Here is a 72089-nt window from a genome sequence, read left to right on the forward strand (position 1 = left end):
GCAGCCAACTGGCACAGAGTATCAGATGTAGTCTATGACAGAAGAATGTCACAAAAGCTGAAAAGTAAGGTGTGCAAGACAGTGGTGCGACCAGTACTACTGTATGGTACAAAAACCTGGGCAGTAAAGGCAGAACAGTTGAAGAAGCTAGAGGTGATGGAAATGAATTGCCTGAGAAAGGTGGTAGGCTGCGCACTGTGGGATAGAAGAAGAAATGAGGACATAAAAGCAGAAGCCAAAGTAGCTCCAATTGCAGAAAAGGTCAAAGAGAACAGATTACAGTGGTTTGGGCAAATACGTAGAAAAGCAGAAGACAATCTGATGAGGAAGATTTGGAACAGACAGGAAGAAGGCAAGAGTAAGCAAGGACATCCAGCAAAGAGGTGAATGAATTCTGTGAAAGAAGATCTGCAACAGTCAGGCATGAATGTTGAAGAAGACAGGAGTGTGACACTGAATCGAGAGAGTTGGCAACAGTTAACACAATAACCCGACCCCATGTAGAAAAATGGGAAAAAAGGGAGGCTGGTGATGGTGAGGGGTGGCAAGAGCCCTATCCAGTATCCGGAAACCTAGGAGTGACAGACACAGGCCATCTCTGGGAAAGCATCAAGGTCTGTCAGTCATGTCATCCCAAGCAGATACTGGATCCTCTTAGAATGACACTAGAAACTTAGCCAATTGTTGAAGTCAATCATTTTCTGCTTGTACTGCAGTATCATTCTGGGTGATGGTAGGATGCTTCTCAGGGCTAGGGACACACTTGCCTGGGCCACATAATCCAAGAGATCCTCCATGTTTCTTTTCATGTAGTCCAGGGAGGTGCATCTCAGGTCATTCACACCCACATGGAAAATGACAGAGTCATACTTGTACTTGTTGTGGAGTAACCTGAGTGCGTGTGTTGTGTGTCAGATCCTGGCAACCGACAACTGACTGTTACCTTCTCCTTATTCAACCTAGTGAGTGGGACATCAGTGTGCCTAACTATCATGTCACCTATGATTAGTGTATTGGGCAAGCTGTTTTGCCTTAGGGGCTTAGGTTGAGGGGCACACTGTGTAGTTGAGCTATGTGATTTGTGCTGTGTTATGGTGGTCAAGTGCATTTCTGATTTGGAGGTCTCTGCTGTTTGGGTAGATTTCTATTGAGAGTCTCCACAAAGGTGGATGTGTGGTTTGTGGTTTTATGTGAGAGCTATGATAGTGGGTGTTCTGGAGGGTTATGTTCCATGTGGTGTGGTGTAGGTGTTGACCTTCTCCTCTTGACCGGCCTTTCCAATCTTGGCTGCAGAGTGCATGTTTTCCAGTTTGGATATGTAAGTGCATCTCTCATAAGTCTGAGTGTTGGTAGGTAAGAGAAGAGGGTTGTCTATGTACACGAGGCAGTTGCTACACTGTCTCAGAATGCCCAAGTTCACCAAGTTAATAGGAGAAAGGACAGGGAACTGACTTTTAGATATGCCAGAAGGGATGGTCATTATTAATAAGTAATAGTTTAATTTAGCTTAATAAGCTGTTTCTTTACAGGACGTTTAGTGGTGTTAGCACTTATGTGTGCTACAATAATTGCTATAAGAAGCCAGATGAAGTGCTAGGCGAATAAGCTAGTTAAATGCAAGAGAGAAGAGAACCAGCAAGATCTAAGGGAAAAATTGAAGAGTAATACTTTCTGGCACTGGTAATAGTTTACCCTAGCTTAGTGGTGCTGCACAGCATGCAAACCAATGTAAACAGGGGCTTTTAAAGCAGAAAGTTGAAAGGGAGCTAGATACCACTCTTCTTGTGGTAGATAGGCTACCTAGTGCTTACCACTCCCACTGATAAGCTGAGAGACTTCCCTCTAACACAGAAAGGTCTGGGGAATTCAGAAACTGCACCACAGTCCTGAATACAGCAAATCTGTATATGGACTACTCTAGTAACAATAGTAACAAGAAAGGCGGGAAAACAAGCTAGAATGTTTTTTTTTTTTTTTTTAAATATAACAGCAGCAAATGAGCAAACAGATTTAAACAAATTAACCAATTAACCAATTAAAAAAGCTCAAAACTGAGCCCTGTTCCAACAGTCTTCAATCAAACAAGTTCTAGCTGCACACTCCTGCCACTAGGGTGCAGGGGAACCTTCTCCAAAAAAAAAGATGGCCTGGAGTAGTGCTCAAGTTATACAAACAAAGCTAGATTCAGCAGGTCTGAATCTAGTCTATGCTACAGCAAACAAGGCACACCAATTTTAGAAAGAAACAGTTCAAATAAGCAGGCACAGTAAGCCTTTAACCAGAAATTCCCAGCTCAGAAGGGCAGAATCTACCCTCTCCTCCCACAAGAGTGCAGACCACAAACCTTAATGTAAAATAACTGGCCTGAAGCCCAAGTGCTTAAACCAGAACTAAGACACTTTTAGAATAACAGACACTAAGCCTTCAATCAGCAACTCCCAACTTAGAAGGATGTAAGCTACCTGTCCTGCCACAAGAGTGCAGACCACAAACCATCTTAATGTAAAACAACTGGCCTGAAGTCCAAGTGCTTAAAGGAAAAAGGCTTAGAATAGCAGTTACAATTTAATCAGGCTACTAACAAGTAGTAATAAATGCAGCAGAATAAATGCAATTGAGTATTTTTAAGAATAAGCAGCAAAAGCAAAATAAAGTAATAAAGTAGGAAGAAACACAAATACAGTAAAAGCAAATGAATAAAGTGCAATTTTTTTAATATAACAGTAGCAAACGAGCAAACTGATTTAAACAAATTAACCAATTAACCAATAAAAAGCTAAAAACTGAGCCCCGTTCCAGCAGTCTTCAATCAGACAAGTTCTAACTGCACACTCCTGCCACTAGTGTGCAGGGGAACCTTCTCCAAAAATATTGCCTGGATTAGTGCACAAGTTATACAAACAAAGCTAGATTCAGCAGATCTGAATCTAGTCTATACTACAGCAAACAAGATGCACCAATTTCAGAAAGAAACAGTTCAAATAAGCAGGCACAATAAGCTTTTAACCAGAAATTCCCAGCTCAGAAGGGTGGAATCTACCCTCTCCTCCCACAAGAGTGCAGACCACAAACTTTCTTAATGTAAAATAACTGGTCTGAAGCCCAAGTGCTTAAACCTAAAGGCTTAGAATAACAGTTAAAATTTAATCAGGCTACTAACAAACAGCAATATATGCAGCAGAGTAAATGCAGTTCAGTACTTTTAAGAACAGGCAGCAAAAGCAAAATAAAGTAATAAAGTAGGAAGAAACACAAATGCAGTTAAAGCAGATGAATAAAGTGCATTTTTTGGTTAAGTGGGAAGGCCAAGAACTCTTAAAACTCCAACAGAACAGAAAACTTAAAACAAAACAAATGTAATACTAGAATAAGATACAAATAGAAGTGATCAAACCTTAAATAAAGAGCTTCAAATCAAAATTAAATGCAGAGATGAGTGATACTCAAAGTAATGATACTTAACTTTCTGTATACAATGTTGTGTATGTTATTTACTTCACGGTAGGTATAGTATGCAGTAATCATGTTTGTGTAGTATCATATTTGCATATGTACAAGATGTACAATTGAGGAAGAACATACATTTTTGAAAGTTGTGGAACTGAAGTGGGGAAGCATGTAATGCAGATACTAGCCATGAGTGTATCCTGCTTTTTTATCGTAGTTGGCCAGTGGTTCTAAACAGCTAGTCTGAGCCTGGAAAAGGCCTTTTCTCTAATTGTTGTTTTGAATCTAGCAGGGATTAGATTTTTCTCAGTCTCTTCTGTATGGGAATAATTTTACTATTTGAAGATTAGTTTGGTTTTTAATGGGAGACGTTACCCTAATTTGATTATTTGTAAATTTGTGAACTATAGAGAAAGGTACCTTTGTCTGTTATAGGCAACCATTTAAATTATTTATGTATATGGCAGTGGTAAACCTCGTTGTCTGCTAGCAGGACAAATCTGCAAATTTTATTTACTGATATCTGAATGCCATGATGTTATGTAGTCCAATCTCGCCTTCATTCTTACCCATGCGTTCGGAGCCGAACCTCGGCTCTGACTCAGCCATACTCTAGTTTGAAGTCTTCAATTGGCTCGAGGCTAAGAGGTTTCCCATCATGCAACAGGTCTATTCCCCAGATCTCGTTTGTTGCTCGTTACGCTCAGACGTGGTCTCGCTTTTGGCTGTGGCTAAGTATACTGTTTATTAACTTTTTATAAACTTTTGACTTGTTGCTCAAAAAAGCTATTTTCATTGCTCTGTATATGTGGTAGTGGTATTTTACTGCCTTTGTTTTGTTCTCTTGCTGTTTTTTGACCTTGTCATTGGCCGATTTGGTATCCCGTTCATTTCCTTTCTCCCCACGGACTAGGCCCGTTTTAGTTAGAGGACCTAGTCCTCCCTATTGTTTCCGTGTGGTCTTTGGTTTGGTGCTCCATTCTGTTAGCATTTAGTGTTGTCGTGTCTGGCTAGTACTGCTATCCTTCCTTTGTTTTCCCGGGCTAGGCCCATTTAAGTTAGAGGACCTAGTCCTCCCTGTAGTCTTTTCCCGCCAGTTACTAGGCCATTTTTAGTTAGAGGCTCTATTTCTTGTGCGGGGTTTAGTTGGGTCTAGTGTGTGTATGTATTGCTTTGTACCTGTGTGTGTTCTCCTTTTCAGCATGTCCAAGGATTCTAAGGAACACAGGCCTTCGGGCTTTAAAAAGTGTGTTGAATGCAACAATAAAATGTCTTTGACTGATGGGCACTCTGTGCATGTACTGCTTGAGGGCTATTCACCTGCAAGAGTCCTGCTTGTTTTGTCATTCCTTCAGTCCCCGTGTACTACAGGAGAGAAAGAACAAGCTAATTTTGGAAGGACTGCTTAAACACTCCTTCGAGGAAGACTTGGCTAAGTCTTCCAGTGCATTATGCTCTCCAGCTAAAAAGGACAAAAAGACTTCTAAGGAGCGCTCTCTGGCTCTGTCTGTTTTTTTGGAGCCGCCAAAGAAAGTTGCTAGAACAGCTTCTCCTTCTTCGGTTCCATTGCCACTGGTGCCGACAGAAGATAGTGTCTTGACCAAGTCTGTATCGGCTCCCAGCCTTTCGGTGCCGGTCAAGGATATTTTGGTTCGGAGCTGGTCTCCAGATGTTCATCGTGTTTCACTGTTGCAGTCATTACACTTGGGTTATCCGCCGACAGGCTACCCCCAGTCGGCCCGAGTTCCAAAGTCTTGGTCCGGCGTCGTTTGCTGTCGCCTCTTCCCTGACGTCAGTGTGCCAGGGGTATAAAAGATGCAACTGACGCCATTTTCTTCAGTCTTTCTTGCCGCGCGGTGCCCGAAGCAAAAGCAATTCGCAAGTGCCAGTCGGCTGACTCCTGAGATTTTCGAAATTGAGTTTCAGAACCGAAGTCTTCAATAAAGCTAAGCACCCCATTGGGGAAACTTTTTCTTGCTCCAGACCAATGTCAGTAAAAGTTAATAATTGTATTTCTTGTGGGAAGCAAATACCTCATAAGGACTTTCACTCTTACTGTATTCCTTGCCTAGGCCCTGACCACAACATTACTAGTTGTCGGTTTTGTGCTAGATTCAACAAAAGCACTATAAAACGTTGGTTTGATTTTGCTTTACATTATTTTGGCCGAAGGTTTAATTACATAATGCCGTCGGAACAACCGACGACCGGAATTTATAAAAAATGCAAAGACAAAGAAAAGGACAGGCATCCGAGGTCCAAAACCGACGACGAAGCCTCTTCTAGGCCAGTCGCCGGTTCTCAGTGAAGCGCTTTCGCAGCCCCTGACACCCGCTACCTCAGAACCACAGGCAGTATCCAACAGCCATGTGGAGCCACCGAGGCCTGTGGAAACTCAAGGTATTGGGCCTACGGAAAGTATTCCCTCAGATGGGTATGGAGCCGCTGAGCAGGCATCGGCTTCTGAGGGTGTTTTCAGACCTTCACGGCTTACAATTAAGCCCACTATGGCAGCCAAGGCAAAGTGAAAAACACCATTAAAGACAAGGAAACAAGTACAGCATTCTCCAGAACAGTCATCCATGCCAAAGAAACAGATGCTTAAAATGGCCGAAGACCTAATTACTTTAATCAGGGGTTCCCATCCCCCTCCTGACAAAAGGCCTAGGCAAGACACTAACTATGATTCCTCTGACCAGGTTTCTATTTCCTCTGATTCCTCTTCTGATCAGGGATACTCTCTCCCTCCCTTTGAGGACTCTGATGCAGAAGAGTCTATACCTTCAGCCTCTCCGCCTGAGGATTATTCTTTTGGGGAAACCCTGCACACCATGAGGGTGCATTTCCATTGGGAGAGCCAGGATTATTCAGAATCCAAGAAAAGGCTCAGAGACTTTCTTTTATTGCCCCAGCACAGGCCCCTGGCTATTCCCCCTGTGCTTGATATTGCTGATGATGTTTTCTCTGAATCCAGTCTGACTCCTGATTCTTTACCCCCTGCACCAGTCAAGCCAGACAGGTACTACAGGGTCCCTGACTCTCATAAATTTCTTTACAAAACCCCTGCTGCAGATCCAGAAACAATTTATCAGGGTCCTAAAGGGGTTAAGGCTTCCACTGCTAAAAATCCTGTCCCCTCGGACAGGGATTCCAGAGCTCTGGACAGATGGGGGAAAAAAGTTTACACTTCTGCTACTTTAGCTGTAAGGGCTTTAAATTGCCAGTTTCACATGCTTAAGTATCAACAGTATCTCATGTCATTGTTAAAGCAGAAAATGGTTTCACTCAGAAAGTCCTGACAGTAAGGAAATGCAGGATTTATTGCATGCAGCTGAACAAGTGGGAAAGCATACTTTACAATGTGGTTTTAATTCATTAGAGGCTTCTTGTAGAGCTGCAGTTACAGGCTCTGTTATTTGAAGGCATGCTTGGTTGAAAGAACAAAGTTTACCTGACCATGTTAAAGTAAAATTATTGGATGCTCCACTACAGCATGATACTTTGTTTGGTGTTAAGGCAGAAGAGGTGTTAAAGAAAATGGAGGATAAAGCAAAATCAATGCAGACAGTAAAGGATTTCTTACAGGTTTAACCACCTAGGTTTAGCAGAAACTGGCCTACAAAAAAATTGGTCCTTTCCGGTGTCAGACAGGCCACAAAGAGGCAGATACAGACGCCCAAGAGGCAGATCTCAGCCCCAAGGCTCCTACAGATCTAAACAATGGGGTGCTTCAGCACCCAAAGGAGGGGAATACAAATCACAACCTTATAGCAAACAGTCCCAATGACTTCCCTCTACAGATGCCAAGCAGTTACCTTTTGGCAGCACCCCTAGGGGTAAAGCTAGCACTTTTCTAAAAAAATTGGCACATAATCACCCAGGACAAATGGGTACTGAATATTGTTTCTCAGGGTTACATGTTCCACTTTCACACACTTCCAAAATCAAGAGGTATGCCGGACATGCCACAAAACCAATGGGCAGAGGCGCAAAAACAAATTGCTGCTCTCATGGACATGGGAGCTATTCAACGAGTACCACAGCAAGAACAGGGGCAAGGATTTTACTCAAGACTTTTCTTAGTACCCAGAAAGGACAAAGCCTGGAGACCAATACTGGACCTGTCAATCCTAAATACTTTCCTGGATGTTCCAAAATCCAAAATTCAAAATGTTAACACTACAGCAGCTTCTACCCATGCTGGGCAAGAAGGCTTGGCTAGTTACTTTGGACCTCAAGGAGGCATACCCGCATGTCCCAATCAGACAAACTTGCAGAAGATACCTCAGATTCATAGCAGGTTCAATGCATTACCAATTCTCTGCACTGCCCTTTGGCTTATCTACTGCGCCCAGGGTCTTCACAAAATGCCTGGCACCAGTAATTGCTTTTTGCAGACAAAAAGGAATACAAATATATCCCTACTTGGACAACTGCCTTATTCAAGCAGAGAGCAAGGACATTCTACTAAAGCATCTGGCATTTGTAAAAAGATTACTAATTTGCCTAGGGTACACAGTAAACAAAAATCTCAAGAGATAATATTCCTGGGTGCAAGCTTAAATACAACTGCCTAGATGGCTTATCTCATGCCACACAAACAAAGGCAACTGACTCAATACTTTCAACTGATGGCAACAAAGACACAGATCCCTGTAAGAAAAATTCTGCAGGCCCTGGGCTTAATGGAGTCCTGCCTTCTACTAATTCCATATGCAAGACTGCATATGAGGAAACTACAATGGTATCTAAAAAGTGTTTGGACTCAACATTGCCACAGCCTGGAGACAATCATAACTTTAATTCCCTGCCTACAACAGGAGTTTCGATGGTGGTCCCAGGCCTGTCACCACAACAAGGGACAGCCTTTCACCTTACCCACAGCCAGGCAGACAATAACAATGGATGCATCGGATTATGCCTGGGGGACACATATGGCAGGAAAATGTATTTAGGGCACGTGGCCCAAGGAACAGATGCATCTTCACATCAATCAGAAAGAGATGCTAGCTGTACAGAATGCCCTGACAGCTTTCAAGGACCTACTACATCCAGGACAACTACTAATAAAGATGGACAATACCACAGTTATGTGGTACATAAACAAGCAAGGGGGCACACATTCCTACCCCCTATGCAGGCAAGCCATGACCTTGTGGAACACAGCACTAACCTATCAGGTACATCTGCAGGCACAATTCCTGCCAGGAACAAAAAATACACTGGCAGACGAACTAAGCAGAAATCTCATGGATCCTCACGAATGGAAACTAAGTCCGCAGGTGTTCAGCATGATAACAAGAAAATGGGGACGCCAAGACATAGATCTTTTTGCCTCCCCTCACAATTGCCAACTACAGAAATTCTGCACTAGAACTTATCACTCTCAAGCATTGAAAGTGGATGCTCTATCATTCAGCTGGAAAGCTCTGACAGTCTATGCCTTTCCTCCAATGCCTCTTCTTACCAAGGTGCTCCTAAAAGTCAGACAAGAGAGGCCAAAAATTATCCTGATTGCCCCAGACTGGCCACGCCAGCACTGGTACCCAATCCTAAAGAGCTTGTCTCAGGGCCCAGCTTGGCCTTTACCTCAAATTCCTCATCTACTGACTCAACAAAACAATCAAATTCTGCACGGTCAACTCAGAACCTTAAATCTGGCAGCATGGCAGGTAATGTAGCCACTCAGACTGCACCTCTCTCTAAAGCTGTTATGGATGTCATTTTAGAAGCCAGGAGGCCCAGCACTAGGAAATCTTATGCAGAAAAATGGAAGAGATTCTGTGCTTGGAACCAGGCACAAGGGCTCGACCCACTTGTTCCAAATATACCTCAGATTTTACAATGCCTAACTGAGATGCTGGACAATGGCCTATCTTTCTCATCAATTAAAATCCATGCCTCTGCCATTTCAGCTCATTACAATACGGAACCTCCTATTTTTTCACATCCTCTACTAAGACAGTACCTCAGAGGGGCAAAAAACATAACACCCCCAAGGAGAGCACCAGTACCAACTTGGGATCTCAATTTTGTTTTAGAAAAACTCATACTGCCTCCTTTTGAACCAGCCATCACAGCTGATATAAAAGTTGTATCATGGAAATCTGCTCTGCTCCTAGCAATAACTTCAGCAAGAAGAGTATCAGAGTTACAGGCATTAATGGCTGTGGAACCTTTCATCATTTTTCACCAGGACAGGGTTTCTCTCAGGACAAACCCAACATTCATGCCGAAAGTAGTTTCCAATGTGGCCCTGAACCAAACCATTCATTTACCAACTTTCTACCCAAATCCCCAGAATAAAGGGGAAAGACTTCTGCACGCTTTGGATATACACAGACAACTACGATTCTACTTGGACAAAACAAAAGCTTTCAGAAAAACTGAGCAACTGTTTGTAGCCTATGCTGCAGAATCACAAGGAAAACCTATCACACAGCAGACATTAAAAATGGATAGGACACTGCATCCGCTTCTGTTATGCACAACATGGCAAATCAGTGCCTAAGGTCATTAGGCCACATTCTACCAGAGCAGCAGCCACTTCAGCAGCCTTTCTCAGAGGAGTACCAACCAAAGACATTTTAGAAGCTGCAACCTGGAGCTCAGTGCACACTTTCACCAAGTACTACCACTTGCCTCTCTACTCTAAATCCAGAGCAGGCTTTGCCACTGCAGTGCTGCAGGGCCTGGTAGCCTCTCCAAATCCAATCTAGACCCAGCCACCCAACCTCAGCTTTGGGATTCAACCCAAGTGTAATGACTGCAACAGTGAAACACGATGAACATAGTACAGTTGTGTACCTACCATAAATGTAGATGTTCGAGTGTATTCACTGTTGCAGTTCAGGTTACCCACTCATCTTCCCCCTTTTCATTGCTGGGACTTCTCTGTACTTCTCAACTCTATACAACCTATGTGGTGTATTTGCTTGTAGATGAAGGAAATGTTTATATTAGTACAGGCATGCTTTTTGGCATAATTTTATTTTTCCAGCCTTCCTATCTGGGGGCACCTGACATCTGGGGCAAGAAAACCTGAAGAAAATGGCGTCAGTTGCATCTTTTATACCCCTGGCGCACTGACGTCTGGGAAGAGGCGACAGCAACCGACGCCGGACCAAGACTTTGAAACTCGGGCCGACTGCGGGTAGCCTGCCGGCGGATAACCCAAGTGTAATAACTGCAACAGTGAATACACTCGAACATCTACATTTATGGTAGGTACACAACTGTACTTTATTCGACTGGTTTCTCCTTCAAGCAAGTCCCTTTCTGTAGTCCTCAAGGACCCTTTCCAATGAGGACGTTGATAGAGTAGTGAAGAAACTGCTTCAATCATTGGCCAAAATGATTTTGGCTCTGACCCAGTCGGCTCTGGAGCCTATGGCCTCTTCATCCTTTGTTGTTCCTCCTCCGAGCCTTTCTCAGCCTTCGGAGCCAGAGTTGTTGGTTCTGTCGGGTGCTGTTAGGTTGGTTCCAGTAGCCTCGCCTGGCCTCTTGGTTCCTTTTTCTGCTCCGACCCCATCGGCTCCGTCCACAGGGTCAACGTTCCCCGGTCGGACCCGAGGGGGAGGGCTTGGATTGATCTTCATCGGTTCCGAGCCTTCCTCTCAGTGCTTCGTCTAGAGTGAGCTTGGACCTGACAACTGCTTCGGACCTCAGCTTCTCGGCGTCAAGGGTTACTACTGTATTCTCTACAGTTAGTCGGCCTTCGGAGCTGGGGGGATCAGCCTTCGAGATTATGAGGAGCATGCTGGCCAGATCCCCAGCTGCATCCTACGGCACCGATACTCTGGCCCCTCCAGCACCAGTTTCAGATCACCCTCTATCCATGGGCAGCGGAGACCCTAAGCCTCAGGATACCTCCATGAGTGGTCCCCAACTTTCTGACGTCTCCCCAGAGTTTTTGACTGAGGAGCCCACCAGAAAGAGATTGTGTAAGAGGAAACACCTCGACTACCCAGATGAGTCTCTCACGTCGGACACCGACCTCGAGTCAGAGGGGTCCCCCAAGTCATCTTCTGAAGATATATCTTTTTTTGATATCCTGGAGATCTTGAAGCAGAGAGGTGGCTGGCCCTCCAAATCCCCTTCTGATGAGGAGTCAGTGTGCCTGAAGGCTTTCGGGTCTCAACCCTCTGCCTCTTGGGTTTCTCCCACTTTTGATAAGCTACTATTTCTTGTCTGTCGAACGTTGTGGGAAACTCCTGACACTGTGGAACCGGTCCCTAGGAGACCCAATAAGTTTTTGTCCACCCCCACTGACAAGGAATATCTAACAAAAGGCATTCCAGTAGATGCCATGGTGGTGGCAGCAGCCACCAAGAAGGAACATGCTAAAACTTCGTCTACCATCCATCCACCTAACAAGGAGTCCCGGGCTATGGACAGGTGTGGGAAGCATATGTTTACCTCAGTGGCCTTTACACTGCGGTCGCTGAACTACTTGACACATTTTACAAGGCTGCAGAGAGATCTCCTAAAAGAGCTAGGAGATTCTTTACAGGGTAACATTTCTGATGCTGTGGCACAGAAGGTCAATGCACAGATGTCTACGCTAAATTCCCTTACCAACTCCTCCATGAGGCTGATCTCATATGCAGCCGATGGAGCGAGTAGGGCAGCAGGTTCTGGAGTCTCTCTTAGGAGACACTCCTGGATGCGCCTGTGCAATTTCACAGAGGCCTTCAAGTCTACGTTCACCAGTGCCCCCTTTGATGGTTCATCGTTGTTCAGAACCAAGGTGAAGGACACTCTCACTAGGTGCGAGCAGGAAGGAAAACCCTGTCTGCCATGGGAGTCCATTTTTCCATGCCTTCTAGACTTTACCCCAAGGGCCAGAAGAGGGGAAAATGTGGTTCAGAAAGTCACAGAGGTTTTTTTCTGGGCGCACAAAGTGATTCCCCCTCCGGAGGCAGGGGAGGGGGTGGAAATTCAGGTAGACTCCACCCTAGAGGCAGAGAAGGTCTGCGTAACCAGGGGGACCGTGATTCCTTTCGTGGTTCTCCCTACCAGCGCTCCTGAAGGGAGGCCTGACTGTGCATCTCTGGAGCCAGTCGGAGGTCGCATTTCTTTATTCCCAGCAGTCTGGCAAGACATCACCCAAGATGAGTGGGTATTAAAGATAATTTTCAGAGGTTATCATATTCCCTTCTCTTCTCCTCCCCTGCCAACCAAGAGAATCCCAGACGTTCCACCCAGTCACAGGGATTCTGCAACTTTAGAAATAAAAAAGTTGCTTTCAAAGGGAGCCATCCAGCCTGTCCCCACAGACCAAGGAGGATTAGGGACTTACTCCAGATTCTTTTTGGTGCCAAAAAAACAGGGAACCTGAGACCCATCTTGGATCTCAGCCGATTGAACCTTCATGTACAAAAGTCCAAGTTCCACATGGTCACCTTAGAGTCAATACTCCCTCTGTTAGGGAAAGATGTGTGGATGTGCTTCATCGACCGCAAAGATGCTTACTACCATATCAAGATGGACAGGGCATCGAGAAGTCATCTACTCTTCCAGCTGGGAGCCAGTTATTTTCAGTTTCACGCTCTGCCCTTTGGTCTTACCACAGCCCCCAGGGTGTTCACCAAATGCATGGCAGTGGTAACGGCTCACTTGAGACGTCAGGGATTCCAAGTGTTTCCTTACCTGGACGACTGGCTCCTTTCTGCCACCCCCAGTCATCTACTGTTACAGACCAGGGACGTCACCATTACACTGTGCCAAAGGTTAGGAATTACTCTAAATTGGGAAAAATCTGCCTTGCTGCCCTCGCAGCACATCAGTTTTATCAGCGCCGAACTAAATACGGTGCTCATGAGGGCCTTCTTACGAGAAGAGAGAATTCAGGCTCTACAACAGCAGGTCTACCCCTTACTACCATTGAGGAAGGTCAAGGCAAAAGTGGTCCTCAAGTTATTAGGGACCATGGCTGCCACGATCATGCTAGTTCCCCTTGCCAGACTACACATGAGGGTTTTTCAGTGGCTGCTTTTCACCTAATGGTCACTACATCATCTTCCACTCTCCCATTCTATTCTGATTACGGACACTTGCAAGCAGGATCTACGCTGGTGGCTTCAGGCCAGCAATCTCAACGTGGGCAAGCCTTTTGTCCCATCTTTTCCAATTGCCACGGTGACACGGATGCCTCCCAGATCGGGTGGAGGGCATTATCTCTGCAGGACTGTCCAAGGCACGTGGCAGGATCATGAGACCCATTTGCATATCAATGTCTTGGAGATGAAAGCAGTGCTATTAGCGTTGCAAGCACTTCAGAGCTTTCTCCCTCTAGGGACAATTGCAATCCACTCAGACAACATGCCAGTGGTATGGTATCTGAACAAATAGGGAGGAACCAAATCATATCCCCTATGCAGAGAGACACTTTGAGTTTGGCAGTGGGCGGTATCTTCCCAACACTTTCTAGTTGCAATGCATATACCGGGGAAGTCCGACGTGATTGCCAACAGGCTGAGCAGAGCTATCCTAATGCCTCACGAGTGGTCCCTGAACAATTATGTTGCAAAGAAGATATTCTACAGATGGGGTCAGCCTTGCTGTGATCTATTTGCCAGCCTCCTCAATGCCAAATGAAGCAGCTACTTCACCCTTATCCCCCCGGAGGGGGAGACACCCAGGGTTGCTCTGGTTCACGGTCTTCTCTACGCCTTTCCACTGTTACCTCTGATATCAAAGGTCATTCAGAAAGCACAGTCTTTGGGAAGCAAAATGATCCTCATTGCCCCACACTGGCCTCATCAGATGTGGTTTCCCTTCCTTCAACTCTATCTAATGGACAAGCCCTGGATTCTGGATCCAGCTCCAGATTTGCTGACTCATATGTCAGGACAGTTCCATCCCTCCATCCAGACCCTCAAGTTGACAGCTTGGCTGCTCCAGTTCCGTCCTTAGTCAGGCTTCATGATTTATCCCCGGAAGTGGTCCATATTCTATCATCTTCCCACAAGCCTTCTACCAGGAAGATTTATTCCAGTAAGGGGAAGAGATTTTCTATTTGGGTCTGTGAGAGACATACTGATCCTTATACAGCGCCTATTTCGGCAATATTAGAATTTCTTTCTCAACTGTTCAGTCAGGGGTCAGCTGCAGCAACCATTAAAGTGCAACTAGCAGCGATTTCTACCTTTCACGTTGCTAATGAGCCCAACTTTATGGCTCATAGGCTTTGTAGGGCTTTTCTGAAAAGGACATTGTTACTCCTACCTTCAGTCTTTGATCCAGTGATACCATGGGACCTCAATTTTGTATTACAGAAGCTTACCTCAACTCCCTTTGAGCCCGCAGATATGTGTAACATTAAATTCTTGTCATGGAAGACAGTATTCTTCGTAGCCATAACTTCAGCTAGGCGGGTCTCTGAACTCCAAGCATTATCGATTAGGCCACCTTATTTGGTGTTTCCCAAAGATAGGGTCTCCTTAAGAACCAATCCTTCTTTTGTTCCAAAGGTTGCCTCTGTTGTCAATATCAACCAATCCATTAAGTTGCCTGTGTTTTTTCCTGTATTCTCCAACAAGGCAGAATTTAAGTTTCATCAGCTAGATGTTCATAGACAATTGTGTTTCTATTTACATAAGACAAAAGATTTCAGGAAATCAGATCAAATGTTTTTCTCATTTTCAGACACTAGACTTGGGGTTCCTGTTTCTAAGGTAACCTTGTCTCGCTGGATCTCCAATTGCATCTCATTTATTTATGCTTCCAGTGGCAAAGAATTACCCTTTAAAGTGAAGGCTCATTCTACACGATTTGTGGCAACCTCAACTGCATTTTATGCTAGGATGTCTATGGATGATATTTGTGCTGCTGCAACATGGGCTTCACCTCATACCTTTATTAGTCACTACAAATCAGATCTGGTCTCTAGAGGCAGATCTTCCTTTGATTCCACAGTGCTCAAGTGTATTTTTCACTAAGCCATCCAAGATCAAGGTGCTAGGGATGCTGTCCCACGGGTAAGAATGAAGGCGAGATTGGACTACATAACTTCAAGAAGTTATGTACTCACCATAACGTTCGATGTATGTAGACCATCTCGCCTTACATTCTTACTAACCCTCCCTCCTACCCCCTCCTGGAGGACCTGAAGAGGTATAATCTCTAGGTGTCAGTAGTCCTTTCTGTTGGGGTTGTTCTTCTTCTCAGTGTGTGTGTGTGTGTGTGTGTGTGTGTGTGTGTGTGTGTGTGTGTGTGTGTGTGTGTGTGTGTGAGCTTGCAGCAAACAAGATCTGGGGAATAGACCTGTTGCGTGATGGGATACCTCTTAGCCACGAGCCAGTTGAAGACTTCGAGCTAGAGTATGGCCGAGTTGGAGCCGAGGTCCGGCTCCGAACCCACGGGTAAGAATGTAAGGCGAGATGGACTACATACATCGAATGTTATGGTGAGTACATAACTTCTTGTTTATTTCTGCTGGATCATGGTCAAATGGGGCCCTAGGCAGGGTAATGGATCAGCCCCCCCTCCCAGCCTTTGTAGTGTCCCATTAGTTGGCTATCTCTCCCCAGTTACCAAGTTTAAAACCTTTACTTCAAAATTTATAGCAAAAACACTGATAGCCATTTGCTAAACAAAAAAATAGAGTCTCAGAATGAAAACAGACTTAGCATGAGCAACTGTAAACTTCTCTGCCCTTGAAGCTCACATTCATTGAAACTGCATTGAAACCCACATTTATAGAAAATACATCTGGCCGGTGGCAGATTAAGTATATCTTTGCACTGTTTTCAAACTATGGGCCCCTGCACACACTTTTAGGACTGTGCATAAATGCGTGTGTTCTTTGATTCATCTTCCTGATTGTATTAAATTATATTCCTTGTTTAAAACAACACCACTTGCTACAGTACATATTTTAAATTTGTAGTTTGGAGCATTATTCCAGTAAGCAGTGAAACCAAAACATGTGAACCAATAATGACAAAAATACCCGTTTCACAACATTTCGCCCATAAAAGGCCACTCAAACCACTGTAATTATAGTCCACCAGTATCAGTCAATATGCACAATTTCTGCAGAAGTAAAAGTCATCTGAATAATTCGACATTATAGAGAACTGTAACTAAAGAAGATGTTGCTGCTGGCAAAAAACTTTGCATTTCAGTGCTGTGTCTACAAATTTGTCTGCTGCCCTTGAAGAATAAATTGCTTATATTACACTAATAAATTGGTATGTATCATCATTAATCTTCCAAATGTGGGAAGTGAACCCACAGCCTTCTGCACCAAAAGTAAGTATGTTACCTTTTGCAGCACTGACACTGAACAACACAACTGTACAACTCTACTGACATTAATAGAATGTAATCCTCAACAATTTACAAAAAAAAAAAAAAAAAATTATAGTCTTGGCAGTTGGTGTGGAGGTTTAAGGTGCTTGCTTACAAATAAAATCAAGGCTTGACTCTGAACAAAGTCACTTAACTATTGCCCCTAACTGTGGAATGTTTTACACACACACACACACACACACACACACACACACACACACACACACACACACACACACACACACACACACACACACACACACACACACACACACACACACATCATCTAAACATACCTCTCAACTGTCCAGATTTTCACAGCATTTCAAATTTTTGCCTTATATGTTTGGACTGTTAATCATAAAATTTCTGGTTTTCTGGCAAGTCACAGAGGGTTGAAAGTGCTAAATAATGTTATACATTTGAGTTTCAGAGTTTGTATCCTTCAGAAATACATGATAAAACTAATCATGTTATTCTAGCAACTTTCTAAGTTTATAAGAGCAATATTTAAAATATGTCCCTATTTTGGGCCTTTGCCCACCCATTATTTTAGCTTTGTTCAGATTTCTTGTTCTAAGGGGTGAGGGGTATGCATTTAAACACACTCGCTAGAAAGGAATGACTCTGGTCAGGCTTGGCTGCTGCTCTGTATCTCCCTGTGCACTAATGAATCTGTTTGCTTTAAATCTGTTACTGCAGGTGTAATACTTAAATCTCCCATGGTTTCTAATGGGACTTGTGTTACAGAAATTTATCAAGGATGTCCTAATGCTTAGGTTTCTGAGGATTCCTGTGTTGTGTAATGGAAGATGGAAGTTTCCTGCAAGATCCTAATGTTGGTGCTGTGTGAGTGACAGAAGTCTCATACAAAGTTTTACTTTTATTTACTTACGGGTGGTTTTTTTTTTTTTTTTTTTCTTTTTTTTTTTTTTTTAGCAAAGCCAGGCCTCCCAGACAACACGGTCCCTAGGCAGATGTTTAGGTCACCTAGTGCTGGATCTGGCTCTAGGTGGAATGAAAAACTATCTGAAACCATCCATGATCCAGGTAAGGTGCCTTTGCAGCCCCCTTGGTCCAGCAACTCCTAGGCCCAAACCCTCAGGCATGCTCCCTCAGGAGGTTGCCATAGTTTCTGGCCTACCTACAAATGCTACAACGGCTCACACATTGGTTTGGTCTGAGGTCACTCTGAAGATCTCAGCTTCCAACATCAGCACTGTGGGGAACAAGGGAGACTCCATGTCTTCCCTTACTACTAAAGCTATGACAAAGTCACAGTCAGATGACCACTTTCTTCACTCCAACATTTAAAATGGACAACCAAACCAAAGTGAACCACTTCTTTTTTTTTTTTTGCCACTACTCCCGACCACTTCTTATAAGGTTGAAGCCCAAGACCTCCTTAAAATAACAAAGGAGTTTATGACCTTCATAAAATCTAGAAGCCCTCTATTCTTTCACCTCTCGGGTATCCCCATCTAAAAGGAACAGGGAGGTAGCTTTTCAGGAAGAGGAAGATTTCTCTAGCTCTGAGGATGAGGAGATATTGTCTTACTGTGGCCACTTACAACCTCAAACTTACCCAAACTCAGATGACACCCTCTCTTCCACCCCCTCAAGACCTTTCCTTTGGGATACCCTGCATACAATGAAGAAGGCTTTCATTTGGGAAAGTAAGCAGTTTTCCCAGGCCGAGACCTACTACAGTGAACTGCTAAGCTTTCACCTAGACCAATGTCTATTTCTCTGGTACATGTTGTACTGGATGATTTCTTTGAAGACGTTGCTTTACACCCTGATTTTGTACCCCTCTGCTCTTAGGAAATCAGTCAAGTTTTACTGAGTGCTTGAATTTCACAAGCACCTCTACTAAAACCCAAAAACTGACCCCTCTGCAGTCTTCACTGAATCCACAAAAGATGTACGTAATGGACCAACAAGACTTCCCTTGCCTAATAAAGGAAAGTAGATTATTAGTCAGATTTGAAAAGAAAGCTTATGCTTTTGCCAGTCTGCTAGTGAGAACTTTTAATTTTCAATTCCATATGAAAAAGTACCTTAAATCTCTTTAAGGCAAAATGCTAACTAAGGTAGACTCTATTGCAGATAGAGCCTTATCTAATGAAACCCAGGAGATAGCCAGATAGCCATAGAAGCTTTACAAGTCTCCACACACTCCCTAAAATGCAGCTATGATACCTTACATGCTTCTTGCAGAGCAGTAGAAATAAAAGCAAAACACTGGAAGCAGGAACAACTCGAATAAATTATTTAATCTCAACACAAGCACGATAAATTGATAAAAACAAGATATTAATAAATGACAAATTGTGGAAAGATATTAAAAAAGTAAACCAAAACCAAAGTAAAAAACAGTATAGTGACTGCCAATAGAATGGACTGCCCCCATAGGTATATTAAATACTTTATTAAAGAAAAAATGAGCGCATTCTTCCACCTTAATATGGACTTCATCAAAATTAAAACAATCATCCACTCACGAGATTTTATACACTACCCTTGGTCAACTAAACAATTAAAAATTAAATAATCAGTGAAAGCACAATGGAATTAAAGAAGATAAAACCAAGATATTAAACATTTTTGATATTAAATGTTTTGCATAAACCTCTTTGAGGAGATGATATTGTACATTGTACTGAATTTGATGAACTTGATGAGCGTTTCTCCCCGGGCCTCCGCTGAAAACTGGCTTCATTCCAAGTCGGACTTTCCCAGTTAAATGTTAAATAAAATAAATAAATAAATGTAATGTTGGAGCTTTTCTCCTCGCGTCTCCACTGAAAATGGGCCACAAGCCCAGTTGGACTAACCCAGTTAACAAACGTCAATAAATAAAGTAAATATCACTGGATACTCTGTTTGAAGGCTCACATGCCACCAGGATTTAATGGCTGTGTATCTTTAAAAAAAGAAGTTATATACTCACCATAACTTTCTATGTATGTTGTCCATCCCGTCCCTTATTCTCACAGATGGGGTCTGATACGATGCATTGGATCATTCTTGGCTTGTTTGCTAGCTGGAGGACTTTAACCAAGCTTGTGGGCTCATATCCTTCCCACGATGCACCTGGAAAATACCTCAGATCTTATTTGCCCTCTTACAAAGTAGATATCTATACGTAAGTCCCATATAAGAAGGTAAAAATACAAGAAATGTAGACATACTCATGAAAAAGGCTTTCAGTTATAAGGTTCTGCAAAGAATATCTTCTTGTTCTACCAGATAAAGGAAGGGGGTTGGAGGGAGGGATGTGAGAATAAGGGACAAGATGGACAACACACATGGAATGTTATGGTGAGTACATAACTTCTTTATGTGATGTTGTCAATCTAGTCCTAATTCTCACAGATGGGGACCATGTCCCAAGCAACCTGACTCCTGGGTGGCTTATATAAGAATATTCTTCAGAACCATAGAACCAAAATCCATCCTACTCCTGCAGGCCAAATCTATTTTGCAATGAGTAATAAAGGTATGCGGGTTAGCCCATGTGGCTGCAGCACAAATAGAATCTAATGGTATTCTTGCTTGGAATGCTGCCAACTTAGCTATTGCTCTGGTAGAATGAGCTCTTAGTGGGAATGGTATGGGCTTGTTTACAGATCTGTATGCATTGGAATAGCCAATTTGACAGAGTAACATCATCCTCAGAGCTAGACATGAGCCACCCAGGAGTCAGGTTTCTTGGGACCTTTCTGGGTATCAGAATATGATATAAATAGTTGGTCAGATTTCCTGAAATCAGAGGTTCTCTGTAAACAAAATTTCAATTGTCAGTGTACATCAAGCAAATGCAAGGTGTATTCTCCTTCATTTTGAAAGTTAAGGAAGAAAACTGGCAGCTCGATAGATTGATTCAAATTCGATTCTGATATGACTTTGGGGAGAAAGTTAGGATTTGTCTGTAAGGACATTGTATCATTGTGGAAAATGAGGTTTGTGGGGTTTAACAGGTAGAGCTTGTAACTCTGAGACCCTTCTGGCAGATGTAATAGCTGTTAGAAATAAGGTCTTCCATGTCAAGAACTTGAGATATGAAGTTGCTGAATGTTCAAAGAGTGTGGAGATCAGATTAGTAAGAACAAGATTAAGGTCCCAAGGAGGAGTAGGGTTCTTGTATGGAGGTCTTAATAACAGTACACCCTTCAAAAATGCCTTGCAAAGCCTGTGTGCTATAATAGGACAGTCATTTAGGCCTATATGAAAATTAGAGATTGCAGCTAAGGAAACTCTGATAGTGGAAGCAGCTGCACCTTCGTGGAATATTTCTGAGAGAAAATCCAAGATGGAATTGATTGGTGCAGAAAAGGGGTTTATTTGACATTTTTAGCCCAAATAGAGAATTTTTTCCACTAACTGGTATAAAGTCTTCGTGTGGAGGGTTTGTGAGAAGATAGTAGAATTTTCTTCATTGGAGAAGACAAAAGTGGAAACCTGGCAATTAAGGGAAGCTGTCAGTTTGAGGTTCTGAATGTTGAGATGAATCATTCCTGAAGGATGTGTGAACAGGTCCGGAGCTGGATCCAGAATCCATGGTTCCTTCAGAAGATGAGGCTGTAGGAAAGGGAACCAAATTTGTCGAGGTCAATGAGTGGCATTGAGGATTATAGTAGTCTCCAACAAGTTTGCCTTCTGTAGTAGTTTGGAAATCAGGGGAATAGGAGGAAAGGCATACAGTAATCCTGGAGGCCAATCATGAACAAGTACATCCCTCGATGACTCCCCCTCTAGGGGGATCAGGGTAAAGTAGTTGCTGCATTTGTTATTGGTTGGCTGGCCCCATTTTTGGAAAATAGACTACACTACTATCTGATTGAGGGACCACTCTTGTGGCCAAAGAATGGCTCTGCACAATCTGTCTGCAATCACGATGGATTTGTCTGGAATGTGCATTGCTACTAGAAAGCAGTTGGAGGATATCGCCCATTGCCAAACTCTTAATGTTTCTCAGCATAGGGGATAAAATCTGGTTCCTCCTTGCTTGTTTATGTACCACACTATGGACATGTTGTCTGACTGGATCGCTATCGTCCCTAGAGGGAGAGAGTCCTGAAATGCTTGCAATGCCAGAAGCACAGCTGTCATCTCTAGGCCATTTATATGAAAATGAGCCTCATGATCTTGCCAGATGCCTTGGACTGTCTTTCCCAGATAATGCCCTCCCCCACCAATCTGGGAGGCATCCATGGTTACAGTTGCCACTGGTTTCAGTGGGATAAATGGATGTCCCTGACAGATTAGAGGAGAATGACTCCACCATTGGAGGTCCCTTTTGCAAGTGTTTGCAATCAAAATCTTGTGAGACATGGGGAGTTCCAGAAAGGACCACTGAGCGGATAGTAACCAATGTAATATTCTCATATGGAGATGTGCTACAGGAACTAGAATTACTCTAGCTGCCATCTTCCCTAGCACTTGTAGAACTTGTTTCGCTGTTGGACAAGATTTTCTGATTAGTCTCCTAACATGGTAGTGAAGATCTTGTACTCTTTCTTGAAGAAGTTTTGCCATCAAGTAACTGGTGTCTAATTCTGCTCCAATGAAGTAGTTTTGAGATGGTTGTAGAACAGATTTTTCGGAGTTTATTGTGAAGCCTGGGGAGGTGCAAGTTTGAATGGTGTAGTACTTGGCTTGTGGGAATAAATGTCTGTTTATGGAGGCAATGAGCCAGTCATCTAGATAGGGATACACTTGGAATCCTTGGTGCCTCAGGTGAGCCGTTATCACTGCAACATATTTGGTGAATACCCTGGGGGCTGTGGTGAGACCAAAGGGCAGGACTCTGAACTGATAATGACTGGCTCCTAGCCGAAAGCGCAAGTACCTTCATGACCATCTTTCCATTAGTATATGGTAGTACGTGTCTTGTAGGTCTATGGAGCACATCCAACTGTCTTTTTCCAGCAATGGAAATATTGAGTGTATTGTTACCATATGGAACTTCGTCTTCTTTACAGATCTGTTTAAATTGCTGAGATATAAAATTGGTCTCCAGTCCCCTATTTTCTTTAGAACTAAAAAGAATCTTGAGTAAGTTCCAGATCCTCTCTGTTCTGTGGGGACTTCTTGGATGACTCTTTTGCTTAGCAACTTTTGGATCTCAAATGTTGCTTGTTCCTGCTGACTGGGTGGAACATATGGAACTGATTTGTTTACCGGGGTGGGGGAACAAGGGTCTAATATATCCTCTGGAAATTATATCCAACACCTATTTGTCTGTGGTTACATTTTGCCAGGTTGTTAGTTTTAAGGATAAACTCCCCCCAACTGCCTCCAGAGGTGGACAATCTGGTACTCCTTCAGGAGCACTGAAAGGGCCTACCAAAGAAGGTTTCTCTGGAGCCCTGGTTTTGTGGACCTCTGCTGCCAAGTGGGCGGCGTCTTCCATTGTTGTTCCCCCCTCTGCCTCGGGGAGAACTATCACCTTGTGTGTCTTGGTTAGATCTTTGGGATCTCCTGAATCACATTTTCCCACTTCCTTTCTGACCTTTGGGAAATGGTCTGGTAGTGGTAGAAAAATATACTCCAATGGCAGACAAAGTCTTACCTTCCTTTTCACATCTGGCGTGCGTCTCTTTTAATTTAGGCCCAAAGAGTGATGAGCCATCAACTGGAACGTTAACAAATGAAGATCTAAAAGGTTCCACAAAGTTGCAAAGGCACATCCAGGCCTGCCTCCTGGTGGAGATGCCTGAACCCGCAGCTCTACTTGCTCCATCTGCAGCATATGATATTAGCCTCATGGAGGAGTTTGTAATTGCACTGAGGGTGGCTACCTGTGCATTGACTTTCTATTTGACTGCATCAGCAACTGCTCCCTGAAGAGAGTCTGACAACTCCTTAATCAGATCTCTCTGCGGTCTGGTAAAGTAAAAACAAGTACCAAGTTGGTGGTCAATCCAATGCAGTAAAATGTCCAAAAATGATGACCAAATGCAGCAAGCTAAAATAACTTCCTTTATTCCAACAAATAACACAAGTACTGTGTACTTTCACAGAACTGCTTCTTCAGGTGATAACATATGTACTTTTCATCTAGCTACTTTTTTACTTACTAATTAATACATTCATTAAATAATCATCTAATTAAAATCATTAACTTTTAAAGGTGTATTTCTTTATAAACTTCAAATATATATAAACATAGACTTAAAAACAGAAACAAAACACATTAAAATACTAATAAAATGTTTAGTATATTCACTTAATACAATTATGTTAGTAATTTAATTCAGGTTTAAGAGAAAATATTTCATTGAGACATGGGGGGGGGGTACATGCATTTAAATGAAGTATCCACTTATTTTCTTTTCTTTCAGTATAGTTCTTGATGTCCCCACCTCTCTTTGTTATAGAAACATTTTCTAAGATTAAAAATTTAAATACATGGTGCTCATTTGTGTTCAATATATGTTTATACAGAGAGTTAGTAATAATCTGTCTCCTTATTTCAGACATATGAGTGCTTATACACTGTACAAACATTTGGTTTGTTTTTCCTATATAGAACGCTGTGCATAGCACACATCTTGCCATATAAATAATGTTGCTAGTGTTGACATATAAATAATGTTGCTAGTGTTGCAGTTTCCACAGGCGTTAATAAAAAGTTCTATCTGTCTTGAGGGATCTATAAAACTCTTACTAGTATATATATATGTTTACAGCAAGAGAGGTAGGGACATCAAGAACTATACTGAAAGAAAGGAAAATAAGTGGATACAATGCTAGCTAGCCATGTTAATCACTAATGACTATGCATGTATAAGAAGACTCTCTTGGGCTCGGATCCAGAATAAGTCTGGCCAAAGCAGATGTCTTCAATTGTCTCTGCACCACACTGTCCACATAATCATCTGAAAGGGATCTGGTAGAACAAGAAGACAGACTAGGAGACCTAAATCTGGCTAAAATGGTAGAAGGTGGTCTGGAGGTCACAGATTCTAATGATGTAGATATCTGATCTGACTTGGATCTGATTAAAGTCAGAGCAGAGTTTGCTGTTGGAGCCGACAATCTAGGTACTTTCTTTAGCGGCTCCAAAGATTTAACAGAAGGCGGCCTTTTTGGAGACTTCACTGGCTTATCTGCTGAAGAGAGGACTTCTGCAAAGGGTGATGGAAGAAGACCTTTTGAAATCAATTTTTTTTTAGGGTCTATCAATGCCCTTTGGTTAAATGCATAGCATATAGAGCAATCTTCATGGAGATGCAGAGGTCCAAGACAATAGACACAAAGGGAATGAGTGTCACTCATAGGCATTTTCTTGTTGCATTCTGAACACTTTTTAAAACCAAGAGGTTTGTATTCCTTTTGAGACATAGTAGCTAATCAGTTTCACACTACTAAGCTACTTAAAAAGAAGGAATAAACACAACAAAGGGGAAGGCTAGAAAAAATACTGCTTTACCATTAACAATAGCAGTAAAAACACTGTATGAAGTACTAAAACTTTTTTTTTTACTATAACAGCAACTGAGAAACAACAAGCCCTCAAACTAAAAATGGGCAATAACACACTTTTTATACAAAAAACACATCAGGAAGATTAAGGGAAGCCCTATAAATTTAAAAATGGAAGGGAAGGAAAAAAATGGCCCTCTAATTTAAATGGGCCAAAGGCCCTCTAACTTAAATGGATCTCAAGTACAGGAACTTATAATAACTACACTAAGAAGATTGAAAAACAGTTATAAAGCAATGTCAGTGAGAGAATTTGACTTCAGATGTAAAAAGAGATAAAAAAATAGATTAAAGACTTAGCCCAGAGCTGTTTGATGTCCTCCATTCAACGCAGCAAATGAGATCTGAGTTTTTTCCAGGTGCATCATCCCAAAGTTCACAATGCTTATGTTACAAAAACTACTCCCCATGATCTTCCAGGATGCCTCTGTAGTCACCCAAGACCTAAAGGACACCTACCTCCATGTCCCATAGCAGACAGTCACAAAAAGTACCTATTTTATTTGTAGCAACAGCCTCCTACTTCCAGTTATGTGCTTTAATATTTGGGCTATCTACTGCTCCCAGAGTTTTCGTAAACTGTCTAGCTCCTCTGATGGCACACTGCAGAACTCTAGGAGGTCATGTTTACACCTTCTTAGACAACTGTCTCATTTAAAGAAAGATCCACATCAGACACCCTGTATGCCTTAAAGATCACCATAGATGGTTTTCAGAAAGTAGATCTCACCTTAAATCTTCAAAAATCCCAAACTCCCTCTCAAACAAGGATCCTCTTTCTGGAAGCCCTCATAGATTTGGTTCAACAGAAAGCCTTCCTTGCCCAAGACAGGATTGCTTTCTTGACAAGCTATATGACAGGTGTGCTTTCAAAGCAGCGCATCACTGCAAGAGATTTCATGAGAATGCTGGGATACATGGTATCCTGCATTCTCATGATCCAGTTCCCAACCCCTGGAATCCATACTGCCTCTACTTCCATACATGAATAAGGAACACCTGTAGTAAAAGAACACTATATAGGGGAACCCAGGGGCAAATTTCACGTTACCAGAAGCAGACACAACCATCACCTCAGACATAGGTTGTGGAGCCCACTTAAGTCTCCTGAAAGTTCAGGGTATTTGGTCACCACAGCAGAAGAAGTTGCATGTAAATCAGAAGGAGTTATAGCAGTCTACCTGGCCATAAAATTTTTTCAACAAGACTTAACCCAGGGACCCTGAAAATCTGAACAGGCAAATATACTACAGTGATGGGGACACACAAGGGGAAACTTTGTCTTACCCACTGTGTAGCCTTGCCAGGAAAATTTGGATGGTGGCTCAAAAAGTAGGGCTGATTCTCATAGCAGCTTAGATTGTGGGCCAGAACAGTACCATAGCAGATTCTCTAAGCAGGGCCCTTCTAGATCCCAACAATGGATGCTGAAGAGAGAGGTCTTCTTTGATCTAATCATACATTGTTCATAAGTAAGTACTAGGCTAACTACTCTTGTAGACTATTTAAGTCTAGTTAATTTTCCTCAAAGGTGAGACTAAAACCCTGTACCTTGTTTTTCTGAAGTAAACACTTTAACTATTATGCCATCTCTTATACAGAGGGGGATACTCTCAATAGATCTGTTTGCATTTCACCACAAAAAGCAGATACAGAAGTTTTGCTCAAGACCATACCAGACAGGAACTTGAAAAATAGATGCATTCTCCTTCACATGGACAAAATGGTTCCTATGTACATTTCCACCCTTACCCCATTCCCCAGGGTACTGACAAAAATCTGGGAGAACAGACCCAGCACGATTCTAGTGTCTCCCTTCTGGCTGAGACTGCACTGGTTATCCTTCCTCTTGACACTCATCGAGGGGAGATTTCATACCCTACAGCAGGAGGTAGGTCTCTTCAGCCAAGTCAAAGGACTGTCTTCCACCCCCACCTAGCTATCCTCAGGTTAACTGCCCAGAGGATTGGGTTTTGACACCAAGGACTGCATCCTGTCCCAAGGATGTGTTGTCCATTATAAGGGAAACAAAGAAGCCCAATACCAGGCAATCATACCTGACAAAATGGAAAACATATTCCACTTGGTGACACAGTAATAAGACTAACCTTGCTCAGGCAGACATCAACTCTGTATTGTAGTACCTGTCAGCCCTCTTAAGACAAGGACTTTCCCGTCCCAGCATTGTGGTATATGTATCTGCAGTATCAGCTTGCCTGTACAGCACTCCTCATATCTTCTCACACCCCCACATGAAACTGTTTCTAAAAGGGGTAATTCACTTGAGACCAAGCAGAAGGAGCACTACACTACCATGGGGTCTAAATTATGTGTTGGAAAAACTAATGTTGCCTACCACCTTTGAATTCGCTGACACTACCTCTCTAAAGATGCTCACCTGGAAGACCACCTTTTTTTATAGTCATTTCTTCAGCTAAGATAGTTTCTGACCTACATGCCTTCATGTGTAAAGAGCCTTTCACTGTCTTCCACAGGGATAGGGTCACCATCAGAGCAAACCCATCTTTTATGCCTAAGGTTGTATCAGAACATACTTTAAACCAAGCTATCCACCGACCAGTCTTCTACCCAAATCCACAGAACATGGTAGAGCAAGTCCTTCACTCCCTGGATGTGTACAGGCAGATCAGGAATTATAAAGCAATTGCCACTGGCTTTCCCAGAGAGTAAACAAGGTAAGCCTGTTTCCAAATGAATCATTTCAAAATTTCTGTTACTTACACAATGGAAAGGATTTACCTGGGCATATCAAAGCCCACTCCACCAGACATGGGGTGACTACTGTGGCTTTCCTCAAAGGAGCCCCCACCCAGGTCATCCTAGATACAGCCTCATGGAACTCCATGCACATCTTTACAAACCATTATAACCTAGGAAGTATCTCTAGGGCTGTAGCAGGTTTCCCTACTGCCAATCTGCAAAATCTTATTACCTAAGGTCACATATATGACCCACTACCCAACTAGCTTTGGGAGTCCTCCCAAGAGTCAGTGCTGCAATATTGACTACAAAGAACAGTTCTGTTCCACTTACCATAATTCTTGATGTTTGAGTAGATTAGCACTACAGGACATACTACCACCCTCCAACCCCGCTGTCTGTTGATCACTTTTTTTCCCCCTTGCTGGGTGGAAGGGGTAGAGGAGTTTTTTTCTGCAGACAGTCCTCTTCTCTCCATCATCCTTGCTCTGCCTCCTATGATTTCTTCTTTCTCACTTAAATTCAGACCCCTGGGGAAGTCATGCTCTCCTCAGACATCAGACTGCTCATTCACTGTTTAGAAAGACCTTAAGATAGTGCAGACAGATGCCCTTCTTATAGCCTGACATACAGACGTCAGTCCTAGGACATTTGTCAGCTAGGGATGATGTAAAGACTCTGGAAATCTGGCCAACTGTGGGCTTCTGCATGGCAGGAAGATCCAAGGATCAGTACTTCAGCATTGATCTACTAGAACATCTACAGTTATTGTAAGTTAGACACAATTCATAGTCTGTACAGGACATTCCAGAGCTTATCTGAAGGCATCCAGTGTTGGACAATGATTTATTGTGCAGCTGCTTGGTAGAAGAAGATTTATTTTGATTTATATTTTATTTTTACCTTTGATTTTTACTGTTGGAATGAGGTGCAACTGTGAGCAATGGTGAGCAGAAGTTATTGCACACATTTGCACATGACATAAAGGATGTCCAATGTTTTACTGTGACAGGCACACCTGGCACAATAGGTAAGAGTGACTACTTTCAGAATTATTTTCCCTATTACAAGGTTATCTCTTTGTACCTAGTTTAATCTTTATTTGCATATTGTTTGTGTGATTTCCTCACTCAGTTTGATTTAAACCTGTTGTCACTGACTTCAATTTTTGTTTTCATTTAAAGTTCTTTAATTGTTTGTAACTGAAAATGGATTTCTTAAATGAGTATGATTCATTATTTGCTGAAATACAAGACAATTGCTCAGTGTGCTAAATGCAGTGTATATATAAAGGTAACACTTGATAACATTGGACCCTTGTGTTCCTCATGTCAAAAGTTAACTTAGTTACTATTATTAATCCTAAGTCTAAACTTACTGAAGAAGATTGCACTTGTGAAATTGGCAGCGCCTGGAAACTGTGTTTTGTTTATCCTTTATTGACAAGGTTCATCCCACTAGGGTAATAGCCTTTTTTCAGGGATGACCTGAGGTGGTATTTGTAGTACCACTAGGGGGAAATTTGGCCAAGGAATTGGGGATCTTCCCTTACTTGTCATCATTGTGAGTAGGACCCATTTTGCAGGAGCACCCCTTGTTTCTGTTCAAGGCACATAGGCAGCCTGGAGAAACAGGGAGGTAGATAGAGAAAGATGAGGATGATGGAGTGGTGAGAGAAATGAAGGAGGAAGCAAATATTGAGACCAGGTTAATGCAGGATTCTGAGGAGATGTTTCAAGAAAATCTGTTTGATGGAGATGAGTTAACAAAAGATTTATGTGTAATTACAGCCCTCCAAGCATTGGAGGGTTGCAGGATGATTTACTTATAGAAATGGTGGTGGTGCAGAGTGAGCCAGGAAATAAAGAAGACATTTCCTGGGGTGCACATTATGGAGAAATTACAGAATGAGGTTGCAGAGACAATCCTGAAGAATAGTGATGAGATGGAAAAGAAAACATTCAGAGAAAGTAAAAGAAGGCAAAGGGAAGTACTTGAAAAAAAGGCAGAAGAAAATGAAAAATGGAAGTATGTAATAAGAATTTAAAGTAAAGAAGACAAAGAAATGGACATGTATGAAGTGTGGGGCAATTTAATAGCTTTTTTGGATGTAAAAGCACACGAGATAAGAGCATTTATTCTTATTAGCAAAGAGACATTTTGTGACATTATATTTCGGACAGTTTTTCTCAATGGAAAATGTTCATGGAAAATATGAAAAAAAAAGAAAGATTGTAACCTATGGAATCTGTATGAGATAAAAGTATTTAACAAGGAAACACAAAAAAAATGTATCTACAATTTCAAACAGAGGTGGAAAGAGATACTTTGAAAGGACATATGAAAACTTTATGCAAGGAAGTACTGGACATTGCAAACGTTTATGATAAAAGGGGTTTAAGGACTGGTGGATGGCACAGTAGTATTGTGTTAAAAATAGAAGGAGAAACAATTATATATATATATACACCAATCATAATAGATGTGTGGGGTAATAAGGATGTTGTAAAGTACTGGGGGTGGAAAAGAAGGACATTTGATAAGTAACTGCGATAAAAGAAAATGTTATATTTGTGGGGAAATGGGACATGATGCAAAAATGTGAATTGAAATGTTATAAATGTAACCAGATTGGACATTTATGGATGGATTGCAAAAATTAAAATAAGAGTAAGGAAAAAGAAAAAGAAAGAAAATGTACAAAGAGAAGAAATTCTAGAAGTAGTAAAATAGATGTAAAATTAGATGAGAAAAAATAATAAAGAGGACGGAGAAGATGGTTCTGACAAAAGTGTTGAAAAGAACATAACGTGGGAGGTTGTAAAAGAAAAAAAGCATACTATTCCTAAAAGGGTGAAAGACAGAAAAAGAAAATTTGAAGGGATAAAAAGACGGAAAAAGAAAATTTGAAGTGGAAAGTACAAAAAAAATGAAATGGATGGAAAAAATGTACAGCTAATGACTGGGGGCCAGCATAATGGTTAAAGTGTTTAATTTATAGATACAATGTGTAGTGTTTTATTCTCACCTTTGAGAAGGAAATTGTCAAGGCTTAAAACTGCCTATTAAGAAAGCTAGCACAGTGATTATCTATGAAGTTATGTAACCATAAAGCTAAGGAAGATGAAAAATGAACATTTTAGAGTGTGTTATGTAAACGTGAACAGTATTAAGAATATAGTAAGAAGAATTTGGATTTTGGAGTGGTGTCATACGTGTGATGTAGGTATAATTATATTAGAAGACACAGGATTTTTAACAAATGAAGAAAGATTACAAATAGTGAAAATATCAGGAGGAAACCTAGTCTAGAATTTAGAAATGAAAGATGTTCTAGAATAGCCGTATTCTGTAGAAATACAGTAAAGGTATTGGATGTAACTTTTGCAAAAATGGGAAGATTAACCATTGTAAATTTTAAATGGAAACAATATATATATATATATATATATATATATATATATATATATAATTATATCATTATATGCTTATACTAATTGTAAAGAAAGAGTGGAAAAACTCAGTTCATCAGATTTTAGACTATGTAGTGATAAATATAAATATAATAACCGGAGACTTTAATTGTAATTTAAGAGGCAAATATAAAAAGAAAGGAAATTATATAAGAAAAAAATGTTAAAAGTTATAAGATATGGTACGTTACAACTTTAGGACAAAAATTCATGGACTTACAAAAGGGGTGTTTATAGAACTGAAGCAGATTATTTTATAGTATCAGAATTAGTTATAGGAGAAGAGGAGGTAGTTAAAACAGGATTTTCTGATGACCTTGTAATATAGCTAGAGATAAAAGAAAGAAAGGAAAATATAAAAATAGGCAAAGGAGTAAAAAGGATAAATGAGAAAGCATGGAATGAAGAAGGAAAGAGATTAGTAATACAGTTATGGGGAAAATCATATTACTTTGAGAACATACTGTAGAAATTGGTCTGAATGGTGGATGATATTTAAGGAAAAGATAAAGAATGTTTTTATAGTGTTAATATGATGTGAGTAAAGTAGAGAAAGAAAAAAGAACATATAATGATGCATTGAAAGATTTAGCACATAATGATAGAAAGTACTTTGATAAAGAAAAAGAATTATATGAAAGAAATCAAGAAAAAAATATGAGAATTGTTATATAATCAAAAATACCCTTTACAAGGAAAAAGACGTATCACATTACTTAAGCAGGTTAGTAAAGGAATATGGTAAGTGTAATGAGAGAAATAAAAAGTGTAAAAAGAGAAATAGTAAGAACTCAGGAAAAGAATATGAATAGTGTAGTATAATATGTAAAAGAAATGTTTAAACAAAAAAGAGGGCAGTGAAAAAAACATGGAAAGTAAAAACAAGTTAACAGAAAAAGAGAATAAAGAGTTGGAAAATGAGGTTTCTTTAAATGAGCTACAATAAGGTATTAGGACAAGTAACTATAGATTTGTCTGCAGGTGGAATAAGGTAGGAAATGTATAACATTTTGAGGGATTGGCAAAAAAAAAGATTTTGAATGAATGGTTAAATTAAGTTTTTAATGTATAAAGAATTATGTATTGGAATATTTAAATTCATGTGGAAGAAGGAAGACAGAAGACAATTAAAAAATCTGGAGACTGGTAATACTGAATAATAATGAGTATAAGATCTTTATGAAAATAAAACAAAAATATTTGAAACTAATATGGAAAGTATTATGGAAGATAGTTTATGTAGGGTCTATATTAGAACACCGAAGTCTTAAAACTTTGAATGTTCTAATATCGACCCCTATTCAGTGAATGCTGAAAATAGTGAAGCTGCAGAACACCGAATTGTTTCCTAGGGAAAGAATTTGGTTGGTCATTTCTGTCGCTTCGCTATTTTCAGCACTGTGGTAGAAAGTTACGGGTCGGGTTCAGGTAAGTGTGCGATTGTGTGGACGTGAGGGTTAGGGCCCGGGTTAGGTGAGTTTGGGTTAAGGCGCGGGTCAGGTAAGTGTGCGATTATGACAGACGTTAGGGTTAGGGTGGAGTAGGTGAGTTAGGGTTAGGGCGCGGTTGAGGTGAGTGTGCCATAGTGACGGACCTTAGAGTTATGGTTTGGGTTAAGGTAAGTGGATAGATAGTAGTGTATGTACAGTTTAGTGTAGGGTTAGATGTAGGATTTTAAGTGTATGTGTGTGGATTGCTGTTTTTTTTGGTGTGCTTGTGTTGTGTGTATGTGTTTTGGAACAGCAAATTTTTTCCCTGGGAAAAATTTTGCTGTTCTCCATGTTCAATATTTTAAGCTTTCACTGAATAGGGGTCGATATTAGAACATTCAAAGTTTTAAGACTTTGGTGTTCTAATATAGACCCTATATGTAGTATAAAGAGGAAGGGTTGTCAACAATAGAGAAGTGTGGATGATATTATGAATAGAAAAGAAGAAGTGAAATCATGATAGGAGACCTTATTAAAGCATTTGACACAAATTGGACATGAAATCATATGGGTAATAATGAACGAATATAAGTGAGAAAGTTATCAAATTATGTTTGTCAGTGTGTAGTAATAATAAAGTAAAAATACTTGTAAATGGCTGGTTAAGCCAAGAGGTACACATGAAGAATGGTGTAAGACGCTGGTGTCTGTTGTGTTAGTTACGCTTTACATTAGTTATGAATGTGATAGTATGTGAAGTAAATTACAGAATGAAGGAAGCAGGGTATATAACACCTGAGGGGTTAAGAATTGCAGATGGCATTACAATAATTGCAAAAAACATTTGGATAAAAGAAGTAATAATTTGGGCAAACGAGTGTCTAGAGATGATAGGGATACCTTTAAATAAAGAGGAACGTAAAGGTTTGGGTGATGTAGTAAAGATCAGGGATATGTATTATACAATTAAATTTCTATGTTAGGAATACATTTCGGGAGTAAAGATGTAAGTAGAATTCAGTGTGAAAAAAAAATAATAGAAAAAATAAAACACACCTATCTTTTCTGGAAAACATATATGTTATTATTAAAATAAAGGCTTATTTAATAAATTCAGTACTGGAGGGAAAAAGTAGCGTACTAAACAAGTGTATTTATGCTGCCAACAGCATTTGAATTTTTTTTTTCATTTTTATGGGGTTCTAGATTAAACCCAGTGCAAAGAGGAGTTTTGTATGTAAATAAAGAAGAAGGAGGTTTAGGATTAATCAACCCAGTGTTATCTGCTTCATTAAATTTGTACAAAGTGTTAAAGTGGATAAATGAAAAGATGAGAGATTAGCAGTAAAATTGTATAAAAATAAGTATGATACATTTTGTGGTATGGTAAAGAAGAAGAAAAGAGTATATAAATGAAGAAATAAAATATTACCAAGAAAAAATATTTTTGTGCAAAATAAAAATTGATGATACAGAAAGAGATGGAAAAGTATGATATAAGAATATACTAATAAAACATTGCTATGTAAAACCAGGAGAAAATCTAACAGATGAAAAAAAAATAAAGCTGTATAAATAAGACACAAATGGTGTAATCAAAAAGTAGAAAAACAAGATTTTTGTGGATACTGGTAATAGACAAATTACCAGTAAAAGGAAATATACCATATAAGAAGAAATATGATATAATATGTTTCCATTGTCAAGAAGAAACTAAGGAACATATGTTTTTGACATGTAAAATTAAAAAATGTATGAGGAAACTATGTAAAGAAGATTTTTTGAAGATATAGAAGAAGTGGATAAAATAAACATGGATATGATTAAATATGGATATTGTAAGAATAGAAATAATGAATATGCTAAAACAATAGATGAAAAGTTGTTTTTATGTTATTTGAGTTATATGGAATGAAAAAATGAAATTATGTTTAATGGTAAATAGATTTTAGCAACAACGTTATGTAAAATCTGATGGTAGTTATGGAAAAAGGAGTGGGGGTGTAATAGAGGATGAAAATTTAGTGTGATTGTGTAAACAGATTTGTAGATCTGTATATTTGTACATTTGTAAATATCTGTAAATATGTAAATATTTTGTAAATAATAGTTATTTTTGTATATAAGTAAATTAACTCCTACTGTAGGTACCATGGGATCTTTTACATCTACCTGAGCTACCAGAAGCTCAAGTAGATGATAACTCAGATTAACATTTCATCCAAAGGACAAGACACTGAGGAGTGCAGCACCCCTTTGTGCTGCACTACAGTGTCAGCAATCAATCTACTTGGTGTGTGAATAGAACCCAGAGCATTCTACACCAAGGGCAAGTGTGTTACCTGTTGCACTGCTGCTATTGACTTTTTTTTTTGGATAAACCTGAAAAATGACAAATTTTAAAAAGTAGAAACGTGTAGAACATCCAAGCCTAATTTTGGGCTAATGTGTATAGATAGCAAAAGTTGATTTATGTGTGCTGGCTGTTAATGTTACGACCATTAGTAATACATTTTTTGAAAATTTGCTATGTTCACATAAGATTAATGCTGTTACTGTTTATTAAACATGGTTAAAGAACAATGACTGGAAACCATTTTTGTCAAGGTATAAACGTTTTAATGTAACATACACTGTAAGAAAAAGTCAGGTGGTGGTGTTATGATAGGGATCAAAGATTGTTGTGATACCTGTAACTATTACATATAAAATGATAGCATCAGTACTTTTAGATTGTGCACCTGTGACAGTAAAGACAACTCTGGAACAGATTACAGTTGTTGGAGTGCATAGACCAAAGTCAAGTGTTGAATACATAGAGTAATTCATACACTAAACCTGGGTGGAAATAACAGTAGCTGAGGACTTATATTTACCATAAACAGACTGCAATAATATTGATTCTACAACATTAGTAAGGAAATTATTTGCATAGTATGTTCAGGAACAACATTTTCTGCAGATTGCAAACAAACCTACCAGGGAACAGAACATAATGGATATTGTTCATGTTCTCAAAGAAATGGCTGCTACTTGATGGCAAGGTCCCTTTGATATGTAGTTATCATTGAGTTATAAGGATTAAATCACTGTTAGATAATTCTTCCAAACTAAAATCTAAACCGATTCACAGAAGATTAATAACATATTATAGTAAAGCAAACAGTCAGCATGTAAAACTAATTGGAATGATACTGTGATGGCTGTGCCTGGCCTAGTGATCAAGGAGGCTCAATCCTCACCACTAGCACCAGTGAGGGGTGTGCAGGATAATAAGTACACATAAAGTAAGTACAATTTCCCTTAAGAGCACACAGAGATCACAAATAGTCTGGGGCTGGTTTCTCCCTTTCTTTCCATTTCCCTAGTAAGACTCCCCACTGGCTCAGCTGTAGGGTTCAGATCTCAGCTGAGTAGTCAAGCCAAAACCTCCAATACCCTCTCTGTCCAACCACTGCTTTGTGTCCCTGCCCAAGTAACTGACACACACACACTTTGAAATTTGGTTTATATACAAACACACACACACTCCTGGGGAAGGCTGGCACAGGTTCTCCAGCTATGCCCCCTCCTGCCAGGCTGCAAGGTAGTAATCATTGCCACCAACTACTCTTATCAGCTACTAATAAGGCCCTTCCCAAAGGGTGACCAATTTCACTATGTCATATTACTCTTATCCAAACAGTAAGTGTGATTGAGCAGCAAGACTATTGGGGGAAAAAAACACTGTCAGTCATACAACATCACAGGGTGTCTAGAGACATGTGGAGTTCAAAACCGAACTCCAGCTTTAAGACTGCATGGTCAAATGTTAATGCAGGCTACCTACTTAAGCCACGGGTGATAATTCCTGTCTGTAACTTTATGGAAGATGCCAAGATTCTGATGAAGTCTTGTCAAGCAGAATGAAAACACTCAATCACGTTGAATAAAGTTTTTTTATGCAGTAATATTCATGGAACTGGGAGTCTTTATGGTCTTATGCAGTCCACTTAGCATGTGGTTTGCGGTTACTTCATATTTTGGATTAAGACTATTGGAATGGCTTGGACAGTATCACCAAATACATGCAATGTACTCTAAAATCTTAAATTATCTCTACACAAAACAGCCACAGTTGAAAGGTTCAAAATATTTAATAATAAATAATAAAAACACAAGACAATACTTATTCATTCAATACAATGACATTACAGAGTTCAGAATTCACAGGAAACTTTAAAATAATATTGTAGGATAGTCTGACATAAACGTAAAAAAACAGCTAGACTAATCTTACTATTTCTACCTCTAAGAGAAATACTAAGATCTAAGATCCTACTTACATAGCAAAGCAAGTGCTGGTGAGCTGATGTCAGCTTTAGACAAAATCCAAAATGCTCTATCTTTCTCTCTGAAAAAGTCTTAAACTGATAACACAGTACTGCTGAGTCATTTCAGATTACATCATTCTTAACAGTTCTGATTTAGTTTTCCATGCTAACAGAAACTCAGAATTTACATTTCTTTTTTTAATCTGCACCTGCAGGAAGCCACAACAATAAAATACATTTTACATGTAAAATCTAGTAATTAATTCCTGTCCTAAGACAACAGAAAGAATTTCTTAGTCCAGACATCCTGTCTGCGAGCTGGAGATCAGTCACGCAATGCTTGACTTATCAGCTTTCTTCCAGCAGAGTGCACTGTGGTTACATTTTTGAAGCTCAGTACAACATATAGTTTAATCATAACATGTAGTTCTCTTTACATTTGTAAACAAAGCCTGTGGATTATATTAATATATACAAATGACATAGAATTATCTACAAAATTCGATCTAGCTAGGCTGTCAGCCTTCAAAGATACATTTGGTGGAAAGACTGCAGAAGGAATATGGCAAGTTTTAAAATGGAAATTGAATGCAAAAAATAAAAAAAATGCTTAACATCAGGATATAGGCACACAAGTGTCGGGAAGATAAATTTCTGTAAGAATAAGATTCTTAATTAAGATGAGAGAAAAACGTAAGACGTGGAACAAGATCAAACTAAAATCTTGAAAACTAAAATAAACAAACTGGACACACAAATTAAAGATAGCGTGAGACAAGATCAGGAAAATTTTGAAGAAAATTTATATAAATATATTGAGCATAATAAGAAACCATGTTATAGATACAAGATGTGACAGGAGTGAAAACATACAAATCTATAAATTGTTTTTAGATTCTAAATGTTACTGTCAAGCACAACGGATTATAGATACATTTACAAAAATTTATACAAAACAGTTTAGCTCCACAAAGGGGGTGATAAATTGTGCTATTAACATCCAAGTAACTTCAGATTCTGAAATTAAATTAGATTATATCAACCAACTGGTTAATGATATTTATAAAAGTATAGGCTGTGTAAAAAGATGTATAAAGTCTAGGAAATCAGAAATGAAGAAGTCCTTGTTTGTAAGTTGCATCAGTCCCAAACTAGAGTTGTTGTTGTTGTTGTATCTTTCGGCTTTTCCTGGTTAGGGTTCGCCACAGCGGAACTCCGGTCAGCTAATGATTGTATGGTACAGTAATATGAAAACCTTATAAGAAAAATGGCATGAGTAAATTTCAAAGAGTATTGTAGAAATATACCAAAGCTTCCATGGATGTGAAAATGGAAGCTATTATGAAATATTAAAATAGCTGAAACTGTACTGTGTTTCATACAGATACATAAGAGGAGACCTTATTTAGGTGTGTAGGGCATTATGAGAATACTACCACTGCAGATGCTGAGATTATCAAAGAGTAGTTTTGTTATATAGGAATAACAGATGTACTAGTTGGTTCTCAGACAGAGTAGGTGAAGCATGAAATAGACAATGACATTTTATTAAAGCAAGCTCTAGTTATTTTAAGAACTTGGACATTTATTATGGAAATGATTGTTTTATCATATTTGTAGGTTATAAGGACATTATTACCCTTGCCTGAAATATTTGTATGTATGTATGCAAATATCGGTGGGAGCCCATGTTTGATTTTAGAGATTAGGACAGTTCTAGTTAATACCTCCTAGGCAGACTGTGAAAGTTGATGTGAAATTCTGAAGTGAACTTGAGGTGTAAGAGCATGATGTCCTTCAAGGATGCATCTGCAGTCATAACATATGGGTTGTCCTGCCTCAGGCAGCCCTTCGGTCGGCCGGATTCCAAAGTCTGGGTCTGGCCTCGGCTGATGTCGCACTTTCCCCGACGTCAGAGCTTCTGGGGTATAAAGGCATCAGCCGACGCCATTTTCCTCAGTCTTTCTTGCCGCGCGGTGCCCGAAGCAGAAGCTGTTCGCAAGTGCCGGTCGGTCAGATCCAGAGATTTCAGCTACCGAAGACTTCTAAAAAAGCTAAGTACCCCGTTGGGGACTCTTTCTTGCCTCAGCCAATGTCAGACAAAGTAAATAATTGTTTAACTTGTGGGAAACAAATACCTCATAAGGATTTCCATTCTTACTGCCTTCCTTGCTGAGGCCCAGACCACGACGTATCAGCTTGTTTAGCCTGTGCCTCCTTCAACCGACGGACTCTTAGACGTCGGTCGGAGTTTGCAGAAGAGTTTTTTGGATCCGCTTTTGCATATAAAATGCCGTCGGAGACTCCGACTACATATTTAGCCAAAAAACGCAAGGAAAAGGACCGACACTCGCGGCCCGCGGTTTCGGCTGAAACCACGATTAGGCCTACTGCGAGTGTCTCGGTTTCGGCTGAAACCGAGTCCTCGGTTCTTACTTCGGCCGAAGTCATACCTCTGACAACTGAGGCCAGAGAGGCCCCGGCTGAGTCGGCTACAGAAATCCCTACCGAAGAAGCAAGCACACAAGAATTGTCCGACACCATTCCATTGGACATTTCTACACCTGCACGTGGGGCAGCTAGGCCCCCTACTTCTATGTCGATTAAGGCCTTCTCCAGGGCTAAAGCAGCTAAAATTTCAAAAGCTTTACCTGCAAAATCTACCTCTCAGAGACCCTCCTCAAGTTCTCAGATTCTCAGCCTTGCTGAGGACCTTATATCTCTGATTAGGGGTTCCCAACCTCACCCAGACAGGGCCTCTCAACCTCCTCCTGACAAAAGGCCTAGGACTGAACCCTCTGAACCTCTCTCCTCTGATTACTCCTCGGATGGATCTGATTTATCAGACCATCAGGAAGGGCCATACTCACCTTATGAGGATTCAGATGCAGAAGACTCTATTCCTTCTGCCTCCCCTCCAGAAGAATTTTCCTTTGGGGAGACTTTGCACTCAATGAGGGAACACTTTCAATGGCAGGGTCAGGATTTCTCTGATTCTAGAAAAAGACTAAGGACCTTTTTACACTTGCCACAGCATAGGCCTTTAGCCATACCTCCTGTGCTAACTGTAGTTGATGATGCATATAATGATGTCAGTTCTGCCCCTGATTCTCTTCCACCGGCCCCTGCCAAACCTGACAGATATTACAGGGTCCCGGATTCTCACTTCCACTTGTATAAAGCCCATGCTGCAGACCCAGAAACTATTTCTCAGGGCCCAAAAGGTGTTGCAGCTGCCACTGCCAAAAACTCCCTACCCTCTGAAAGAGAGTCAAGAGCATTAGAGAGATGGTGAAAAAAGGTTTATACATCTGCTACTCTTTCTGCCAGGGCATTAAACTGTCAATTCCATATGATACAGTATCAGGAATATTTGTTAGATCAGCTGAATAAAAAGCTTTCTTCTCCTGAACCTTTAGACCGTAAGTCCCTTCAGGATTTGGTACATAACTCTCAGCAGGTCAGTAATCATTTCTTAAAATGTGGCTATGATGCACTGGAGGCTTCATTTAGATCAGCTATGACTGGAGCAGTAATTGAAGGCATGCCTGGCTAAAGAGCAATCCTTGCCAGTCCATGTCAAGGCTAAACTCCTAGATGCTCCAATGGAGAAACAAAGTTTATTTGGCTCCCCTGCACAGGAGATTCTAAAGAAAGTGGAAGAAAAAGCAAAATCTGTGCAAACAGTAAAGGATTTTCTGCAGGTCCAACCTCCGAGGTTCAGCAGAAACTGGCCTTCAAAGAATTGGTCCTTTCCAGACACCTCCAGAGCACAGAGGGGCAGGAATAGACACCCAAGAGGCAGAGGTCAATCAAAGGGTGCCTACAGGGGTCGTCAGTGGCAACCTGCCAACCAGAGGAATACTGCCACAGCTGCCACTACAACCACTTCCACAGGACAGACACAATGACTTGGCTCTGATTCCGCCTACCAGGGAACAACTGGAAGCACCCTTGGGCGGAAAGTTGGCTTTATTCTCGAAAAACTGGCATTGCATTACAAAAGACAAATGGACATTGCAAACAATAGACAAAGGATACAGGTTTCACTTCCACACTTTACCAAAAAAGAGCGGAATGCCAAACCTTCCACCAAACCAGAAGCCAGACACCAAACCAGAAGCCAGAGGCTCTAAGACAAATCAACAATTTACTTCAGATGAAAGCAATAGAAAGGATACCATCTATGGAACAAGGCCAAGGATTTTACTCCAGACTATTCCTTGTACCAAGAAAAGAAACCCAATGGAGGCCTATTCTCGACTTGTCCGCACTAAACACATATCTCATTGTGCCAAAATTCAAGATGCTGACCCTACAGCAACTTCTTCCCATGTTGGGCAAGGAGTCTTGGCTGGTGACTCTAGATCTCAAGGAGGCATTCCTGCACGTCCCTATACGACCAGATTGCAGAAGACACCTCAGATTTCTTGCAGGATCAGAGCATTATCAATTCTCAGCATTGCCCTTTGGCTTATCTACTGCGCCCAGAGTATTCACGAAATGCCTGGCATCAGTAATTGCACATTGCAGGCTTCAGGGAATTCAAATCTACCCATACCTGGACGACTGCCTAATACAAGCGGACAACAAGACAAAACTAATAAAGGATTTGGCCTATGTCATACACCTGTTACAGGCCTTGGGATACACAGTCAACATCCAGAAGTCAAGACTAGTGCCATCCCAAAGGATAACATTTTTGGGTGCGGATCTGGACACAATAACTCAGATGGCTTTTCTCACAGAAGAAAAACAAAAGCAACTCCCAGTTTACTTCATGGCTTTGACAAGACAAACTCAGCTCACTGCAAGGAAAGTCCTGCAGTCCCTGGGTTACATGGCATCATGCATAATCTTGATCCCGCATGCCAGGCTGCATATCAGGAAATTACAATGGTACCTAAGGAATGTATGGTCTCAACACAGGCACAGTCTAGAAACCATGATACCAATCATTCCATGCCTGAAAAAGGAATTCCTGTGGTGGGCTCAGGCCTGCCAGACCAACAGAGGGTTGCCTTTCAACAAACCACAACCAAGGCAGACCATCACCACGGACGCCTCAGACCTAGGATGGGGAGCACACATGGAAGACAAGTGTATCCAAGGCCTATGGTCTCAAGACCAGCTGAATTTGCACATAAACCTAAAGGAGATGCTGGCAGTGAAGCATGCAATCGAGGCCTTCAAATCATTCCTCCAGCAAGGACATCTGCTGATAAGGACAGACAATACCACAGTCATGTGGTACATAAACAAACAGGGAGGCACGCATTCCTACCCTCTATGCCGGATGGCAATGGATCTGTGGAACCTAGGCCTGAATCTCAACATCCAACTGCAGGCCAAATTCGTACCAGGAAAAGAGAATTCACTAGCAGACAGCTTAAGCAGAACTACCACGGATGCTCTCGAATGGATGCTGCATCCAGACATCTTCAAAATCATAACAAACAAATGGGGAATGCCAGAGTTAGACCTGTTCGCCTCCCCACTCAACTACCAACTGAAGAAATTCTGCTCAAGAGTATACCACCCACAAGCCTGGAGGGTGGACTCCCTCTCTTTCAGCTGGAAGGCCCTAACAGTGTATGCTTTTCCACCTCTTCCATTGATGTACAAAGTTCTACTGAAGATCAGGGAGGAACAGCCAAAGGTGATTCTGATAGCTCCAGACTGGCCAAGGCAGCATTGGTATCCGCTACTGAGAAGCATGTCTCGGACAAACTCATGGCCTCTACCCCTATGGCCTTTACTTCTAATGCAGAACAACTACAAGACCCTGCATCCAAACTTGAAAACACTGCAGCTAACTGCTTGGAAAATTGCTTAAAACAAAACCAATCTGTTTTATCTCAGAGGGTCAAGGACATTATCCTGGAGGCTCGCAGACCCTCCACAAGAAAAACATACTCAGCCAAATGGAAGAGATTCCTCATTTGGAGTGCATCAAAGGGTACAAATGTCACACTGGCAAACCTAGCACACATCCTAGAATACTTAGCAGAACTGTTCCACAATGGCCTGTCCTATTCTTCCATTAAGATTCATGCTTCAGCAATTTCAGCAGAGTACAACATGGATCCTCCTATCTTCTCTCACCCTCTCCTCAGACAATTTTTAAGAGGGATCAAAAATGTAAAACCTCCAAGGAAACCCCCTCTGCATACATGGGATCTCAATTTTGTGCTGGAAAAATTAACACTACCCCCTTTTGAACCAGCAGCATCAGCAGACTTACAGTTCTTATCTTGGAAAACTGCTTTCCTTCTAGCAATCACTTCAGCAAGAAGAGTATCCGAGTTACAGGCACTAATGGCAGTGCAGCCTTTCCTTATTTTTCACCAGGATAGAGTGTCTCTGAGAACCAATCCTACTTTCATGCCAAAGGTGGTATCCAGGGTATAGAACGAAAAAAGCACACCAAGCCACAAATTGTAGTTAACTCCAATAGGAAAAAAAGTCCACTGTTGAATAAACGTTGGCAAGAACACTTTATTACTTAAAGCACTTTTCGTCTACTACAGTTAGTAGACTTCCTCAGAATAATACTCCTATAACTCCTATTGGAGTTAACTACAATTTGTGGCTTGGTGTGCTTTTTTCGTTCTTTACCAGTTTGCTGTCTTGACTGTGGAATTAGTGGTATCCAGGGTATCCTTGAACCAAGCTATTCATTTGCCTATGTTCTTCTCTAACCCACAGAACAGGGGGGAAAAACTATTGCACACCTTGGATGTACACAGACAACTACGCTACTATCTGGACAGAACCAAAACCAGCAGAAAAACTGACCAACTTTTTGTAGCATATGGAACTGGAGTGCAAGGAAAAGCAATTTCCAAACAGACAATTTCAAAATGGATAGGAAATTGCATTTGATTCTGCTACTCTTTTCATGGAAAGACAACTCCTGAAAATATCAGGCCTCACTCCACAAGAGCCACAGCCACCACTACAGCTTTCCTACGAGGGGTGGCTACCAAGGACATTTTAGAAGCTGCTACTTGGAGCTCCGTGCATACATTTGCCAAGCATTACAATCTACCTTTATACTCCAGATCCCGAGCAGGTTTTGCAACTGCAGTTTTACAGGGGATCTTAACTACACCATCATTATCTTAGTACCTCCTCCCCCAGTTCAGCTGTGGTATTCTACCCATATGTTATGACTGCAGATGCATCCTTGAAGGACATAGTACAGTTTTGTACCTACCATAAATGTAGATGTCCGATAGGTATGCATCTGCAGTCAGGATTACCCACCCTCCTTCCCCTCTGTGGTATTCCTAGGGTGCTTACCCCTCTTTCAGCTAGCTGGGGGAATCTATTATGGTGTATTTGTTTGTATGTATATATGTATATATATATTTTGTTTGCTACTGTTTGGAATTTTCAACATTTATCCAAATTTAGCCTTCCTAGAGGGCACCTGGCATCTGGGGCAAGAAACACTGAGGAAAATGGCATTGGCTGATGCCTTTATACCCCAGAAGCTCTGACGTCAGGGAAAGTGCGACATCAGCCGAGGCCAGACCCAGACTTTGGAATCCGGCCGACCGAATGGCTGCCTGAGGCAGGACAACCCATATGTTATGACTGCAGATGCATACCTATCGGACATCTACATTTATGGTAGGTACAAAACTGTACTGTTTTGATGATGTTAGTGTGTTTTATTTATTTATTTATTTATTTTTTAATTCAAAGACTGGTCAGAAGTCATACCTAGATACCTTTGCTCAGAGACTACTGGCAAAGTACTGTCTTTGTTATCGTTATTAATAATGATGCTTAAGCAGTTTCTGTGCAGATCCAAAGATATTCAAGAAGAATCTTAACTGAATTGTCATTTAGACATAGGCAATCATACATTTATATAAAGGAAAACAAACCATATTGACATATTTTCATTTGCAAATGTACATCGCACTTGCAGTTTTCTATATAGTCATTGTCAATTGAACATTACATACCTCATTCAATTCCTGCCTTCCCTTAAACTTCATTCCTCCTCCAAAATATTATTCTGCATTTATTGTTCCCACAATTCTCATTTTTTTATGTAATTTGCACCTACCTTTTCTATAAATCCTGCTTGTAGTTCTTTCATCTCTGTTACTATATTCATTACTGCTAGTATAGCTGGTTTAGACTTTAATATCCATATGTCCTTCAAGGATGCATCTGCAGTCATAACAAATGGGTTGTCCTGTCGTCAGGCAGCCCTTCGGTCGGCCGGATTCCAAAGTCTGGGTCCGGCTTGGGCTGATGTCGCACTTCACCCGACGTCATCTCTGCTGGTCTTCGGGTATAAAGGCATCAGCCGACGCCATTTTCCTCAGTCTTTCTTGCCGCGCGGCGCCAGAAGCTGTTCGCAAGTGCCGGTCGGTCAGATCCAGAGATTACTACTACCGAATACTACTTCGAAGACTTCTAAAAAGCTAAGTACCCCGTTGGGGACTCTTTCTTGCCTCAGCCGATGTCAGAAAAAGTCAATAACTGTTTAACTTGTGGGAAACAAATACCTCATAAAGATTTCCACTCTTACTGCCTGCCTTGCTTAGGCCCAGACCACGACGTAGCAGCCTGTTCGGCCTGTGCTTCCTTCAACCGGCGATTAACGCTTAGGCGTCTGTCGGAGTTTGCTGAACAGTTTTTCGGCTCAGATTTTGCGTACATTATGCTGTCGGATCCTCCGACTACCCAAATTGTTAAAAAACGCAAAGAAAAAGACCGACACTCGCGGTCCGTGGTTTCGGCCGAAACCACGGTTAAGCAAGCCGCGAGTGTCTCGGTTTCGGCCGAAACCGAGAAAACCGGTCAATCTTCAGCCGAATCCATGACTACTACTGAGGCTCCTGCTACCTTAGTTGAATCGGCCTCAGAAGTTTTGCCTACTACTGTGGTTCCTAGTGATTTATCAGACACCATTCCTTTGGATGTCTCTACCCCAGCACGTGGTGCTGCTAGGCCTCCTGCAGCCATGTCTATTAAGACCTTTGCCAGGGCTAAAGCAGCCAAAACTGTTAAATCAGTGCCTGTTAAGCCCCCTCACACAGGCCCACTTCTAGTTCACAAATGCTTACTCTGGCAGAGGATTTAATATCCTTAATTAGGGGATCCCAATCTCACCCAGACAGGGCCTCTCAGCCCCAGAAAAGAGACCTAGAGCAGAGCCCCCCCCAGCCAGTGTCCTCTGATGATTCTTCGGATGACTCAGACATTACAGATCAGCCAGAGGCTCCTTTTTCTACTTATGAAGATTCCAATGCTGAGGAATCCATTCCATCTGCCTCTCCACCAGAGGAATTTTCCTTTGGGGAAACCTTACATGCCATGAGAGAACAATTCCAATGGCAGGGACAAGATTTCTCAGATTCAAGAAAAAGGCTTAGGACATTTCTGCACTTACCACAACATAGGCCCTTAGCTATACCTCCAGTACTGCCTGTTGTGGATGATGCATTTAATGATGTTTGCACTGCTCCTGATACTTTACCTCCAGCCCCTGCCAAACCAGATAGATTTTACAGGGTGCCAGACACTCATCACCACCTATACAAGGCCCCACTTGCAGATCCTGAGTCTATATCCCAGGGGCCTAAGGCAGTAGCCTCGACCTCAGCAAAAAACCCTATTCCTTCTGAAAGGGAATCCAGGTCCTTAGAGAGATGGGGGAAAAAAGTTTACACCTCTGCTACTCTCTCAGCTAGAGCTTTAAACTGTCAGTTTCATATGATCCAATACCAAGAGTTTATGCTTGATCAGTTAACTAAGAAGCTGTCCACTGATGACTCCTTAGATAAGAAATATGTTTTAGAAATGGTGAATAACATTCATCAGGTTAGTAACCATTCTTTAAAATGTGGCTATGATGCACTGGAGGCTTCATTTAGATCAGCCATGACTGGCACAGTGATAAGAAGGCATGCATGGTTGAAAGAACAGGTCTTGCCGGATCATGTTAAAGCAAAGCTGTTAGATGCTCCTATGGATAAGGCCAGTCTATTTGGTACACCTGCTCAGCAAGTAATGAAGAAAATGGAAGAGAAGGCAAAATCTGTACAAACAGTTAAGGATTTCTTACAGGTTCAGCCCCAAGGTTTAGCAGGAACTGGCCTGCCAAAAATTGGTCCTTTCCAGACTCCTCAAAATCTCAAAGAGGCAGGAATAGACGCTCTAGAGGCAGAAATCAATCCAGAGGAGGTGCCTACAGAGGACGACAGTGGCAAGGCAATAACCGAGGCACAGACACAACCACTGCCACTGCAACAGGACAATCACAGTGACTTGGCTCTGACACCGCCTACCAGGGAGCAAATAACAGCACCTTTAGGCGGAAAGTTAGCCTTATTTTCAAAAAATTGGCACTATATCACAAAAGACAAGTGGATTTTGCAAACCATAGACCAAGGCTACAGGTTCCACTTCCACACCTTACCAGTAAAAAGAGGAATGCCAAACCTACCTCCAAATCAAAAAACAGAAGCTCTAAAGCAGATAGCGCAATTAACAAAGATAAGAGCTGTGGAAAGAGTACCAATAACAGAACAGGGCAAAGGATTCTACTCCAGACTCTTCCTAGTACCAAGAAAAGAGAAAAGTTGGAGACCTATTCTCGACCTGTCCGTCTTAAACACATACATCATTGTCCCAAAATTCAAAATGCTGACCCTACAGCAACTTCTTCCCATGCTGGGCAAGGAGTGTTGGCTGGTAACTCTAGATCTCAAGGAGGCATACCTGCACGTCCCCATACGACCAAATTGCAGAAGATACCTCAGATTTCTTGCAGAATCAGAGCATTATCAATTCTCAGCATTGCCCTTTGGCTTATCTACTGCCCAGAGTATTCACAAAATGCCTGGCATCAGTAATCGCTCACTGCAGGCTACAGGGAATCCAAATTTATCCATACCTGGACGACTGCCTGTTACAAGCGGACAACAAAAGCAAGCTGACAACAGATTTACAAAGAGTCATTTGCTTACTACAAGCCCTGGGATACACAGTCAATTTACAAAAGTCAAGACTGATACCATCCCAAACAAGAACATTCTTGGGTGTGGAATTGGACACAGCAAAACAAATGGCATTCCTAACTGCAGAAAACAAAAACAACTCGCTCTTTACTTCTTGGCATTAACAAAGCAGAACAAACTAACAGCAAGAAAAGTACTGCAGGCCTTGGGCTTCATGGCATCATGCATAATCTTGGTCCCACATGCCAGACTGCATATGAGAAAGCTACAGTGGTACCTAAAGAATTTATGGTCTCAACACAGGCACAGCTTAAAAACCGAAATCCCACTAATCCCATGCCTGAAACAGGAGTTCCTATGGTGGGCTCAAGCATGCCAGTCAAACCCAGGCTTGCCCTTCCACAACTTTCAAGCAAGCCAAACCATCACAACGGACGCCTCAGACCTAGGCTGGGGGGCGCACATGGTGGACAAATGCATACAAGGATTGTGGACTCCAGACCAGCTGCACCTGCACATAAACCAAAAAGAAATGCTGGCAGTAAAACTAGCAATCCAGAAATTCAGACCATTCCTCAAAGAAGGCCATTTAATGATAAAGACAGACAACACCACAGTTATGTGGTACATCAACAAACAGGGAGGCACTTATTCATACCCCCTATGCAGAATGACTCTGGACCTTTGGAATATGGCTCTGAGCTACAACATCCAGTTACAGGCAATATTTGTGCCGGGAAAAGAAAACACCCTAGCAGACATGTTAAGCAGAACCACCTCGGATGCTCACGAATGGATGCTACACCCGGACATCTTCAAGGCCATCACAAAGAAATGGGGAATGCCACAAATAGACCTATTCGCATCCCCACTCAATCACCAGCTCAAAAAATTCTGCACAAGGACATACCACCCACTTGCATGGAAGGTGGACTCTCTATCCTTCAGTTGGAAAGGCCTGACAGCATATGCATTTCCACCTCTTCCTTTGATGCACAAGGTACTACTGAAAATCAAAGAGGAACGCCAAGGATAATCATGATAGCTCGAATTGGCCAAGACAACACTGGTATCCATTGCTGAGGAGCATGTCTCAGGGAGAATGTGGTCAATACCCTGATGCCTTTGATGTTAACTCAGAACAACTACAACATCATGCACCCAAACCTAAAAACCTTGCAACTGACTGCCTGGAACATCACATAGCAGCAACTAACCCAGACCTATCCCAAAGGGTTAAAGACATTATCCTTGAAGCCCGCAGACCTTCAACAAGAAGGAACTATGCAGGAAAATGGAAAAGATTTGTCATTTGGAGTACTGAAAGAGGAAAAGATGTGTCGAACATAGATATTGCTAACATCCTGGAGTACTTGGCAGAGCTTCTACATACAGGCCTGTCCTATTCCTCCATCAAGATACATGCATCAGCTATTTCAGCAGAATACAGCTTCGATCCACCTGTCTTTTCGCATCCTCTACTCAGGCAGTTCCTCAGAGGGATCAAGAATGTAAAACCTCCTAGGAAACCACCATTACCAGCATGGGACTTGAACTTTGTGCTAGAAAAATTGACACTCCCTCCATTTGAACCAGCAGCAACAGCAGATCTTCAACACCTATCATGGAAAACTGCTTTCCTACTGGCAATTACTTCAGCAAGGAGGGTTTCGGAACTACAGGCCTTAATGGCAGTACAACCCTTCCTAATCTTCCATCAAGATAGGGTGTCCATGAGAACTAACCCTACATTTATGCCTAAGGTGGTATCCAGAGTGTCTTTAAACCAGGCAATCCATCCACCTACCTTCTTTCCCAATCCACAGAACAGGGGGGAAAGACTGCTGCATACCTTGGATGTACATAGACAGTTACGCTACTACCTGGACAGAACCAAAGGTGACAGAAAAACTGACCAGCTTTTAGTAGCCTATGCAACAGGAAGGGAAGGAAAAGCAATTTCCAAACAGACAATCTCCAAATGGATAGGAAATTGCATAAGATTCTGTTACTCCTACCACGGAAAACCAATTCCACAGAACATAAGACCTCATTCTACAAGGGCTACAGCCACTACCACAGCTTTCTTACGAGGAGTGGCAACCAAGGACATTATTGAGGCGGCTACTTGGACCTCCGTGCATACATTTGCCAAGCACTATAATTTACCTCTATACTCTAGATCCCGAGCAGGGTTTGCCACTGCTGTACTGCAAGGGATCCTAACTACACCATAATTCTTCTTCCTCCTCCCTAGTTTGGCTATGGTATTCTACCCATTTGTTATGACTGCAGATGCATCCTTGAAGGACATAGTACAGTTTTGTACCTACCATAAATGTAGATGTCCGAACAGGATAGCATCTGCAGTCAGGATTACCCACCCTCCTTCCCCTCTGTGGTACTCCTAGGTATTTACCCTCCTAATAGCTAGCTGGGGGGGGAGTCTCTTATGGTGTATTTGTTTGTATATATGTACATACATTGTTATTTTTTGTGTTTGCCTACTACTTTTTTGGAAACATTGGCATTTATCCAAAATTTAGCTTACCAAGAGGGCAACTGGCATCTGGGGCAAGAAACACTGAGGAAAATGGCGTCGGCTGATGCCTTTATACCCGAAGACCAGCAGAGATAACGTCGGGTGAAGTGCGACATCAGCCGAAGCCGGACCCAGACTTTGGAATCTGCCGATCAAGGGCTGCCTGACGACAGGACAACCCATTTGTTATGACTGCAGATGCTATCCTGTTCGGACATCTACATTTATGGTAGGTACAAAACTGTACTTTTCTAGTCATTCCTTTTTTGGCAGCCACCAGAATTAAACTCAACAAGGCCTTATTATATCTATGTAGTTCAGATTCTGTATCACAGTTCAAAAAGTAATTTCTTTAGTTATACCAATTTGCTCACCCAGCATTTCTGATAGAGTAATCTGCAGGGAATTTTTTAAATCTGCCAACTCATTACACTCCTAAAAAATATGTCCCGAATTACCTGTTTCTTCCCCATCACACCTCAAATTTGCTATCTACCTGAGGAAAAATTTTTTGGAGTCTATTTGGGTGTAAAAATACAAATGTAAACACTTCCAAGACTTTGTTACATATTTGGGAGTCATACATATATCCCTCATTGTTTCTTTGTGGATTGCTTATCCAGCCTTTCTTCCCAATCCTTTCTAACCTCCCCCTGATTGATTCTTATAGTTATTATGCAATATTTTATATGCTCCACTAATTATCCCTTTTTTAATAGCAGCTTCTATTCTTGATTCTACTAAAAACTCTGCCAGTGCTAGTCTTTTGCTTAGGATCCCCCTATAGGGGTTGGGAGGGTGGTCTAATGATTAAGGTGTTTGCCTTACAAACACAAGGTGCAGGGTTTGAGTCTCACAAAGGATAACTGGCTAGGCTTATAATGGCTCGCAAGGCAGTAAGCTTAGTACTAACCTATGAACCTTTTTCTTTCTGCCTATACTCTGATATCAATCCTTGATAGGAAAGGCAATCTCTAGACTGCAGTCCAAATAAATTCTTGGCCTCTTCCCATTATGTTACCTTTCCTCTGTCCAATTATTTGCTCCCAGTACGCCAGTTCCTTTGCCAGTTTTCTCCAGTAAATCTCAGCCCCTCTTGCCTATTGTCTTTATCCATAATTACAGTCATCCCTATCAGCAGAATATCCTTTCTCCATTCCTGTGTTGGCTTAGATCTTAGAATACTTTCTGCTACTTTATGAATATAATATTCCGTATGGTTATTGTAATTTTCTTTAAGAATCTGTATCCAAAATCCCAGTCTGTCCTTATTTCTTGAGCTTCCCGTTTTGTTTTTATCCCTTTCCACTTTGAATTATAGCTTTTTGCTTGTGCTATATATAGGAGCCTTAACTGTGTAGCTCTGAAATAATCCTTCAAATCAGGTAATCCCAAACCACCTTGTTCTATTGGAATGATCAGCTTATCCCACCTGACTCTTGCCGTCTTCCCCTCCCAGATAAAATCCTTCAAGTGTTTATTAATTGCTATCCACAACTTCTCCTCTGGCCTAACCTGTGTATAAAACTAAAGGGACTAAAAACATTTTGACTGCTTGTATTTTGCTGTCTATATCCATAACACAGAGCTTCCAGTTTCTCCATTTTTGTATTATCTTTTGTTTAGTCTCTTCCCACATATCCTTAGCTGGTGTAACAGAATCCTTTATAATCCATACTCCTAAGTACTTCATTTTATCATGTCCCCATAAATATGGGTATTGCTGAATCAGTTATTGTGTAGGTACATAATTTACAGCAAGTTGTCTTTGTTTTATTTCATTAATTTTGTATCCCGAAAAGACTTGAAACTGTCTCAAAATGTTCCCAACACTGAAGTGTCCTTTTCTGGTTTAACAGGTATAAAATAATGTCATCTGGAAATAAGCCAGTTTTTCTTGCCCACCATACTAATTATATCCTTGAATGTCTGAGTCCCTTAATTTCTTTGCTAATGGTTCTAAATATAATGGAAATCACAAAAGGGAAAGTGGGCACCCCTGCCTGGTTCCTCTGCTCAAACAGAACTTATTGGAGAGGAACCCACCCACTTTAATTTTCACCTCAGATCTCTCATATAGCCTCCTAATCAACCTTATAATTTTATCAGGGAATGCAGATGCTTTCATTGCCCTGCTCATAAAGTCCCAGCTTACTCTGCCAAATGCTTTTGCTGCATAAAGACCCACTGACAACAGTGGTATTTTCTTACATTCTGTTCCCTCTAGATCACCATTGTTCTATTAATGTTGTCAAATGTTTGCCTCCCCTCCACAAAACCACACTGATCCATATCTAGCAATTCTGACATCACCTTTGGCATTTGTTTTAGCCATTATAGACATAAACACTTTATAGTCATGGTTTAGAATTTAAATGGGCCTATATGAAGCTGGATCTGATGAGTCTTTACCATAGTTAGGTATTACAGCCACCACTGCTTTCTTCCAGGATGTTAGTGCTTCTCTTCCTTTCAAAATGCTATTAAATAAAAACTTCCAGATCTTTATCAGTTTTTTTCCTCCTAGCTTCCAAACTTCCACAGGAATACCATCTATTTCTGGGGACTTTCCTGCAAATGGTTATACATTGCCATTTTTATCTTATTTCCTCTTATCCTGTTAGGAACTGAGCCTCATCTACCTCCAAACTTGGCATATTTAATTTTTCAGTAAACATTTCCATTTGTATCATTTCTTGATTTCCATATTTCTCTGCTTTATACAGATTTTCATAAAATTTCTGAAATATTTCTAGTACCGCTACAGGATCTCTGGTTGTCTTCCTTGTTATAGGCCCCCTAAGCTTGGCGACAACCCTTTCTGCTTTGCGTTGCTTGAGTCATGCTAAAACTTTTTGTGCTCTGGAGTTGTTATCCAAAAACTGTTGCTTAACAACAGTCTTTCTAAACCCATGCTTATTATTGAGGTAATCTACAATTACTCCTCTTCTTGTTCTCTGAGATTCCCCATATTCTAGAATACTTTAACCTTTGCCAGTCCCTCCGAATAATTCTTGATCTGAAGTAGTTTACTTCATTTACTCTTCAACCTGAGGGTCCACATTGTATCCGACACGACCGCATTTTTCAGCTATGGCTCTGAGTTCCATGCTCCGTCTCCCTTCTCCCTTCAAATCTCGTTTGCTGTCTGAGAGGAAGCAGTGTTGTCTGAGCTCCATTGTGGTAGTGTTGTTGTTTAAAAAGTAAATTTTGACTTTTTTGGCCTTTTTCTACCTATCTTTTCACTTCTAACCTTTCTATACCTTGTAGGGTTCTTCGTAGCTTGTTTTTTTGTAGGCTTTTCTGTCTTCCTCCCCTCTTTTCTTTCCTCATGGTAGTGTGTGTGTGTGTGTGTGTGTGTGTGTGTGTGTGTGTGTTTCTTTTGGACCGGCTGAGGCATGGCGGATTCCCTGAAGCCTAGTTTCAAAAGGTGCACAGAGTGTGACCATAAGCTTTCCCCAGTGGATGGCCACACTCTGTGCGTGGTTTGTCTGGGGTGGCTCACCTCCAGTCCCCCCGTCCTGTTTGCACTGGGTTTAACCCCAGAGCACTTAAGGACAGGCAGGACAAACTGATTGTCAAGAGCCTGTTGCCCTCCACTGCTGGGACAGACGTCCCACCTTCCCCCACTAAGAAAGCAGTGGCTGCTGCTTCGTCTTCCCCTTCCTTGGCCTTTGGGACTCACCCTCCCACCAAGAGGCCCGGGGAAGGGGATAAGGTCAAGAAGGTCCGGCCTCACAAGTGCTTCCCTGACCACTCATCGGAGGCCGGCCCCCGGCCGAAGGTTAAGCCTGTTTCCAGGCATGTGACACCTCAGCTCAGGTATCCAAGGTTCTCCCCTGAGCCCGAGGTGCTAGTTAGCCAGTCGCCCCCTAGGCCTTCTCCCCACCAGCTATCCCGGCCCACTTTGGTGGTGTCCTCCTGCTGTACCCGGAGCCTATCTGAAGTTGAGATGGACAAAATGATGCAGTGATTTATCTGCACTCAAATCCAGATGGGGGTCTTGCCAGGGCCTTCTCCCACTGGAGCAGGCACCTTCCAGCCAGTATTTAGACCTATCACTCCTTCTCAAACCTGACCCATGGTTTCAGAGTTGTTGGATCCGAGGACTGTCGGAGTTGAGGGGTCACCAAGAAGGAGCTCGCCCAGGAGAGTTCCATGGTCCATCCGCCTGACCCAGAGTCGAGAACATTGGATCATTTTGGGAAGCAAGTTTATGCTTCAGCGACCTTCTGCATGAGGGTGCTGAACTACATGGTGCACGTTATTCGACTCCAGAGAGATCTGGTCAAGGAAGTCACGGAGTCGATCCCAGGGTCCATGCTGGCAGAGGACAGGAAGATGGTCGATGCATGAATGGCCATCCTAAAATCTGTAGCCAACATGTCTATGCATTTGCTCTTCCATGCCACGGAGGGAGCCGCATGGGCAGCAGGGTCAGGCGTTGCCGTCCGGTGCCACGCTTGGCTCCGCTTATGTCAGTTCTTGGATTCCTTGAAGGCGTCTTTTACCAACACCCCTTACGATGGTTCTTCCCTTTTTGGGAAGACGATCAGAGAGACTTTTGTCCAGAGCGAGAAGGATGGGAAGACACTGTCTGCTATTGGGGTCCACTTCTCACTGCTCAAAGGTCCTTTTCTAGGAACCAGTGAGGCCAGAAGAAGATGTGGTTCCGCAAGTCTCAGGTGTTTTCCCGGGATGCTTAGGACTCATCTCCCCCATAGGCAGAGGGGAATATGATAGACGCCACCCTACAGGCAGAGGGGGTCCCAGGAATTTTGGGTCCCGAGAACCTTTCTCGGATAAACCCGGACAGCAACCCTGAGGGGTTGCCCAGTTGTCCATCTCTGGAGGCAGTTGGGGGGGTTGTCTGTCATTTCACCCACTAGCATGGGAGTCCATCACTACAGATCAGTGGGTGGTGCGAGTCATATCCAGAGGATATTTCATCCCCTTCAAGGATCTTCCTCCATCCAACAAAGCCCTCCCGGGCATCCCACCCACACAGTGGGAGGAAGAAGCAGTGCAGATAGATTCACTGCTAAGAAAATGAGTCATCCAACCGGTCCCCCCAGACCAGTCCAGATCCGAGGTTTATTCCAGGTTCTTTTTAGTGCCAAAAAATATGGGGGACCTCAGATCAATATTGGATCTGTCCCAAATGAACCTGTCAGTAACCAAGACAAAATTTGGGATGGTCACGATTTAATCTATCCTGCCTTATCTGCAGGACAGAGACTGGATGTGCTCAATCGACCTCCAGGATGCGTACTATCACATCATGATGCACAGGCTATCCTGGAGGTTCCTTCGCTTCCAGCTGGGAGACAGTCATTACTAATTCTGAGCCCTCCCCTTCAGTCTCACCACAGCCCCCCGGGTGTTTACCAAGGTAATGGCAGTAGCAGCAGCTTACCTGAGGCTTCAGGGCATTCAGGTCTTTCTGTACCTGAACGACTGGCTCTTTACTGTCCCCTCAGAGCATCTACTATGTCAGGCCAGGGACTCCTTCCTACAGTTAGCCAACAAGTTGGGCATTACGATCAATATGAACAAGTCTGCTCTTCACCCAGTTCAGATTCTAGATTTCACTGGGGCATGGCTAGACACAATACAATCAAAGGTGTTCCTCACCTCAGACAGGATACACAGCTTGAGGATACACATCTTACACATTCTTCAGACCCATTTACCAACAGCCAAAGCAGTGTTAAGAGCTTTAGTTTCTATGGTGACCACAATAAATCTTCTTCCCATGGCACACCTTCATATGAGGGTCCTGCAATGGACACTAGCTGTTCAGTGGTCACTGTTAGACCTCCCTTTGTCTTTCCCAGTGAGAATTTCAAAAGCGTGCAGGGACTCCCTTTGGTGGTGGATTCAGTCCTGGGATTTCCTGAAGGGACATCTTTTTCAACCTCCTTTACCCCAAACCACAGTGACCACGAACGCCTCCCTACTTGGGTGGGGGGCATTGCTCAGAAAGGACAGTCCAAGGCACATGGTCCCCTTCCGAGACTTATCTGTACACTAAAATGTTCTAGAGATGAGAGCAGTTCTTCTTGCGTTGCAGGCCCTCCATGCTCATCTTCCTCTGGGAACGATTGCAGTTCAGACGGACACATGTCAGTGGTCTGGTATATCAACAAACGGGGGGAACAAGATCTTATCCCTTATGTCGAAAGGCCATGAGAGTGTGGGAATGGGCGATCTCCACCGGCCTTTTTCTGGTGGCAATGCACATCCAGGGATGGCCCAACATCTTAGCAGACAGGCTCAGCAGATCTATACTGATGCCTTATGCATGGTCTCTGAAGCCTTCAGTAGCAGAACAGATCTTCCTACAGTGGGGTCATCCTTACTGCGATCTCTTTGCATCTCCTTAGAACACGAAATGCAGAGAGAGTTTTTCACTCTGAACCCCCCGCCAGGGGAAGCCCCCAGAGAAGCTTTGATTCATGCTTGGCCTCCCAGGCTTCTTTATGCATATCTTCCTCTTCCCCTCATGTCAAAGTTTCTACAGAAAGCCTGGAGGCTGGGGAGCACTGTGATCCTCATTGCCCCATTCTGGCCTCAACAGGTTTGGTTTCCCTTACTCAGGTCTCATCTAGTTGTTCCACCATGGACCTTGGATCCGGTCCCAGATCTGCTTTCACATCCCTCTAGGATTCCTCATCCAGATCTAGACAGTCTGAAGCTCACAGCTTGGCTGCTCCAGTTCCCATGATTCTTAGGACTCCCGGTCTGTCATCTCCTATTAAGTCCATTCTGGTGGCGGCTTATAAATTGTCCACCAGAAAAGTTTATCGCAGTAAATGGAAACGTTTTACTATATGGGCCATTCAGAGGTCTTTGGACCCTTTCAGTGCACCGCTTTCGGCGGTTTTAGATTTTCTAGCTAGCTTCCATCAGGGTGTTAGTTCCTCAATGATGAAAGTCCAACTAGCCGCCATTTCTAATTTTCATGTTGGGGTGGACAAGTTTTCATTGGCTTTTACTAAACTTTGTAAAACTTTTCTCAAAGGTGCCTTTCTTCTCAGACCCCTAGTTATGGACCCCATTCCTCTGTAGGACCTCACTTTGTTGTTGCAGGCACTGGTTTCTCCTCCCTTTGAGTCTGCGGCATCTGTGGATCTACAATTTTTGACCTGGAAAACTGCCTTCTTGGTTGCCATTAAATCCGCTAGAAGGGTGTCGGAGCTTCAAGCTCTTTCTGTCAAAGTCTCTTACATGATCTTTCACAAGGATAGAGTGTCGCTCTGCACTAATCTGTACTTCCTTCCCAAGGTAGCTTCAGAGGCCAATATTAATCAGATTATTAATTTACCAGTATTTTTTCTGAACTACCAAAACAAAGGGGAATACAAATTACATTTACTGGATGTACATAGGCAGTCGAGGTTTTATTTGCACAGGATTAAACCTTTCCACAAGTCTGATCAGCTTTTTGTTTCCTCTGCCAAGCCCTTCTTAGGTAAGCCAGTATCAAAAGTGACCATTGCTCGCTGGATTTCACAATGCATTGGCCGGGCTTATTCAGATAGAGGTTTGTCTCTTCCAGGAAGAGTGAAGGCTCATTCGACCAGATCTATGGCTAGTCAGCAGCCTTTTGGTCTAGGGTCTCTTTGGATGATATTTGTTCATCTGCTACTTGGGCCTCATCTTACACCTTTATTTCTCATTATAAACTGGATTTGGTCTCTAGGAGTAGAGCATCCTTTGGTTCTGCGGTCTTGCAGAATATCCATCCATGAGGACCTCCCAAGAGTTAGGTAGCTGGGGACTCTGTCCCACAGGTTGAAGAGCAAATGAAGTAAACTACTTCAGATAAAGAAGTTATGTACTCACCATAAGGTTCCACCTGAGTAGTTCTACTTCATTTGTCTTCAGCCATTCCCCCTCTCCTTCCCCCTAACTTTATCCTTTGGGATATGATACATCTTTTGTACCGGACAGTTATTGCTGGGATCTTTAGTTCTGTCAGGGCTAAAATTCTTTTGTAATGTTTATGTTGGAGGATAAGATGTTATTTGGTCAGGTGTCTGATACCTGTTAGGCAGCAAACTCAATCTGAAGGGAGAAGGGAGACAGGAGCATTATGGGTAAGGGGAGGAGCATGGAGCTCAGAGCTGTAGCTGGAAAATGCGGCCATGTCGGATCCAGTGTGGATCCGACGACCCTCAGGTTGAAGACAAATAAGTAGAACTACTCAGATGGAATGTTATGGTGAGTGCATAACTTCTTTTTACTTCTTAACCATATCTCTATTCCTTTTATTTCTAACCTATTTTTAAACTCCCACTTTAATTTTACCCCACTCCCTAGCTATATTTATAGAAGAAATTTCTATCTTCCCTAATAACTCCCAAATAATTTCCACTACCTGTTCTTTAAATTCCTCTGTTTTAACAGATTGGTGGGAAACTGCCAGTATCTCATTTTTATTTCATTACCCTGCAATTTTATTTTGGCTATAATTGGCATATGATCAAAACTAGTTATTGGATGCATATCAAAAATTTCAATTAAATGCACATGGTCCTGTGAAATATAATTTTTGTCTAGCCTAGCCCAGTTCGAGAACAATATGAAATTCTCTCCAAACTCCTCCAACCCAAATCATATCTTCCATGCCAAATATTTTCATAAATTTCTTCAAAAATCTACCCTCTTTTGTTAGATTTTTCCCTTCTGGGCCCCAGATACTTCCTCACTGCTGCAAATCAAATTCCAGCCCCCACCTATAAGTAATATTCTGTGCTGAAAGCTGATTATTTCTCCCAGGATTTTCTTAAGCTCCATTATAGAAGTTTTAGGTGGAATATAAATACATGCCAGTGTAATCCTCTTCCCTTGACAGTACCCCTTTAGTACTACAAATCTACCATTATCTTTTTTTCTCTTCTGTCACTATTGGATCTCCTCTTGCAATTAATATAAATACTCCCCTTTTCCTTTGCCTGAGTTATTCCTCTGAATAACCAACCTGTAATCCTTTCTTTATCTAATTCTCTCTAAATGAGGATCTTGTAGCGTAACTATTTGCTCTCTGCATTTTTAATGTAGTTCACTTCTCTTTCTTTTTTGTATATGTCTGTGTGACCATTTACATTTAACCATAAGTTTTGTTGTAATATTAAGAAATTAATATTCCCACCAGTTATGTATAACAACTTTTTAAAATGTTTAGTTTCATTATTTATGTTACATGCATGTACTAATGTTTGTCAGGTTGATTTTTTATACAGTTGTTTCCTGACATATTTATTTGAACTTATGTCACATCTTACAAAATTTTTGTTTTAATGAAAATCCACAAACAAAAAAAAACCCCATAACAACCTGCTAACTTAATAGTAACATAAAAAACGGTATAGATCTTCAAATACTGAAGTTTAACCCTCCTAATAGGAACAACTGTCCCAGACTGACAGTCATACTAACAGACTTGGATTAACCTATAGGGAGGGCTATCCATGCTAAGGCACATGGTACATCCTGTGCATCTACTTCTACTACGTATGGTACATCCTGCGCATCTACGTCCACTACATGTTGCCTGTTTTGTCTTATTTTTATTTATCTCCTAGATTAGAAAAACATTTGAATGCTTTCAGAAAACAATATGTCCTAACCATTGAAGAGGGGCATTGAAAGAAAGTATTCTGTTTTATTGCCCCTTAACTCATTGTCTCCATAGAGAAGTGAGAACCAGACAGACAGTTACCTCTACTGCAAGCATTCATTTATTTACTAGAGGAACTTTTTTATTATATCCAGTGTTATTTTTTATTTATTTTCTTCCTGTTAAAACTTGTTACTAGATCAAGCCAAGGTTCGTAACCCAGTTATTCCCCTGTGCAAGAGTAAGAAAAAGTATATAATTTCTTTGTTGTATCATGCTGTTTTGTCCATACTTTTTCTTCTATTTTTACATTGCAGTACCTACATTTATTAAAACTGCACAAGGAGAAAGAAAGAAAGAAAGAAGGAAAAAAAGCAGTTGACCTGTTTACTTTAGTATCCTTGATACACTCAAAAGCAACTGAGAAAACTTTATAGTATGCATGTTATGTCATGCATTATAAAAAAACTACTGTTAAGAACAAAATGTTGTTTTACTTATGGTTAACTCTTTCCATCCTCTCCCCTTCTTTTAAATGTTCTTCCAAACATTAATGGCATGAAATAGTGTATATACTTTGGAGTCCTGTACAAGTTTAACAAAATCAAACAAATGCAATATTTCCAGGTTTTCTTGTTCTGTCATATTTCATATATATAGTTAATGCTTTGTAATCCCACAATTATTTGTCAGTTTCTATGTTGCTGCTTTTCTTCCTGTTGATCTCCATTTCCAAACCAAGTCTCTGCCTCATTTCCAGTGTACTCCCAGTTCTTGTAGTCAAGACTGACTTGTGCTTTTTTTCTGTCTCTCAGGCATTTTCCTTTGAAACATTGGAAAATGTTTGTCTGGCACAGTCTGTCTATGGGTTTTATTACCAGAAGAACAAGAATCAGAATCTCCTGTTTGATGACTCGCTTTTTGTTGGACAAAGTATTGTATTTCCTTCTTAGCAATTTCTGTATCAAAAAATTATTCTGACCCTCCAGGAAGGAATATTCTGAAAATAGCTGGATATAGAAGTTTGAATCTCATGCCTGCTTCAAATTCCAGTCCCCACCTATAAGTAATATTCTGTGCTGAAAGCTGATTATTTCTCCCACGATTTTCCTTTGATTACTGGAATACATTCACTCATCTTCTGCCTGGTGTACAGTGAGCAATCATTTTTCACAAACACTCTACTGTCTTTTTTAGTATTTTGTCTTTCTGCCACAGTTTTGTCAGAATCAACTCCTTCTGCTGGTAGGAATGTATCTTTAATATTAAATGTGTAGGTTGCTTTCTCATGCCAGGTATGGAGCATGCACACAGTGTGCCCTTTCAGTTAATAACTCCTGCTGTGGAATACTAGTCCAGTTGGTAATTTGTGCATTCACAAAATTAATACAGTCTGTTCCTTTTAGCTTCTGTTGTACAGCAGAAAATATCAGGTTTTCCCTACATGCTCTGTCCCCTAATTCTATTATTTTTTAAAACATTTCATGTTCTGTAGTCCTATCTCACCTTTGTTCTTACACTTGGGTGCTCCGACTCGGCAATTCTGTAGCTCAAAGTCTTCTGGTTGGCTCATGGCAAGGAGGTATCCCATAATGCGCCACTGACATATCCCAGATCTCGTTTGCCGCTCGTTAAGCTCAGACGTGCTTCTTCTTGGCCGTGGCTAAGAGAAAATTGTTTCTACTTGTTATTCAATTTATTACTTCAAAAAGAGTTTTATTCAACTTACTTTGTGATCGTTTAAAATCCAGTGTTTGTTTTAGGCATTTTGTGGCATTGTTTGCTCTGTTTTTGGCTGGTTTTGCTGTTGTTGATTGGCCGTTCTACCGTAGTCCAATTGTTGAGTATCCCTGCATTGCTTTTTGTCTTTCTTGCTTTTTGGGTTGCCTAATTGTTGTTTCCCTTTCTAAACTTATATTCACCAAGGGCTAGACCCATTTAAGTTAGAGGACCTAGTCCTCGGTTCTGTTGCTCATGTTCTTCTTCAGGGCTAGGCCCGTTTAAGTTAGAGGACCTAGTCCTCTGTCTGACTTTGTTGTTTCCGCAGGACTAACCATTTAATTTAGAGGTAGTCCCTGTTTGTTTTTCCCTTTCGGTTTTCTGGCATTGGTGTTTGTAATTGTACGGATATGTCTAAAGATGCTAAGGACCACAAGCCTTCTGGCTTTAAAAAATGTACTAAGTGCGCCCAAAAAATGTCCCTGACAGATGGGCATACTATTTGCATCTACTGCTTAGGTGCTATTCACCTTCAAGAGTCTTGCTCCTTTTTCCATGCTTTTAGTCCTCGAGTCCTTCAAGAGAAAAAGAACAAACTAATTTTGAAAGGCCTGTTAAAGCATTCTTTTGAGAATCAGTGCAAACTTCACCCCCTCTCCCCCCCTAAAGGAGAGATAACTATCCCAGCGGAGTGTAGCCTCCCAGACATCTCAAATGCGCAGGTGAAAGCTGCTCTCTCTAAAGCTAAAAACACAGCATCAATGGGACCGGATGGTGTCCCCGGCTGTGTGCTACACGAGCTAAATGAGGAATTAAACCCGCACATAAGGCAGCTGTTTAATCTCAGCCTTACCACAGGATACGTGCCCAAGGAGTGGCGTACGGCAACTGTGGTCCCATTCCACAAAGGCGGTGCCTCTACGGACCCTGGTAATTACCGCCCCATAAGCTTAACAAGTCTAGTCTGCAAAGCTATGGAGAGGATCATAATGGAGCTCATAAACAAAGATATAGGGGACTTGCAGACATTGGACCCGACCCAGTTTGGCTTCGTAAGGGCAGATCATGCCTTTTGAACTTGGTTGACTTCTTCAAACAGTCACCAAGGCCATTGATGAGGAAAGGCAGTCCATACAGCCTACCTTGACCTTGCAAAGGCTTTCACACAATACCCCACTCGGTATTGTAGAAAAACTTACCAGCTTAAATGTAAACCCATATGTCACAAGATGGGTTGCAAACTGGCTTAAGGACAGAACCCACAAGGTTAGAGTTGCTGGCGCTATGTCAGACTCCAAGCCGGTCACAAGTGGTGTCCCACAGGGCTCGGTCCTTGGCCCCCTATTGTTCGGCATCTGCTTCTCAGATGTACAGGCCAACATGGGAGGACTTTGGCTGACAAAGTTTGCAGACGACTGCAAACTGGGCGCCATAGTGGAAAGTGCATCGGACATGGATATCCTTCAGAAGGGACTCACGGAAACAGATAGCTGGTGCCAGAGCCATGGCCTGAAGTTAAACGCCAAAAAATGTATAGTCATACCCTTCGGGAAAAACAAGTTAACCCCAAGCTACCATATAGGTGGCAATCCACTAAGCACAGAAGAGGTTATCAGGGACCTGGGGACCCAGGTTGACAGTGGCCTTTCTTTGACACTCACGCTAAAGTGGTTAGAAAGACCTTCTACATTGCCCACCTGATCATGAAGGGATTCACATCCAGATCTAGTGAGGTCATTGTTCCCCTGTACTCTTCACTTATCAGACCAATGATCGAGTACAATGCCCCATTCGGGATGTATCTCACCCGACATCTGCAGCAATTGGAGAGACCCCAAAAGTTCCTCACCAAAAGGATAAAGGGACTCCAAAATCTGTCATATGCTGCCAGATTGAAGAAACTCCAGCTCTATTCAGTCGCATACCGTCTGCTCAGAGGTGACATGTGCCTGACATACAAGGCCATGTCCAACCCGGAATTAATGGACATGCTCCACCTCAAAAAATCCAAATCCACCAAAACCACTAGAGCAAGCGACTTAAACCTTAGCACGGATATAAATAGGACGTGCTGGAGGGATAGATTTATCACTCAGAGACTCCCTATGCTGTGGAATAAAATCCCGGTCCATGTGAGGCAGAGCACCTCGCTGGCTCTGTTCAAGAGAAATTTTGACCTGTGGATGGGAGATCATAGGTTTACCCCGGGAATCATCTCTGTGTCACTGCTGGACAGAGGCACAACAAACTAATGGGTACAGTATTTTTTCATATAAGGGGTGGCGTAAGCCACAAAACTTTGGGCTAGGCTTATAAATGCCTTAGGGCAGATAGCCTAGTATAAACCTATGAACCTATGAGTTGGCTTCTTCTTCCTCCTCTAGTTCTAAGTCACCATCTTCCAAAAACGACAAAGTTAAATCCACAAAAAGGCAGTCTCCCACTTACTCGGTGTCGTCGGAGCTGCCAGACAAAATTGCCAAATTGACTACTTCCTCTTTGGCTCCACTGGTTTCGGTGCTGACAGAGGTTACTGATGTGGAACAATCAGTTTTGGTTCCAAGAGTTTCAGAGCTGATAACTGAGTCTGTGTCATGGAGCCGGTCAGCTGAACTTCGTCCGGTCTCTCTGACACTCAGATCGCCAATTTTTCAGCAGTCTAGGTACCCCAATTTATCCCCCAGGTCCTCGAGGAGCTTTTCTGATGAGGACATTGAGAGAGTGGTGCGCAGACTCCTCAAGACATCGGCGCTGGCAAATTTACTTTCGGCTCTGTCCCAGTCAGCTCCGGAGCCTAATGAGCCTGTACACCCTGTCACTGTTCCTCCATGGAGCCGCTCTGGTGCATTGGAGCCAGAAATGTCAGTGCCACTTGCTCTGGAAAGGTCGGTTCCAGCTACCTCAGTTGGTCTTCCAGTTCCAATATCCATTCTGACCCCTTCAGTTCCTTCCGTGGGGTCTAATGTCCTAAGCTCTCCGGTCGGGCCCGAGGGGGATGCTTGGACCTGAACTTCTTCGTTTCCGAGCTTACCTCTCAGTGCTTTGGCTCGGGTGAGTTTGGACCCCACATCTGCCTCGGAGCCTATCTCCTCTGCACCGAGGACTGCCTCTGCACCTTCGGAGTGGGGGGCATCCTCGGAGCTGGGAAGGTCGGCTTTCAAGGTGATGAGGGTTGTTTTGCCCAAGTCTTCAGTTCCAACTAGGGGCACCGACACTCTTCCCCCTAAAGCGCCAACTTCAGTCTCAGCACCTCTTATCCAACACAGCAGAGACTCACAGCCTCAGGAACCCTCCATGAGTGGTCCCCAGTCTTCCGAGGTCTCCCCAGAATATCCTTCTGAGGAGCCTCCTCAGAAGAAAACTTGTAAGAGGAAGCATGTTAACTCTCCCGATGAGTCCATTACATCAGACATGTTGACTCTCCCGATGAGTCCATTACATCAGACATTGACCTCGAGGAGTCAGAAGGGTCCCCAAAGTCGTTCTCTGATGATATCTCCTTTGCAGATATCCTTGAGATCCTGAAACAGAGAGGTGTCTGCCCCCCTTCTGATGAGGAGTCAGTGTACCTGAAGGCTTTCAGGTCTCAACCTTCCACCTCTTGGGTGTCTCCACCTTTCGACGAGCTCCTGGATTTAGTGAGTTGAAATGTGTGGGAATCTCCTGATACTGTGGAACCGGTTCCTAGAAGACCTAATAAATTCTTGTCAGCACCTCAGGGCAAAGATTTTCTCACTAAAGGTGTGCTAGTAGATGTCATGGTGGTGGCAGCAGCCACCAAAAAGGAACTTGCTAAAACTTCCTCCACAGTCCATCCACTAAACAAGGCGTCTTGCACGATGGATAGGTATGGGAAGCGTATCTTTTCTTCACTGGCTTTTACACTCAGATCTCTGAACTACCTGTCTCATTTCACCAGGCTCCAGAGAGATCTCCTGAAAGAGCTGGGAGATACTCTGCAAGGTAACGTATCTGAAGCGGTGTCTGATAAGTTTAATGCACAGATGTCTACCTTAAATTCTATTGTAAACTCCTCCATGCGGCTGATATCTTATGCAGCGGATGGAGCGAGTAGGGCAGCAGGTTCAGGAGTTTCTCTTAGAAGACACTCCTGGATGCACTTGTGTAACTTTGCAGAAGTCTTTAAGTCTACATTTACCAACACCCCCTTTGATGGATCCTTGTTGTTTGGGTCCAATGTAAAGGACACACTCACCAGGTGCGAACAGGAAGGGAAACCCCTGTCTGCTGGGGAAGTCCGTTTTTCCCTTCCTTCTAGACCCTATCCCAAAGGGGTGATTTCTTCTCCAGAGGCAGAGGAAATAACTTTAGATGCCACCCTAGAGGCAGGGGAGGCCCGCAGAACCAGGGAGACAGTGATTCCTTTCATGGTCGTCCCTACCAGTGCTCCTGAAAGGAGGCCCAACTGCACATCTCTGGAGCAAGTCCGGGGACGTATATCCTTTTACCTAGAAGCCTGGCATGATATCACTCAAGGCAAGCGGGTACTAAGGATAATTACCAGAGGATACTGTATTCCCTTCTCTTTTCCCCCTCCTTGGATCAGAAGAATCCTGGATGTTCCACCCAATCACAGGGGTTCAGCAACTCTAAAAATCCAAAAGTTGCTCGTAAAGAGAATCATCCAACCTATCCCTGCATATCAAGTAGGATTAGAGACTTACTCCAGATTCTTTTTGGTGCCAAAATGAACAGGGAACTTGAGACCCATCTTGGATCTCAGCAAACTGAATGAATCTGTAGAGAAGTCCAAGTTCCGAATGGTCATTTTACAGTCGATACTCCCGTTGTTAGGGAAAGACGTTTGGATGTGCTCTGTAGATCTCCAAGATGCATACTACCACATCAAATGGACAGAGCATCAAGGAGTCACTTACGCTTTCGGCTGAGAGCCAGTCATTACCAGTTTCGCGCCCTACCCTTTGGTCTCATCACAGCCTCCAGGGTGTTCACCAAATGCATGGCAGTGGTAACGGCTCACTTGAGACACCTTGGATTCCAAGTGTTTCTGTACCTGGACGACTGGTTCCTGACTGCCATGACCAGGTGTCTACTATTACAGGCCAGGGACGCCACCATTATGACTTGCTTGCAGCTAGGGATTACTATAAACTGGCAGAAATCTGCATTGTCGCCCTCTCGCCATGTGAATTTAATTGGCGCTGAAATAAATACCATCACAATGATGGCTTACCTCCCTGTAGAGAGAATCCAGAATCTCAGGCAACAAGTTTGTAGTCTACTTCCACAGCGGAAGGCAAAAGCAAAGATGGTGCTCAAATTGTTAGGGACAATGGCCTCTACAGTAACATTAGTCCCATTAGCCAGACTGCACATGAGGGTTCTGCAGTGGTTACTTTTTGCCCAATGGTCACTGCAGCAACTACCTCTTTCTCACCTCATCCTGATAACAGAATCTTTGCTGGTAGACTCAGTCCAGCCATCTGACCTCAGGCAGACCATTTGTTCTATCTCCCGCTGTCGCTACCGTGACCACGGATGCCTCCCAGATAGGGTGGGGAGGCATTAATCTAGGGAGAACAGTCCAAGGCACATGGCAGGAACATGAGGCTCATTTGCATATCAACATCTTGGAGATGAGAGCAGTGCTTCAGGCACTGCAAGCACTTCACAGCTTTCTCCCTCTAGGGACGATTGTGATCCACTAGGACAATATGTTGGTGGTATGGTACATAAACAAACAAGGAGGGACCAAATCTTATCCCCTTTGCAGAGATGCCCTTCAGGTGTGGGAGTGGGCAGTGTCTTCCCAACAGTTTCTGATCACAATGCACATTCCGGGGAAAACCAGCGTGATAGCTGACAGGCTCAGCAGGGCGATTCTGATGCCTCACGAGTGGTGTCTGTATCCACACATTGCGGAACAGATTTTTTGCAGATGGGGTCAGCCTTGCTGCAATCTTTTCACCACCCCCCTGAATGCCAAATGCAGCAACTACTTCACTCTAATCCCCCCGAAGGGGGAGACACCCAGAGATGCAGTCGTTCACGATTGGCCCTCGAGACTTCTCTATGCCTTCCCACCATTTCCCCTGATATCAAAGGTAATTTAGAAAGCAAGATCCTTGGGAAGCAAAATGATCCTCATTGCTCCATACTGGCGTCGTTAGATTTGATTCCCCTTCCTCAGACCTCACCTAATGGACGAACCTTGGACTCTGGACCCAGTTCCAGATTTACTGACACACATGTCAGGGGTGTTCCATCCCTCTCAACACACCCTCAATTTGACAGCGTGGCTGCTCCGATTCCATCCCTAGTCAGGCTTCATGACTTTTCTCCTGATGTTGTACACATTCTAACATCTTCTCACAAACCTAAAACTAAAAAGGTTTATGCCAGTAAGTGGAAAAGGTTTTCCTTCTGGGCTCGTGACAGAAACCTCTATCCCTATACAGCTCCCATCTCTGCCATTTTGGAGTTTCTTACACAGTTGTTCCATCAAGGTTCAGCCGCTGCCACTATTAAGGTTCAGTTGACAGCTATTTCTAACTTTCATTTGGCTAATGATCCTAACATTATGGCACATAGATTGTGTAGAGCTTTCCTTAAAGAGGCCACATTATTATGACCCCCAGTTATGGACCTTGTGGCACCCTGGGATTTGAATTTTGTACTTCAAAAACTTACTTTGCATCCCTTTGAACCTTCAGCAACTTGTGACCTCAAATTCCTTTCATGGAAAACCTTATTTTTAGTGGCCATTACATCTGCAAGGAGGGTCTCATAACTGCAAGCCCTCTCTATTAAGCTCCCTTATTTGGTATTTCACAGAGACAGTGTTTCTTTACGGACCAACCCTTCATTTGTTCCTAAGGTCTCCTCAGGTCAATATTAATCAATCCATCGAATTACCTGTTTTTTCCCTAATTTTTCTGACAAGGCAGAGTACAAATTTCACCAGCTTGACGTTCGTAGACAATTGCGATTTTATCTCGACAGAACTAAGAATTTCAGAAGGTCAGACCAATTGTTTATTTCCTTTTTGGTTGCAAGGAAGGGCCTACCAGTCTCAAAACCCACTTTATTGCATTGGATTTCAAGCTGCATTTCATTCATTTATACGTCCAGTGGCAAAGATCTTCCCTTCAAGGTGAAAGCCCACTCTACCAGATCTGTTTCTACTTCGGTATTTCAAGCAAAGATTCCAATGGGTAACATTTGTGCAGCAGCAACATGGGCTACACCTCATACATTCATAACTCTACAAATTGGATGTGGCTACCAGGAACAGATCTTCCTTTGGTTCCACAGTACTCAGGAGCATTTTCCCGTGAGCCACCAAAGATAAAGGTGCTAGGGACGCTGTCCCAAGTGTAAGACTGTAGGAGAGATAGGACTACAGAACATAAAGACGTTATGTACTCACCATAACTTTCCATGTTTGTAGTCCATCTTACTATCCCACCCTCTTGCTCCCTCCTTTGAGGACCTGGGGGAATTGTGACCATTGCCTTATCTCTATGTTGAGACCTTTTACATGGTTTGTTCTTTGTCTCTATATATTTACTACTTTCAGCAAACAAGATCTGGGATATGTAGTGCATTATGGGATACCTCATTGCCACGAGCCAACCAGAAGACTTTGAGCTAGAGAATTTCCGAGTTGGAGCCGAGGTTCAGCTCCAAACCCAAGTGTAAGAATGAAGGGCGAGATGGACTACAAACATAGAACATTATGGTGAGTACATAACTTCTTTTTCTTGGGCAGTTTCATACTCAGCCAGCCTTTTCTTCATTTTGACCTCAAATTTTTACAGTTTTATCAGCTCATATGAATATCTGTTTGAAGCTTCTTCCATTTTTTCCAGGCTTTTGTTGTTTGAGTTGATGTACTCCATCAGTATTTCATTTATTTTAATCAGTTCTGAGTACATTTGATGTATTTTTTGCTCTAGATTACTAGAAATCACATCTTGCACCAAAGCTGGAGTTATCACTGCCTTTTGTTGAACAGCTACAGAATTCTTCCAGGTCATTGTTTTCTCCTTAACTTTTATGATTGATTTTCTTTCAGGTTCTCTGAATTTCTTTTTTTGCTGGCATTCAGGCAGTGCACATACTAGTCATTTTCTGAAATTTACCCAAAAATACAAATTCACTGGCTATCTTTTCTGAGTTTCTATTTTCACACTGGTAGAGCCAATGTACCTCACACCCTTAATCTGTAAATATACTACAGGCAAGATCACACAAACTTTGGTAAAGGTTAAAACAGGAGTATAACACTTCTCCCTTTTCTATGAGTTGTGTAGCGTTACAGATGGATGTGTAGTACCTGCAACAAATGAGTACCCAGTATCTTTGAGATGTTGACAGCACAGGCAGTTTGCATACACATGTAAAACATGTTTAAGTGTTGACAGTATGGAATATGACAGCATGTACTTTTCCTCATTTAAATGAACTTGGTGTACAGTTTTTCCTCACAGCTTTAAGTTTTATGTCTTCCTCTATAAAGAATTTACTGGAATTTTTTAGTGTGATTTATCTCAGCACATCTTATGTTCTGCATATTTCCTTACTGTGTATGTTTTGTACTTCTGCAGTGAAATTTAATGCCCGCATAGTTACTTCTGTTGTTTTTGTTTTAGTTTGTACACTTCCATGACAGCTTCTTTTTTACTTACCTCTTTTTTATTGCTACCCCCTCCTTGTCTTCCTTTTTTTGGTATTATGGATTATTTTACCTATGTAGCTTATAGATTGTTGTAGCAAGGTGTAAGTGAACATGACATATTCAAATATCTAGGTCGGATTCCTTATGTCCATGTTAATGTTAAATTCTTCATCGCTGGTCGAAATTCCCTGCACCAGCACTTGTGCTTAACAGATTAAAAAACACCCCATTTCACTGCCAAATGATGCAAGTAAAGCTACCAAGTGGTAGATTTAGTATAGGTTTGTTAGGTAAATAGTAAGCGGTTTGTAGTCCACTAGGCTGGCATCTTACACAATTTAGAATACAGCAAACTTAAGTGTGAGCATCAAGAAATTTTGTGTTAATCATTATGATTATAACACACCAGTCCCAAAACTGCAGATGGTTTGTGGAAACCTTATTAAATTATATCAGGCTGAGATTGATAAAATTTAGTTTTGGTAAGGAGTAAGGCATCTTTCTTTATATCACTGTCATTTGCTAATTTTATTTTGTTTAGGTTATTTTTTTGTTTGAGTTTGGTTTTGTATTACAACTCCAAGCTGAAGATGAAAAATGTCAATATTGATCAGTGTTCTACCTTAAGCAAATGAGTAAGTAAATACATACATAAGTACACTGAGTCAGTCCCACAAGACCTTTTTCAGGGCAGACTTGAGGCGGTGTCTGATTAAGGGAGGTTTAACCAGGTATAATGGAAAAATTTTCCTACTGTACTTTCTGCGTGATGGTATGACACAGAGGAGCTGCAGTGATGCTGTATAGAGTGAAGTGGAAGTTCATAGGTGTTTACTAGGCTAACGACCACAAGGGTCTTTTTAAGCCTAGCCACGCATCCCAAATCTCTGACAAGTTGTGATACCCTTGATAAGTGTAAGCATGGGCCTGGGTGGTGAGCCCTTTACAGGTTACTTGTTTGCATTAGAGACATAGGTACCAAACCAGGGATGAATTTCCAGTTTCCTATCCAGTTGTCTAAGTTGCACTTGAATTGGGTTAGGGAGGAACTCTGCTTCACATGGATGGGGAACCTGTTCCATAGATGGGGTAGTCTTTGGGATACATACCTATCTCTCCAGCAGGTCCTATTTATATCACAGGCAAGGTTTAAGTCTTTAAAACGGGTAATTCTGGCACTGTTTGTTTTGTGGATATGCAGGAGGTCCATCAGAGTGAGGCCTGGCAATGCCCTGTATGCCACGTATAGATCTTCCCTTAAAAGCTTGTAGGAGACAGAATACAGGGATAGGGCCTTGAGGTGGTCTGCATAGGACATATTACTTACGCCCTGTATTCTGTTAGTGAGGAGCCTCTGTGGATGTTCTATTTGTTGGATAT

Source organism: Protopterus annectens, chromosome 14.part0 (genome assembly GCF_019279795.1).
Source record: "Protopterus annectens isolate FY-2018-M chromosome 14.part0, PAN1.0, whole genome shotgun sequence".
NCBI classification, from domain to species: domain Eukaryota; kingdom Metazoa; phylum Chordata; order Ceratodontiformes; family Protopteridae; genus Protopterus; species Protopterus annectens.